This window comes from Eubalaena glacialis, chromosome 9, assembly GCF_028564815.1.
Source record: "Eubalaena glacialis isolate mEubGla1 chromosome 9, mEubGla1.1.hap2.+ XY, whole genome shotgun sequence".
Taxonomy (NCBI): Eukaryota; Metazoa; Chordata; class Mammalia; order Artiodactyla; family Balaenidae; genus Eubalaena; species Eubalaena glacialis.
In genome coordinates this window covers 38,715,236-38,787,324 of record NC_083724.1, presented here as the reverse complement: position 1 = coordinate 38,787,324, position 72,089 = coordinate 38,715,236, and the positions used below count along the sequence as shown (strand labels likewise).

General features: G+C 41.2%; 1 protein-coding gene and 1 non-coding gene across 2 annotated transcripts; one reads left to right on the top strand and one right to left on the bottom strand.

Annotated features, from left to right (window-relative positions):
• Nucleotides 1-50,337: 50,337 nt before the first annotated feature.
• LOC133097310 (ras and EF-hand domain-containing protein-like) lies at nt 50,338-58,984 on the bottom strand. Its single transcript, XM_061199201.1, has 4 exons — nt 58,836-58,984; nt 57,274-57,388; nt 53,186-53,305; nt 50,338-50,418 (listed from the first exon to the last, which is right to left on the bottom strand). The coding sequence occupies exons 1-4, from the start codon at nt 58,982-58,984 to the stop codon at nt 50,338-50,340; spliced, it is 465 nt and encodes a 154-aa protein (XP_061055184.1).
• Nucleotides 58,985-64,420: 5,436 nt separating this feature from the next.
• TRNAW-CCA (transfer RNA tryptophan (anticodon CCA)) lies at nt 64,421-64,493 on the top strand. Its single transcript has one exon. It is a non-coding gene; the product is annotated as a tRNA-Trp (tRNA).
• The last annotated feature ends 7,596 nt before the right edge of the window (nt 64,494-72,089 follow it).

The following is a 72,089-nucleotide window of genomic DNA, read 5'->3' as shown; positions in this document are numbered from 1 at the left end:
GCAATCATTGTTGCTTTTGTTGTGGTCATCCATGTACAATGCTTGGTGTCAGTCTATTTATCTCTTGTAAAAATAAAATACAGTGTGTGTGAAAAAAAAAAAAAAAAAAAAAAAAACCTCAGGGGAAAAAAAAAAAAAAGCCTTAATGAAATGGAGGTAATAGGAGAAGAACAACAGGATAAGCATCTCCAAATAAGGGGTGAAAGTGACAGTGGCCAGCTGATAAGAACCATCCTTCCTGACAATTTCCTCTTTATCCCCATCTGGAATGTGGGTAGTCAATGTCCTGGGAGAGAACTGGACCTGGGACAAGATTATAAGGGAGGGTCCTGGGACAATGAAAAACCCCGATCAAACTTCTACTTCTCTGAGACCAGCTTGAGGTATCATCTGGTCTGCTTTCCTGGGGGGTCTCTGGCTTCCACAAAGGAGAGCCAGGTGTGTCATAAAAGGGAGTGGAGGGGAGTTTTATAATGATAAAGGAGTCACTCCAACAAGAGGATGTAACATATGTAAATATATATGCTCCCAACACAGAAGCACTTAAACATATAAAGCAAACATTAACAGACCTAGAGAGAGAAACAGACAGCAATACCATAGTAGGGAATTTTAAAACCCCACATATCAATGGATAGATCATTCACACAGAAAATCGATAAGGAAACATCAGGCTTAAATGACACATTAGACCAAATGAACTTAACAGGTATATCTAGAAAATTCCATCCAAAAGCAACACAATACACATTCTTCTTAAGTACACATGAAACATTTTCCAGGATAGATAATATGTTAGGCCAAAAAACAAGTCTTAATAAATTTAAGAGGACTGAAATCATATCAAGTATCTTTTCCAGGCACAATGGTATGAAACCAGAAATTAATTACATGAAGAAAGCTGGAAAATTCAAAAATATGTGGCGATTAAACAGCATGCTACTAAAACACCAATGGGTCGGGGCTCCGGGTCGGGGCTCCGGCCCAGGCTCCGGCTCCGCCTCTCGCTCCTGCTCAGCCCAAAGAGCCTCCAACGGTCTCTGCTTTAGGAAATTCAGCCCCTCCTTATGCTTCAGCCTGCAAGGGACCAGAAGACCATAAAGGTTTAGGAATAAAAATGAAACCCAGGGACTTCCCTGGTGGCACAGTGGTTGAGAATCCGCCTGCCAATGCAGGGGACACGGGTTCGAGCCCTGGTCCAGGAAGATCCCACACGCCACAGAGCAACTAAGCCCGTGCACCACAACTACTGAGCCTGAGCTCTATAGCCCGTGAGCCACAACTACTGAGCCTGCGTGCTGCAACTACTGAAGCCCACGCACCTAGATGCTGTGCTCCGCAACGAAAAGCCACAGCAATGAGAAGCCCGCGCACCGCAATGAAGAGTAGCCCCCGCTCGCCACAACTAGAGAAAGCCCACACGCAGCAATGAAGACCCAACACGGTCAAAAATAAATAAAATAAATAAATTAAAAAAAAAAAAAAGAAACCCAACACCCACAGGAATAAAAGTCTCAATGTCCATCCAGTCATAAAACCCAGGGGAGGTGCTGGGGAAACTGCCCAAAGGAGACAGCATTACAGACAGAAAAGAGAAGGACAAGGGCTTCCCTGGTGGCGCAGTGGTTGAGAATCTGCCTGCCAATGCAGGGGACACGGGTTCGAGCCCTGGTCTGGGAAGATCCCACATGCCGCGGAGCAACTAGGCCCGTGTGCCACAACTACTGAGCCTGCGCATCTGGAGCCTGTGCTCCGCAACAATAGAGGCTGCGATAGTGAGAGGCCCGTGCACCGCGATGAAGAGTGGCCCCCGCTTGCCACAACTAGAGAAAGCCCTCGCACAGAAACGAAGACCCAACACAGCCAAAAATAAATAAATTAATTAATTAATTAATTAATTTAAAAAAAAAAAAGAGAAGGACAAGTGAAAAATCCACCTACTGGGAAACCCTTGAAAAAATAGGCAATTTTTAGAGTTGCAAAAACTAGCCTAGCACTCTGCTCAGTGAGAGAGGAGGCCACCAGTTGAGATGTCGGGCAAGTGCTACCAGACTCCATCCGTCCACAAATCTCTCCCCCAACACCCGCAGTGGGCAAGGTGCTGCTCCTCCCTCCTACTTGGCCTGACTGAACCCCATTTCTCAACGGTCATTTTGGGGGGTTGATTACAAAGCACACGTCATGGATTCTAGAGAGCTATTTTTAAACGTTAAAAACTTTCCCCTAAGAGAGAACAACACACCTTAAAGATGATCTCTTTTCACTCTTTCCATTTAATAATATATACCTTTTGATATTTCTCAAGAAAGAGCCTACAGACCAGATACTGTGTCAGGCCTATCTTTCCACGTAGCATCTAATTGAATTCAATCAGCAGCTGAGTTTGTAATCCTAACAACATCTTATGTAGTTAGAACCTCACAATTACAAAGTGCTTCCACATCAATGATCTCATTTGCTTCTCACAGTAAACCTTAAGGAAGGAAAGGGAGGTAATGTCACCCCCATTTTACAGATCAGTAAATTGAGACATACTGCCACTTTGTCTGGCTTATTGGATTAGACAGCAGCTTCCTTGGAAGGCACAGAGGCACTGACTCTGAGGAGGGGTGCATATTAAGGTTTCAGATCGTGGCAGCAACATGTCTCTGGAAAACAGGATCCTGAAAAGGGGTTTTTCGGGTAAGAATGGGGTAATGAAATACTAGAGCGGGAAGACAAACACTACTTAGGTCACATTGCTGCCTATGGAGAGATCTGGGTGAATGGCTTCCTTTCCTAACTTTCTGCTTTCTCAGTCCTATCCATTCTTCAAAGCCAAACCCAAATCCCACAGATCCAGGAGCCGTTCTTGAGTATCTAGCACAGAGAAACCATAATAACGACACCTTAAGATTTCCACATGCCTTAGCTCATTACATCATGATAAGCTTTTGAGGTAGGCATCGTAGTCCGTTTTACAAATGAGGAAAATGAAGCTCAGAGGGGTTCAGTAACTTTTCAAGCTGACACAGCTAATAAGCAGCAAAGTCTGGATTTCAAACTACATCACATCACAGCGGCCTCACCTTCCTGTACATGTGTCACATCTTGTATATTGCCTGCCCACGTGTCCCTTAGTTCATCAGCCTTTTGTTGTAAGTTCTTTGAGGGCAGACAGCAAGCCTTATACTTCTTTGTAACCACCCCCTCCCGTACTTAGCAGAGCCCCATGTACACAGTAGGTTCTCAATAAGCATCATATGTTAAATATCTGTTTGGTAGGAATAGTAGTTATTAAGAGGGATTTTTTTGGTACTCTGAATGTCAGGGTCTCTGCTGTATATAATTAAAACAAGACTGAACATGGGAAGAAAAAAAAACCCAATGGGTCAAAGAAGAAATCAAGAGAGAAATTTAAAAATACCTTGAGACAAACAAAAATGGAAATATAACATACCAAAATTTGGGGGATGCAGCAAAAGCAGTTCTAAGAGAGAAGTTCATAACAATAAATACCTACCTCAAGAAACAAGAAGTCTCAAACAACCGAACTTTACACTTCAAGGAAGTAGAAAAAGAAGAACAAATGAAGCTCAAAGTTAGTAGAAGTAAGGAAATAACAAAGATTACAGCAGAAACAGAGACCAAAAAGACAATACAGAAGTTCAATGAAACTTAGAGCTGGTTCTTTGAAAAGATAAACAAAATTGACAAGTCTTTAGCTAGAGTTACCAAGAAAAAAAGGGAGGACTCAAATAAATAAAACAGAAGTAAAAGAGGAAATATTACAAATGGTGTAACATAAATACAAAGGATCATAAGAGACTACTATGAAAAATTATACACCAAGAAATTGGACAACCTAGAAGAAATAGATAAATTCCCAGAAATATACAATCTATGAAGAGAGAATCATGATTAAATAGAAAATATGAACAGACCAATTACTAGTAAGAAGACTGAATCAGTAATCTAAAAGGAGGTCAACATCATTAGTCATCAGGGAAATGCAAATCAAAACCACAATGTGATATCACTTCACACCTGTTAGGATGGCTATTATCAACAAGACAAGAAATAACAAGTATTGGTGAGGATGTGGAGAAAAGGGAACCCTTGTGCACTGTTGGTAAGAATATAAACTGGTGCAGCCACTATGGAAAACAGTATGGAGGTTCTGCAAAATATTAAAACTATAACTACCATATGACCCAGTAATTCTACTTCTGGGTATTTATCCAAAGAAAACAGAAACACTAACTCAAAAATATATATGCACCCCCATATTCACTACAGCATTATTTTACAATAGCCAAGATATGGAAACAACAGAAGTGTCTATCAATGGATGAATGAATAAAGAATTTTATATATATTATATATACACACACACACACACACAATGGAATATTACTCAGCCATAAAAAGAATGAAATCTTGCCACTTGCAACAACATGGGTGGACAGCATGATGCTAAGTGAAATAAGTCAGACAGAGAATGACAAATGCCATTTGATCTCTCTTATATGTGGACTCTAAAATAAACAAACAAAACACAAAACAAGCTCACAGATACAGGAAACAGATTAGTGATTGCCAGAGGCAGGGGGTGGGGTGGTAGGAGAAATGAGTGAAGGGGGTACACATTTATTTTTAAATGTTGTTAAATTTAAACAAAGAATCTGTGTTACAGATCTATGACATAACTTCATTAAAGGAAGGGGGGGAAATTTATCTGAAAATGAGTGGAGATTACAAGACTGAGGACTAAAGGAACTATATACATAAGCACTGTTCTCTCGTTAATAAAGTGGTTTCCCTCAGTTCTCAATTCTGATACCACTATACGTGTGTACTGGGTTTGAGCAAATAATCAAAGAGATGATGAATAATGGTTAAAAAAAAAGAAGAGACAAATTTTTTTTAAATAAAATACTGTTAATTCTGTGGAGGTTTATTAATAAAAAATGATGTTTAAAGGGGGCAATGTTGCTCATTTTGGTTCTGAATGAGTCCTTCCTCTCTATAAAAAGCAACAAACTTTGTGACTATATAGTGATTGCTCCCTGCCCCCAGGTGCCAGGGCCGGGGGCTGCAGGATTCGGGGCACTGCAGGCCTTTTCTTCTTTGTCACACAGCCTCTCTTGCATCTTCGCTTCCCTCAGTTCCCATTACCTCTCTCTTTCCTGGTAATCTTCACTTTTCTCTAACTGCTCCTTCTCGGCTCCTCTGCCGGCCCCTGGTCTGTGTCCCCAGCGCTTTGGCCTTCACTCTCACATTGTGCAGATTCCCCAAGGGACATCTTCTAAACCCAAGACGCCCATGTCGTCCACCCTGTATGTTGAAGACCCCTACTTACATCTTCAGGCTGCCCTCTCTGCTGAGCTCCAGAACTGGACCCCGAATATATTTAATCACAGGTGTTTATGAAGTTTCTACTATGTATGACATAACTGGGTAGAGGATATCTCTACCTGTTTAGATAATTCAAATTTGACATACTAGAAACTGAATAGATCATCTTCTCTGTTTCTGAATGGCATCATCAATCACCCAAGCCAGAGAGGGAAAGAGAGAGAGGGAGAGAGAAGGAGGGAGAAGGAGGGAGATGGAGGGAGGGAGGGAGGAAGGAAGGAAGGAAGAAGGAAAGGAGGGAGGGAGGGAAGAAGGAAGGGGAAAGGGGGAGGGAGGGAGGGAGGAAAGAAAGGAAGCAAGCTCAGTGCTCAGTCTAGTTTGTGGGCAAGAAGTTACAAAATTTATACTGCGGAAGTATAAGTCAGTAATTGAAATGCAATTGAGATATGGCATCCGTGATGTCTATGGAATAAAAATACTCAAAAGTACCTAATTCCAAAAATGCTAGGACATTTCTAACATAGAAGTGTATTTCATATGTTCTAATAGGGCTGCTTTAAGGATTGTGGCTAACTTAAGTCTTCTATACCAGGAAGCCGACCAGATTCCCCAAGGAAATGCCTCGGACCTCCACACCCAAAGCACTGGGTTCAGAGCACTGCACACTAAAGAAATGACTCCCACCAAATGCTCATTCCTGACCAGGCAAAAAATAACTCTCCCTATTCCTGAGGTCTGATAGCAGGTGTTTCAGTGAAATGCCAAAGAATGAGCCGGGAACGAAACACATCATATTCAAAAAAGCCTGTGCCAGCAAGGAGAGTGGGAGCAGGAGATGGCAATAAACTGGGGACTTACAGGAACAAAGAATGCAGAGCCAGAGAAAGTGTGGTAGGGAGATGCTTTCCTGGGATCCATGACCTTCCTTTGACCATACACATCAGAGAACTGTTCAGATGAGGTCAAGAAACTCAACAGTTGGTATTCAACATACCTACTTGGCCAAATGCATCTGTCAGTGTGACCTGAATTGCCTTGGGTTTCACCTATTTGTGGGCATAAATAGAGTTCGAGAAATGGGATCAAGCAAAAATTTCCTGGTTTATAGTTCTGTCTTGTTGTAGCATTTTGGTCCCTAAGTACACACACACTGAGTCTGCCCAGTACTCTGAGCATCCTCAGAGATGTTTGCATGGGTTTCAAAAACACGTTCCATTTGTTCTTCCACTTTGGCAGCCACTGGAATGTCAGGTGTCAGCTAAGATATCCGAGGATGGCTCTGTCACACTGACACTGCTGTGTGCCCCCCATGAAAGAGCCACATTTTCTAGTCTGCCAGGAAACCTGGAAGAGTGCTTCATACCCTGAAGATGGCAGGACAGCCCTGTGTGCCCTTCACTCTCCTTAGGGCCGTGTTCCATGTAGAAACACAGAGATGCTCCTCTTTCCTTAGGACACAAACCTAGTGCAAGGGGCTGAACAGAGGAATAGTACCTTCTTGCCTCCTTCATTTCTCCATCTCTGCATCCAAGTATTTGAATCAAAATTATTCCAAAATTCAAACTATTTTGTGAAATGCTTATATGTAATGTTGGGCCTGATACTTATAAAGTGGATAAAAGGTCTCTTCTAAGAGCTTCAGTGTTGAGAGAGCGCACCAGAATGGTAAGTCAGCTATAGACTCAGCGACTATGTTTTCAAGGTTTAGTGGACAGTTCCTATTTCAAGTAGTCTGCTCCATAAATACACTTGTCTTCAGACAATGTGAAAATAAAATGAATGGAATACTGTGGAGCAAGGAGTACAGTAAGGCTCAGCAGGGTTTCATGAATAACTATGCAGTAAGGACCTAGAGGGTTTTTTAACCATTTTTCTTTTCCTTTCCATTAGAATATATGAAAATAAATTGTTAAAGAATATGAACTTCTGGGACTTCCCTGGTGGCACAGTGTTTAAGAATCCTCCTGCCAATGCAGGGGACATGGGTTCGAGCCCTGGTCCAGGAAGATCCCACATGCCATGGAGCAACTAAGCCCGTGCGTCACAACTGCTGAGCTTGCACTCTAGAGCCCGCGAGCCACAACTACTGAGCCTGCGCACCACAACTACTGAAGCCCGCACGCCCTAGAGCCCACACGCCGCAACTACTGAAGCCCACACGCCTAGAGCCTGTGCTCCGCAACAAGAGAAACCACTGCAATGAGAAGCCCACGCACCACAAAGAAGAGTAGCCCCCACTCGCCGCAACTAGAGAAAGCCCACGCGCAGCAACGAAGACCCAATGCAGCCAAAAAAAATAAAATATAAATTTTTAAAAAAAGAATATGAACTTCTAAGTGCCCCTTCAGGCAAAGGCACTATACATTCTCATGTGTGAATTTGATAGTAAATGTATCCTATACTTAAATTCTTTCCTGGAGAACTGAACACAACTCTATACCCATACAAATCTAAGGTTGAGAGCAGTTCGGACATAACCTGGGCTAAGCGGGTGTAGCCTTCCTTCCCATGCGCGGACTGGCCAGACATCCAGGAGGAGAAGGAGGTATAGGATGCTGGTGGAGGAGGTGGCAGCTCTCTTTCCTCCCCAAGACAGAGGGGGCTTACTGATGACATGGACTCTTCTACGACAGAGTTCTCCACATTTTCTAAAAGGTACTTAGCGATTAAATGAGACAAAATTTAAACATTTCTTTGGCCCTAATTATATGTATCCTTAAACAAATCCCCAAGAAACAAACAAGACCCTTCAGGGAGCAAATACTCCCCTCACAGCACACTTTGTGATCCTCATTCGAAGTGAATTCAGTATTAACGGTTTGACATTTATTGCTGATTAGAGAAACTGTGAGTAAGGAGACTACAAAAATAAACAAAATATATCCAATAGTTCTCAAGGATGGGGGTCATAAGAACCAGCTGGGGAATTTGTAGGAATGGAGATTATTGGCCTTGCGGTGGCTTCAACCACTATTTGCAATTATTATATATATTATAATTCTATGCATCCATGCCTTTGCCACGTGACCTAGAATTCCTGCCCTCTGTGTTCATGTTGAGCTTGGCCCTGCAACTTGCCAATGAACCATAGGTGTAAGAGACAGTGTGAGATTTCAGGGCTGAGAACTCCAGCCGGGTCACGGGTTTCAATTTGCTCTCTTGCAGTCCTGCCATTTGCTATATGAAGAGCAGACTCTGGATGGCTACTGGTCCAAGGCGGATGAGAAACTCGTGGAGCAAACCCAAAAGCAACCTAAACCACAGCCCATAGCCTGGAACCCAGAGTCCAGCCTCGCCAAAGTGCATCAGACCCACAGACCCCTGAGCAAGTTTGGTGGGACGCTTGGAATGCAACACTGTCACAGAAATAGCTGAGCAATACACTCCACAACCCAACCCCACATAGGACATATATGGTCCTCCACCCCGAATGGCTGAATCCATGGAATATGATTGGAATTCATTTATGATCTACCTAAAATAGCCTAGAAGCATTTTTTAAAATTTATGCAGCAGTGGGTAATACCTACTTTAATTCTACCACACAAACTTACAGATTGGTACAGAAATTTACTGTACGACTAGTTATTTCCACTTTGTGCCAGTATGTAAATTCTCTTCATCTCTCCATTGCTAGCTCATTATGAGATTACATGATCACGTCACACATCAATTCTTCAAAGGGGGCAATTTCAATTACATGGAAGCCTCCCAACATTGTCGTTAACAAGGAAACATAGTAGGCGGCAAAATCCTGGGCTAGATGTTCATACAGAAGAACTAATGATTACCTCCAAAGTCCACATTTCCTTAATTATAGCATCACATTCAGTAAAGTTAAAGCTTTGTCAGCCATCTCGGAGCTTGATAGGTTTGTGTGTTTATGGGGAGAAGGAATCCGTATCATTCAAAATTGATATGTTTTACAAGGGAAGGTTACCATCAGAGTGGAATGAAACAGATTGCACTGCAGTCTTCCTTTTTAAAATAACAAATTCTCCCAAAAGAGAGAAAATAAATAGAAGGGCAAATCATCTCTGTTGCTACATTATTTCTAAATTCTGCACTCTCGTGATGCCCAGAAAAGAATTCACTCTACAGAGTGTATACTCAAACATGAAGCAGCCTGACAATTGCATAAATTAATGAAAACTCTCCACCAAGAAGAGATCTAACTCGATGATGTTTCAAAACAATGTCTAATTTTTTTGCAGCACCCAGATGAGATGTAACAAATAATTTCAGCTAGTGCTTCTTGGGCTAGATGTGACAAGCTATGACCTAAATGAAAGAAATACTCTTGTTTTCTGTGATTATTTCTCCTCTGAAGGATAAAATAAATCTCATATAGATATTTTGCAAGATAAACTATTAAGCTGGACTCAATACAGCCCTATAAAATGGAGAGGGTCGACTTGTGGGGCTGGAACGTGTGGAGGAGGTGGGAGTGAGTGAAAAAGAGAGAGAGGAAATACATCCTACTGAGAATGATGCAGGCGAAGAAATTATCCAGTCTTTTCGTGTTAGTTCCAGGTGACCCTGTCACTCAACCGACCAATATTTCCTTTCCAGGTTTGTGAAGGGAGTGAGGAAGGAGAGAAATATTTGCCAGGGTAAGTATTCTAGCTAAAGTAGTACTAGATAGTACAGTTCAATGGAAAATGATATCAGCCTGGATCTGAGGAGTCTTGATTCCTGTCGTAGCTTCACCACTGATTTTCTCTGTAGCTTTGGAAATGCCCCAGCCCCTCTGGCTCTCCATTTTATCACCTGTAAAATGGATCATCTCTAAACTACTGCTCTCCAGTGAAGGTAGATAACTAGCACAAAAAGATTTACAGACAATGCTATGCAAAGAATATTATTCTAGCTAAGTGATGCTCACCAAAAGAAAACTGTGTCCACCTCTCTATTTATGATTTGATCATATATTTTTAGTAATAAGGTCATAAGTAATACTGGCCAAAAGGCAAATGAGTCACTCTAAATGTTTCTAGCTAATGCTTATTACGATCAATTTTTCAGGAAGGAAAAATCAAACAAGTTTCACGATCTGTCTCAATTTCCCTTTCTAGAGTCATTAGCCCACACTTTCCACCATCTTTCTAGTTACAACATGCCACTGTCACACCTCAACTAGTATGTTTCATGCTAGTTTCTCTGCCTAGAGCCCTTCTCCATCATAGCCCCTGGCAAAAGATCTATGGAGGGGACGCCTCATTCCCCAACCCCACACAATCCTAGAATGTGCTTCTTATGTCTGACTTTCCCCATCTCCCCAGATTCTTTCCCAGCTTCTCCTGCAGTATCCTCTTTTAGCCTTCCCCGAGGTGTCACCAGCCCTCCCTCAGGACACACCAAACTAGCCCCCTTGCTGTCCACCCCCGGAATGACAGAGCCCATTCCATGTCCTCTGTATAGAACTGTCTTTGGATTCAGCTGGCACTCATGGAGGTTTCTGCAGACTTAGTCTGGAAGGAAGAACGTATACTTCGTGGGAGGAAGGGTGTGATTAGCTCTGCTCATCTCTCTACACCAGCATTACTGGGTTGGGGGCAGTGGTTCCTCTAACTGCAAATGCAGCTGGTCTCCATTATAAGTCATCACGTTCTGGAGGTCACCTGGGCCTGCGTATCTGAAGACTGCCCTCTCTACCCGCACTCAACCTAGGAAGCAACTCATAATACTGCTTTTGTAAGGCCAACTCTAACCCAACGCCCAGATAACTCCCCCAGCCACGTTATCCTGAAAGTGCTCTTGCTGCTTTCCTGGGTCAGTTGTCACTTGACAGAAACCCATATTAACTCCTGGAGGCAACTAAGATGCTGACTGGTGCCCAGTTCACTCCAGCTCTCTGATCACCAAATTTCTGCCTTTGTCGTGCGGGGCAGGAGCTTCAGTGCTTTCCACGAATGAACAATGTGTGTGTTTCATAAGGAAGCATATGACTAAAGTTACTTGCAGGTATAAACAAATTCCCCCCAAAGACCTAAAATGGAAAAAAAAAAAACCTGTTTGTGAATTCTCACAAGTGTACTTGATGAATTGAGAGTCCCAGTGGGTTCAGCAAGGGTGTGAGGGTCTCAGGAGAGTCTGAATAATGTGTTTCACCTTATTTGACTCTTTCCCATCAAATTAATAGAGGATTAATTTAGATTTCAAAAAACATAATTGAAATATTCTTATGCATAGAATGATCTACTAAAAACAAATTCATTGCTACATCATGCAAGTCTGAGATAGGCAAATTTAAAACGTTTCTATAGGACCTGCGTACATGTTTATAAAAGACAAAGCAGATGAAGAGTATTTTTCTCATAGAAGGGAAATAGATTGTTTAAACACAGGCATTTTGTAAGTACTCCGTACTTCAGATATGCAAATCTAGGCTCAATGGTGAAGAGTTAATTATTCTATTAATATCCCTGTTATATTTACTTTTCTAACTTTATAATTTTGTCTTTTGACTACAAAATATCAAATCCTTGAAATCCCAAAATACCAGAATCTGTAAGTGTCCTGGATCTTTCTGAACTTGTTTTTAATGCAGAGGAACAGAACAAATCGGAGATAAAACCCTCCAACCCAGGCTGGACTGTTACCAACTTTGCCACTGACCCAACGTGTGACCCAGGGCACATCACTTATCCTCTTGGTGCCGTGTTCCTTCACCTGGAAAATGAAGGTACCATAATAAGGGCTCACCGCCTCACAGGGCTGCAAGGAAGAGTCATGATTAATTCATTTCCCACACTCCAAACGAGAATCGTACAGCACAGTAATAAAATACAGGCAGTGAAGGCATAGGTGTTTTAGGATTCTTAAGTTAATGAGATAAAGTATTACTTAGCTTTCAGATGCAATGGCAGACATATTTCAAATCTTGCGTATTATTTACCTTTAAACTGGAAAGAATATTCTCATGGAGAGAGCGTTGGGTGGGGCCTCTGGGGAACCTTGGGACCTCGGGTCCATGGCCATCGCATCATGCACCGACTGCCTGAGCTCAAGAAAGACACTCTCTTGCTAATCTTTCGTTTTCCCCTTCACCAAAACGAGGAGTCACATTCCCTGTCCCTAAGTTCCCTGCCAAGCCAGACATTCAAGGATTTCTATCATATTCTTTTTTTCCATAAACAGCAATATAAATTGTTTCATTTTAAAGAATGTCTACATGCGTATAATGGAGTCACTTTGCTGCACAGCAGAGATTGGAACAGCGCTGTAAATCAACTACACTTCAATTAAAAAAAAAAAGAGAGAGAGAAATTGCTTCATTTTACCTTACAGATCACTTTTTGGTGGTCAGATTTCCAATGGTAGCCCAGAATTATTTCTATATACACTAAGTTGGGAAACAAAGAAAACATTTACTTTGTTTCTCTCATTATAAAACAAATTCCACAATAAAATTATATGGAAATGTATTTAGAAAGAGATAGTAACACATTATCTTACTTCTCTTGTGAAAACAATTTGGTTACAGTTTCCTTCATAGTTTTATAAGAAGGAGTTATTATAAGTATTTTCCTTCATAGTTTTATAAGTATTATTTTTACTATTAATATTTTAATAAAAACAGGTTTACATGAAATACACTTATTACAAAATTGTCTTTGTGTTTAAAAATTCTTCCCGGTCAGCTAGTATAAACCTATTGCATTCTTTCTTCTCAACTGCATTAGATTTCTCTATGAGTCTGTACCATAATATGGGCATCCTTTTAATAAATTTTTTTGTCTAATTTCCCCAATCACAAATTTCCTGTTCAGAAAACACATAGTATCTTTGTACATGTAAATGACTATTGTAGAATAATTAAACCAAGATAGCAGCTTACAATCATATTTTAGGTTGTGTTTTGGTTTATTAATAAACCAACATGTCAGTATCCACCATTGAGTCAAATATGGCTCAACACACTGTCCTGAAAGGCAAGTGAGGGGTACACAGAATGTAAGTTATTATATATGATAAAAACTTAATTAGCCATTTGCCTCAAAATGATTATATGTCTTTTAAAATATCTGCCTCCTTTGTTTGCTATAAATATTCATTTAGATATATAAAATATACTAAGCAGCATTTTGTCTGCATCCCATCAAGCAAATTCACTGAGGCGTGAGGGCTATATAAGCAGTGGAGCGGAAGACCGTGCTATTACATGGATAAATGCTCCCGAGTTACTGAAGCAAGACAAAAACAATCTTGGGAACATGGATTTTGGAATATGCTGAAGCAGCCATGTTTGGGGGGATGGGGAAAAAAAGGGGATTGCTCATAAATAGGAAAAATACCGACGTCATGATATTCCATAAAATTGAGTGTGCTTAGTCTGATTCAGACAAATTGGTACTGTTACGCTATCTGCCTATCAGATATTTTAAATTCATCAAGAAGCCACGGTCAGTTAAGAGACCTCCATAATGGAACGTTTTATAAGATGATTTTCTTTTAATCACCCAAAGGTCTAATAGGGTGGTTGGCCTGCTTCCCTAATAAAATTTAAATAGCTTTGCCACAGGTCAAAGTGAAGTTGGCCATCCTACAAGGAGTTCATCTGTGACATCCATAATAGCTGCCCAGTCTCAAGGGACTATTTGAGGTTACTGCTTCTGTCAGAAAATAAATAATCACACACACACACACACACACACACACATGCATGCACACGCAATGCAAGCAGCAGTTTCCTAGCCAAACAAATTTCAATCCATAGTCTGTGACTTTGCCTTATGAAGGCCTGAGAGAGTAGCACAACCTCGTTCTACATCCTCCTGGCCTGGCACACCTCATGATTCCTTCCTCACCTACTGCACAGGTCAGAGTTTCCCTGCGGGAGGCACCACAGCCAGAGACCAGCAGCTCAGGACCTCTCTGCAGGCCCCATTCTTATCCCTTGGGCTATGGCCTTGACTCTCTAGTGGTCCTGTGGCCTACCTCCCATTTCCTATCCCTCTGCTTCATCCATGCCTCTGCTGTACTTTCTGCTTGGCTTTTAGTGGTGTCTTCAGCCTTGAATTCTCAGGAATTAATCCCTCGGGCCCATTCTCCAACGCTGAGCCCAGATCCCAGGGCCTAAGGCCCTTATCTGGGAGGAGATTGAACCTACACCGTTGACATGCCTTTAATTGGTAATCACCCATGGCACACGTGTGCAAGGGCACACACACATATGCACACATGTTAATAAATGTATCTAGCCATGTATGGGTGAGCCTTCCCAGTTACTCTTACAAGTAAAGCTCAGAAGAATTCCCAGGACTTGGCTGCTCTCCCTCCACATCTTCGATCTGTTTTCTCTTTGTGCGTAACCCTACTGTGCGCACGGTAGTAAGGTGAGATGGCCATGGCGGCTCTAGTCCTTCAAGTTCAAGTCCAGCAAAAAAAGTCTCTGCCCCATCCCTGAATTCTCAGGCACACATTTGATTGTACTTTACTGGCTTTCAATCTGTCTCGTGACATCCCCTGAACCAACTGTAGTGGCCAGAAAATTATAAACACTGATGCCTTCCAAATTCACCTGAAGCACAGGTTGAAGATTGGAGAGAATCTCCAGGGAGACTCTAGATTTACTGCTGGAAGAAGAGAGAGTGAATGTTGGGGTGAATGATCAAGTACCTGGATGTTAAGATAACCAATTGCTTCATATTTTTGTGCCAGTTATAGAAATTCAGAAGCAGTTCAATCAAGAGTTTCTAACGACTCACAGACTCAGACAGCAGGAAGCCTCAGCAATCATGTAGCTCCTGGCTATTCAAAATAGCAGCAGCAATAGCATCACCAAGAAGCTTGCTAGAGTTACAGCACCTCAAACTCCCTGGACCTGTTGAATCAGAATCTGTATTTTAACAGTCTCCAGTATGTACAGTAAAGTTGAAAATTAATGATCCAAACTTAACTCTCAGTTTACAGATATGGAACCCGGGATGAGGCAAATGAAGATCCTTGGCTGAAGTCATATAGCCAGTGAGTGGGAAATAGAATCCAGGTCTCTTGTCATTCGTGGAAGGCTTTACTCCAAGTTGACACTACTTTGCATAGTCAACTTTTCAACCAATCACAATTATGTTTTTAATTATGTGCTTGTTATTAAAACATACAGGGGCTTCCCTGGTGGCGCAGTGGTTAAGAAACCGCTGCCAATGCAGGGGACACGGGTTTGAACCCTGGTCCGGGAAGATCCCACATGCAGCCGGAGCAACTAAGCCCGTGCGCCACAACTACCGAGCCTGCGCTCTAGACCCCGCGAGCCACAACTACTGAGCCTGTGTGCCACAACTACTGCAGCCCACGCGCCTAGAGCCCGTGCTCCACAACAAAAGTAGCCACCGCAATGAGAAGCCCCTGCACCGCAACAAAGAGTAGCCCCCGCTCGCTGCAACTAGAGAAAAGCCCGCACACAGCAACGAAGACCCAACGCAGCCAAAAATAAATAAATAAAATAAATTTTAAAATAAATAAATAAAACATACATATCAGAATAGAAGTCAGCATAGCATAATGGTTTAGAAGTAGAACTCTGCAGCCAAAGAGGCCTGGATTCAAATCTCACCTCTAGCATTTTCTACCTCAGAAATTTGGGGAAGTTATATGACTGCTGTGAAATGCAATTTCTCAGTTACCTACCTTATAGAATTACTATATGAATTGAAAAAGACAGGCATCTATGTATATTATAGACATTAAACACTTAATCAGTATTTTCAGCACATGGAGCTTAAAAAATATTATTTTTATCATTATTTTTCATAGAATAACTTTTTCCACCCATTTCTTCTTTTCATCTCTATCTTCTCAGGCATCAGTAATACAAAGGTGGATAAAAATGAGTGTCTGCCATCCTGGAGACTATATTCTATCAGAGGAGACAGAATAGCAACAAACTGGGCTGTGACAAATGCAAAACCGTCAGCATGCACGAAGCGCCACCAAACCACAGAGAAGAAGCAATTAATTTTGCCTACAAAGGAGAACAAGCTCCTCAGAAAAAATCATAGAGTCTGCACCTGGAGGGGGCCTGGGCGTTCATCAAGGTATTCCATTACATTTAGTTTTTGAGGAATTAACATGTGTGTGGTGTTGACAGTTGAGGGCATTAAAAAATAAATAAGATAACGCCCCCAACAGCATCATAGGATCATAAACTGCTGATGGAGGCTGTGAGGCTCAGCCAACATCTCCCCCAGGCCCTTCCCGTTAAGTGGGGCTGTGAAACGAGTTGTGTAATGAAGCAGGGGTAGAAGTGTTGTGTGTCCGATCCAGAGCAGAGTGTGGAAGAGAGGGCCCAAGAACACACATTCCATTTGGTGCAGTTACAAGATGGTGGAGCTTTGTGATAACTCCTTGATAGAGTCCCCTGCTGCCCCAGTTAGTCATGCTATGTGGGTGAGAAATATACTTCGGTGGGGATAAATCACTCTGACTTAGGGGTTGCTTGTTACCATAGCATAACCCAGAACACCTGACTCATGTGGGATGATAACGTTCATGGAGGGTAACTCCTGATTTTAAAGTGAAGAAAACCACAGCTTCTTCAGAAGGGGGTGGGGGGGGACTTCCCTGGTGGTCCAGTGGTTAAGACCTTGCCTTCCAATGCAGGGGGTGTGGGTTCGATCCCTCCTTGGGGAGGTAAGACCGTGCATGCCTCAGGGCCAATAAAACCAAAACATAAAACAGAAGCAATATTGTAACAAATTCAATAAAGACTTTTAAAAAAATGGTCCACATCAAAAAAAGAAAATCTTAAAAAAAAAAAAAAAGGAGCAGTGGAAGGGGATTGGCCGTAGAGAAGGGGGGGGGGGAAGATTCTTACTAAACCTACCGAAGTGTTTTACTAAACAACACTTTCTAATCATATTTCCCTGCTCACACAACAGTTTTTTTTCAGAATTTAATCTTGAAATCCTCCTAAGGACACACACTTTCTCACGGCCAATGAAACCACCGTACATCACTGGGTCATAGTGCATGTCAGTGTTACAAAAACAGTTATGAATTGCCTTAAGCAAAGCAAATCCATCTGTGCACCTCTGCGTGCTATTTCAAAGCCACCCGACCATCTAAAGTCAAACTTCCTAGGATTAAATAGGCTACAAGGTTGAGGCGCCAGCAAGTGTCACTTTTAACCTCTGGCAAATTTTCACAGCCCAGTGGCAAACTCCTCCCAGATAACATTTCTAATGGGAGGGTGACAGACTTCTAACTAAAGCAGTTCCAATGTGCCACTATAATAACCTATTTCTTTTGACTGCATTTATTTTTAATGATTATTTTCCCTGCGTGCCAATCCAACCTGTGCTGCCAGCCCAGAAAGAGGGGGAGGGGAGGAAGCCAGGACCAAGAACGTTGTCTTGGGCTGCACTGCCACCTAGAGGTACCACTGGAGAACTGACACATTGCTCTTCAAAGAGCAGTGGCCGGCTGTTTGGTTAAAAGGGGACCTTTCTCCCACTGCACGGGGCTGGGTAAAATAACTGAAATGATTCCCTCAGCTTCACTTAAACAAAATATATTATAAAATATACAATCATAAAATATATAATAACTTTTCACTGAAAACACCCACGGTGGCCCTAAAGAGGAAGATCCTTTAAAGAATGGTTCTGAGGAGCTCTTGGAAAATACACAGTTCTTTTCATTACAACAGTTAGATTTGCAGCTTGAACTGAATAGCTGGAAAATCATTTGGAAATGGATTGTTACAGAAGTCTGAATAGGTCCATCTGGTCAGAACTACACTTCAATTGCAAAAATGAAATTTATTCAAAAGTTATTCAGGTTCAAATCAGAAGCCAGGGAGTATTGTGGGCATAGAAAACAGGACAAGGCTGATGATGTCTTATTGATTACTGAAGTTCTGCAAATGACAGAATCTGACGGGTGTATTCCTAATTGTCATTATTTCAAGGGCAAACTCAAAAGTCTGTTGTTGACAAGGTCTTTGACTTCCTCCTCAGGCAATGTCAGCTTGTACACAAATGCAAGCCATTTTAAATAAACCTGAAGAACTTGTATTTCGTGAGGACATTATTTCCAAATGATTAATGCAATGAACACACAAGTTCAGGAAAAAGATAATTTAGGCAGGCTTTTGGAGAGGTAATGATTTAGTCAACATTACTAATGATACTTGCAATAAAAGAGGGGCAAAAGCCAGAGACAAATCATTCAAGAGCTTGGGGATTTTCAGCTGCAATCTCTTTGTGACATTTTAAGCCAAGAACTATAGGCTCCGCTTTGAATCGAAGGAGCACATCTATGCTCAGGAACACACCCCAGGACCACAGACTGTGTGGCTCCCTTTGTTTGCATCATTTCTCCGAGATCGAAACACCTAGGGTTTTGATGTTGAAAGAACAAGAGAGCAAAGCCACAAAAAAAAGAAAAGAAATGTATTTTGCCGTGCAAAAATCCTATTACCCCACAAATACAAAATTCAATATTAGGCAAATTAATAGTTCAACTCATTGGAAGATGGTTATTTTCAGAAGGGCAAAACAGCACAGTTAAAATAACTGTTTACATTTTTGAGTACTTACAACGGTCCTGGTGCTATCTTAGGGCTTTACTCATTTGGTTCTCAAGCAACGGAGTGCGGTGGACACTATCACATCCCCATTTTACAGATGAGGACAGTGAGGTCCAGAGAGGTTAAACAAACTTAAAGATAGAGCCTAGATCACCAGGTAGTTAGTCTGTCTCCAGAGTCTGTACTTGTAAATACCATGCTAAGCTATCTCATTAAAGAACATTTTCTATAGGACAACACAAGAAACTACAGCTTTTTCCAGTGCAATTGTTCAAGATGATGCCTCCAATTGATGTAAGTCATTGCCTTCCTAGGGACCACTCCTGCTGCCACTTCTGTAGGCTTCCTTTCCTGCTCAGATGCCCATTCAGTCAGATCACCTAACTAAGAGCAGAGGCCATAAACCCCATCAGTGTTCAGGACCTAATGGCTTTCTCTCGTGGATCCTTCTCTGGTTGGAGCTGAGCCAGCCCATTCTTCAGTCACCCCCACGAGGAATTTCCTTTTCCCACCAGAGTCCACAGGCCTTCCCCTCCCAGGCCTTGGGCAAAGGTGATTTTCTGAAGTCAATTCAGTAAAATGTCTGAGGTAGGTACTCAATAAACATTTGAATAGGATCAATGGAGGTATTTCTGAAGCTTAATCAAGCCAGAGGTGGTTCCTGGCAGCTCTTCTAACCTCACCCAAGATCCCTGATGGCTGAAGATAGAAAGTGGTCAATGGCCTACAGGCATTCATTGTTTTCTCCAAGATGCCCTCTGAAAAAATTGAAACACTGAAAAGTCTCAAAATAAGGATTTTACTGGTTCAAAAAAAATCAGGGCTTCCCTGGTGGTGCAGTGGTTGAGAATCCGCCTGCCAATGCAGGGGACACGGGTTCGATCCCTGGTCTGGGAAGATTCCCACATGCCGTGGAGCAACTAAGCCCGTGCGCCACAACTACTGAGCCTGTGCTCTAGAGCCCGTGAGCCACAACTACTGAGCCCATGAGCCACAACTACTGAGCCCGTGTGCCACAACTACTGAAGCCCGCGTGCCTAGAGCCTGTGCTCCACAACAAGAGAAGTCACCGCAACGAGCAGCCCCCGCTCACCGCAACTAGAGAAAGCCCATGTGCAGCAATGAAGACCCAACGAAGCCAAAAATAAATAAGTAAATAAATTTTTTTAAAAACTCAGCCAAGAGAAGTAAGACTCATCTGCGAATGTCATTAAACTAAACGCCTCTTTGCTGTAGATCCTTTCCAGTGAGGGTGAAAGGGAGGTCATTTAATTGTAACCCCCAGAAGCTGCTCCTGATAATGCAACATGTTCAGTTGGTTTAATTGTTAAGTCTTATGCTATCAGGATATGATAAAATCTAAATTATCCATAGGGTTGGGGAAAAGGAAAGTAGAGGGAAATGAAATTCCCAGGCACATCCCTAAAATGAATCCCATTGGACCATAGCTTCTGTTTCTCTGGTTCAGAAGTATTGAATGAATGAATGAACAAAAGAACCAACAAATCAACCAATGAAGAAACAACTGAATGAAGAAACCAAGATGCCCTGGGCCAATCAAAGGTAAAAGGTCACCACAGGCAGCCCCAGTAGTACATCTACACAGTGGACAACCACGTAGACCATTCCCTCCTTACGCCTAGGCAGTGGCTGCTGCCAAGAGATGCATGTTGTCTAGTGACCTGGCTGGCCTGGCCAGGAGTCGGCGGGCTCCAGCAAGCTGAGCTACGCAGAGCCAGAGAACATGCATGGCATTGCGCCCAAGAGAGAGCACCGGAGATGGAAGCCAGAGGAGCCTGTCTGAAACAGGTTTTCAGGACAACGGAGGCTGGTGGTGGGTATTGGGAGTCAAGAGAGAGCCAAGGTGAGGATCCAAGAGGCCAGTGAGCCAAAGAAGATTGGGCCAAGCACACTAGAGTAGATGCGCAGGAGGGCTGTTTGTGCCAGCACTGAGACCACAAGTATTTTATTTGTTTGGCTGGGCTTTCTTTTTGCTTTGTGTTTATTTTTTTAAATAGGTAATACATGTACATGGAACAAATCTCAAAAGTTTCCAAAGGGTATACCAAATGGTAATCTCATTCTCACCCTTGGCCATCAGTTCCCCAATTTTCCTCCCCTGAATTTCTTCTGGATACTTCCACAGGTAGCCTTTCCATATGTAAGCATAAATGTATCTACATCCTATATATCACAAGCCATATCATATTGTACTTATCTGTCTGTATCTTTCTTTTACATTTACCAGGACATCTTAGAAATGGTTCCATAACAGTATATGTAGAGCTGGTTCATCCTGATGGCTGCATAATATTTCATTGTACAGACACACCACAATTTATCATGTTTTTTAAAAGGTATATTTAGTTCCTGTGCAAACTTTGCTGTAGCAGAGAATGCTGCAATGATACGCATTTTGGATGTGTATGAATGTATCTGTAAAAGTGAAACAGGTAGGTTAATAAAGAGTAAGTGCATTTTAATTTGTGATATGTATTGTCAAATTATTCTCCAAAGAGGTGATACAAATTAATATTCCAAACCATGAGTGTGCCTGTTTCCCCAAACACTTGCCAACAAATAGGAAGAGTGAGATAGTATTATTGTTTTAATGTGCATTTTTCTTATAATGAATGATGCTGTATAAACTTCTTATGATAAAAATTGAGGGAGACTATAGGATTTCTTGGCATCTCATGTGTTACAGAGGATTAGACCCATTTCACAAGCGTGTGGGCAAAGGGGCCCATACTCTGGGATCCGAGACACCTGGGTTTGGAGTTTGAGATGAGGTCCCGTTGATGGAGCACCTACTATGTGCAGACACTCCTGCCCCTCACAACAAGCAGAAACCTGCTCTTCCACAGTGCTGTTATTTATCTGAGAAAAGCTGATTAAATGGCTTTTCTAAAGCTACATGGCTGATAAAGGGAAGAGCTCGGATTGCAATCCAAGTCAGTTGTAACCACACTCTGTGCTCTTTCTGCGTCCTGGCATTACTAACTGCTAACTTGGAGCAACAAGGCCAGCAGATCTGAAATCAGAACACCCAGGTATGTCCATCTGCTACTCACCAGCTGTGCGACCTTGGGTAAATGACAACCTCTTTAGGGGCGGGGGAGGTCCTCAGGTTTCTCAAAGAATTTGTCAAAAAGCTGGAGTTGTTACCTTCCAAGTCCTTCCAGGCCTCAGTCTGTCGTACCTTGTAATATGGCAAAAATTCAGATGTCCTGTAGGGAAAAGAAAAGGCAAAAGCATTGGCCTATGCAAATGCATCATCATCATCTCCTAAAATTTCACAGCTGATTATCTTCAAAAACCTCATTTAGAAACAGACCATCCTATTCTAAACTTTGTCCTGAGTGCCACCAGCACGCGTGAAGGAAGCATTTTTCCTCTTTCATTCATCTCCTTAGAAGAGTTCCTCTATAATTTTTTTCCTTTTCTTTTTTCTTCTCCCGCTACCTAAATAGGGAGTCATCTTACACTTAGAAACCACAACTGAAGACAAATTTTCTTCTACACAAGTTCATGTGTGTGTTGCTCCTTCATTTTAAACACTTTGAAGGCTTATGACTTTTCTTTTTTGTTATTGTTTCTTAATATATTTCTCTCATTCGGCTTTTTGAATTCCCTGGAGAGGCCCTTACATTCTGGCTCGATCTGTCCTGAGAATTGGGAAGGCAGCAGCAGCCTGCAGCCCTCTTCTGCATGGTATGAACAGGCAGGTGAGAGGGAGCAAAAGCAGAGCCCCCCAAAGACCCAGGCTGCCCAGGCCCAGCAAACCCTTCTAGAGAAGAAGGTCATCATGCTCATTATGGAAAAGTGCCTCAAGGAGGAAAACTCTCTGCAAATGAACGGCTCACATTTGTCTAACTCCCTGACGTCACTGTCATATACCCCATTCATTGATGGTAGATGCAGCGGGCTGGACAACAGCCTAGCAAAGAGCCAGAAAAAACGTCTGCTTTGATCACAGACTAGGTGTCTAGCAATGTGCAAAGTACTTAAACTTTCTTTACCGTTTCACCTAAATTACTCTTAATATAGATAAGATAGATGAAGAAACTAAAACTCAAAATGAGTTATGTAAATTGCTCACAGGCACAGTTGGAAGTGGCAGAAGTAGACTTCAAGGCCAGGTCTGTCAGCTTGTACCCAGTGACTTCTGTCCCAACTCCTGAGGATTCGTAGGTCCTGGAGCCAGTTCTCATCTAAAGCAGAAATTATCGACGGGGCAATACTGGCCCCAGATGGGACAAACTGCTTCTTGTAACAGTATATAAACAAATTTAAACTGTATATAAACACAGATGTGCATGTAGTATATAAACAAATTTCTAAGATATCTATGGTATAAAATTTCATGTGGGAGGCAACTAGGAAAACATGTCTAAATGACTCTTCAGTGAGATGATAATGAAAAAAAAGTTGAGAAACACTGCTCTAGGCATACGCCTGATGCAGGTCTTCTGTGCATTCTACTGTATCATGCTGCCTCCTATTCGGCCTATTAGGCTGTTTCCATTAGACATATAAACCTCTTCCAATTAAGTGCTGCTAAACTTAAATTATCAATTAGTGAGCAGCTGGTTTTAAAATCGAAGCAGCCCATAGTTACCTTACAAAATTTAGGTTGGGAAGCATTCAAGTCAGGCTCTATCAAGGTGCGAGCACCAACATTTGGGTACAGACCATTTTCTCATTCCGGTCTTACCTCTCCTTGCTGCTCTCTCCTACCCCCGACTTTCCACTGTCTTTCCTCCACCTTCCTCTCTCTTCATGGTCTCCAAAGTCCACACAGGAAATGGTCTGAACTGGGCTTCAGAGGACAAGACCAGCCTGGGTAAGTTCATTAGCACAAAAAGCAGAGCCACTGTGGGTCCCCTCCTCTCTCATTACCAGCTCAACTCTTTACGTGAAATCAGAGCTGGGGAAATGATCACAACTTAATTCAAGCCAACCCAGTAGGAATTTACTGTTTACGAGATGACCTGGGAAGGGGTGATGCTAGAGCGATGTGGGTCCTCAGGGAGCTGTTGATCTCTGCCCCACATTTTCCCCTTGAATCCCAGCTTTTCAGACAGAACTTTCTTACCCTCTACTATCTGATTTCTTCAGTCCTCTTCATCTTGGCTAAGAACCCCAAAATAACTCCAAACAGAACCGTAAATATTATCGTTGTTCTTTCAGTAATTGAAAATTACTGAAATTTTCAATAATTCTCAGTTCTCTGAGGCTGATCTCAAAGGCTGCCTGATTCCACAGACTTATTATCATTTCCTCTCTCCACACTGTTTCCTGCCATCACTGCGTGCATTGAAGGGGTAACCACAGATGTCACCATGGATGTCACCTGTCCTCGACTGCTGTTCTGAAAAGTGGATAAACCTGTGTGAATGGGATGGGGGAATCACTGAGGTTCCTAATGGAACTGCTGGCCTGTGATCTCCTAGAAGGTAAAACATTGTTCTATGCACCTGTTTGGTCCTCTCTTCCCCACCACCCTCGCTACTCAAAGCTTCTGGCTGTAGCAGGAATTCTGGAAATGTTTGAGGACTGTATTTGTTTCCTAGGGCAACTATAACCAATTACCACAAACTAGGTGGCTTAAAACAACACAAATGTATTCTCAGTTCTGGAGGCCAGAAGTCCAAAATCAAGGAGTTGGCAGGTCCAGGCTCTCTCTAAAGGCTCTAAGGGTGAATCTGTTCCATGCCTTCCTCTTAGTTTCCGGTGTTGCTGGCGATCCTTGGGGTCCCTTTATTTTGTAGCTGCATCACTCTAACCTCAGACTCCGTCATCACACACTATTCTCCCTACCTGCTGTCTGCCTTCTCCTCTTCTGATGAGGACACCAGTCACATTGGATTAGGGATCACCCTAGTCAGGTAGGACCTCATCTTAATTTGAGTATCTGTAAAGACCCTATTTCCAAGTAAGGTCACATTCACCAATACCAAAGTTTAGGATTTCCATATATTTTCTGGAGGGGATACAATTTGACCCACAACTGTGATTTAGTGGAAAAAGCAAGTAAGTGAGTAAGTGCATACTTCACAGAAAGAAGAAAGGAAGGAAAGAAAGAAGAAAAAAGAAAGGAAGAAGAAATGAAAAGAAAGGAAAAAACTGGGTTTTTCATAAGATACATACGATACTTTCATAAGTATCATATCAAAAGGAAAAAAAGCCATCTCAGCTAGGTTTTCTGAATTTATGTTCTGATGAGTCATTATGCAATTTGTATTCCTTTATGTAACTTACACACATGAACAGCTCTTTTCCCCTAAGACCTTTGGTTAATTTCCTAAGTCTCTTGCCTGCTAGGTTGCTTTTTTTTTTTTTTTAAATTACCTGACAGTGAGTGCTTTGCATTAAATATCCCAAGTATTTTAGGTTAAGGTCTAGTTTGGGAAAAAATTTTACTTCTATGCTTAACAGGGGAGTCACTAGTGACTGGGCCATATGCCTCTAGTTGTCCTTTCCTTCTGTGCCTTGAAACAAAAACCCCACACCCTTTGTGCCTTTACCTTTGCACTCAAGAGAAATGGAAGGAAGGGAGGGGGAAAAAGCTGGCCCACCCTCTCAGCTCCTAGTCCTGCAAAGCAGAAGGAAGAGTGTTGGCTTGAAGACAGGAGCCCTGGACTCTGGGTCCAGCTCTGAAACAATACCAGACAGTCACAGGCTCTCCCCGAATACCAGTTACCTCACCAGTTAAATACAAGGTGCTTAGAATGGATAATCTCTAAAATCCCTCTTAGCACGGGCATTCATTCTATCCCGGGTGTCACGCACTGGGTTAGGCCCATGGAGAGGAGAGCGTTTCTTCTGCTCACCAGCCAGTTGGGAAATCACGAACTGGTTCTTAGGAGAATTTGAGAGCTTCCAATACTCAAGACGGAGGGAGAAAAACCCTATAGAAACCATAGTCGCTCCAAAACAAAAACTGAAAGAGACCTGGCCTACCACAGGGCAAAGGCCATTGAGATGACTGTCTTGAATCTGAATCTGAGCATTGGCTACATTACAATCTAATCTCTCCTTCCGGGGAGTCAAGACAATAGAAAGAAAAGATGTTTCCTATAATTTTTTAAAGTATATATAATAATCATCGTCATGAAATATTTTCTTCTCCAAGATCATTTAGACTCAGTAAATCTGGGTGATCTTTAAGACATACTTTGTCTGAGGCAGGGTGCTATAGTGGAAAGACTCAAACAGACCTAGGTGGAATCCTACCTCTGCCATTTAGGCCCTTAATCAATTGAGCTAAGTCACTCATCTTGGTTAAGCCTGTTTCCTCTTCTGTTAAAACAGGAGTTATTGCAAGGATACAGTGAGAAAATACGTAGAAAGCTTGTAGGACACAGTAAACACTTAGGAAATACTTGGTTTTCTGACTAAAATAAGAAAAGTATGTCCTCTCCGTACCTTGCCCAAATCTAAGCTAGCCACAAGTCTGGTAGATGCTCTATGGTACCGTCTGGTAGATACCCAGTTCCCTTTATGATAGAGCATCTGCACAAGGTCAGTTGTACATGCCGTGATGTGTATTTTTAGTCGTTCATCTGTGTACTTGCCCAGTGCTCTCACTGAAATCCCATCGAGTCTACAATCTCTGGAGTTATAAACTCCTCAAAGGACCATATCCATTTACAGCCATTTGAACGGCCTCTAAAATGATAAGAGGCACAGAGTACACATTAGCCCAATGGATGGCAGAGAAGCCCACGGGAACACACATTCTCCCAGTCACTACACAGCTGGAATTTATCAATGGCTCCCTTCTCTCCAGCAGCAGAGGAGATGGCCTCTTTTGTGATCTTGTCAACTAAATGATATGTTCTTCAGGAATAGGGAGCATATCTTTTTTTGTTGTTTTTCTTTCTGCCCAAACTTTCAGAGAGTATTTCCTCTAACAGATGCTGTGTAAGTGTTTATTTGGCCAGTTCTATGTCAGGTTGCGGTCATTTAGATAAACTTAATGTTTGAAATAATAAATGCTCATTTCCTATTTTCAAAAAGCACTTATGGGCTTCCCTGGTGGCACAGTGGTTAAGAATCCACCTGCCAGTGCAGGGGACACGGGTTCGAGCCCTGGTCTGGGAAGATCCCACATGCCGCGGAGGAACTAAGCCCGTGCGCCACAACTACTGAGCCTGCACTCTAGAGCCCATGAGCCACAACTACTGAGCCCGTGTGCCACAACTACTGAAGCCCGTGCGCTAGAACCCGTGCTCAGCAACAAGAGAAGCCACCGCAATGAGAAGCCTGCACACTGCCACAAAGAGTAGCCCCAGCTCACCACAACCAGAGAAAAGCCCGTGCACAGCAACAAAGACCCAACACAGCCAAAAATAAAATATATATAAAATAAAATAAATTTTTTAAAAAAAGCACTTACGAATTTTTAAAAATCACCTCACATACAAATATTAAAAAGGTCTCAAAATGTTTGGTGTGTGCTCATTTAGGTTCTCAATATTAGAAGATTAAAAGGCAAACTATGAGAGAATATAAAGCATTCTTCCTTTTTAAAATTTAAATCACCTAATAATTCTGAAATTGTAAAAAGAAAAAAAATAAAGGTACAAAATTATTGTGATGTTGCAGTATAGAGACTAATAGCCCACCAAAGTACTAATCCACAGAAACTGTAACATGTTACCTTATTGGCAAAAGGATCACATCTCTGCAGATGTGATTAACAATCTTGAGATGCAGAGGGTGTCCTGGATTATTCAGGTCATCTCAACAAAATCACAAGGGTCCTTACAAGGGAAAGAGCAAGGGAGGAGAGTCAGAACCAGAGAAAGAGATATGAATGCAGAAAAGGAACTTGGATTGATGTCACTGCTAGAGGGCATGGCGGAATGATGTCATGCCATGAGCCAAAGAGTGCAGGCAGCCTCTAAGGAGCTGCAAAAGACAAGGAATGGATTCTCCCTACAGTCTCTAGAAGAAATTCCATCCTGCTGAAACCTTGATTTTAGTCCATGAGACCTATTTTGTACTTGTGACCTCCGAAACTGTAAAATAGTAAGTTTATGTTGCTTTAAGTCATAGAGTTTGTGGTAATTTGTCAGATCAAGAAGAAAAATAAGACAGAATACATAGACTAATTATTTGGGGTTTTGATATCAAAATTAAGAGATGTTACATGTAAACAAACTAGAAACATTAATGGATTTACAGTCTTTTTTGAGTCTTAGCAGAAAATAATCTTATCTACAGGCTTTGGGTAACTCACAGAATCAGTGAGAAGGCTTAAGAACCCAGTGCAGATTACAGATTATAAGCAGAAACCAAGCAAGGGAAGCTCATCTCTGGGGAGTTCAACCACATCAATGCCCCAGAGGGTCTGGGAGCCAACCAAGATATTGCTACTGTAGCACCCCCTCTACCATCACTGTGGTGTGAGTGATTTAATAACTACTTTTAAGTCTGTATCACTCCTTTAGAGATTGATGCTAAGTCTAGGTTATACACATAAGCTGGGGTTTTAGGGGATGGGGAGAGAAAATATTTGTTCCTTTAAGTTTCTCTCAGGATCTGTGGCATTCTCCTTCCCACTGACATTCATGGTGTGGGATTCCCTCTAAAGAAGGAGGGTACTCAGATGCTGGTAGAAAAGAAAGTGACAAATGGCTACCAGAGGGTCTGATAACCTGAATTATCCAGCGTAGTATTTAATCAAGAAATTTAAAATACTATTGTGAAGACCCATTTGTCTACAGTTATGAAAAACATAGGCAAGTGATTAAAATTTTTTTGAATGAAATTCAAATATTTAAATTAGAGAATGTTTGAAAATTGTGTTCCATATAACACTAATCTTCCTCTTCCCTCCCTTCCTCTTCCCTCCCTTCCTCTTCTTTATTTCCTTCCTTCCTTCCTTCCTTCCTTCCTTCCTTCCATCCCTCCCTCTCTCCTTCCTTCTGGGCACATCAGTTGAAAATCCAATGAGTAACTCTCTGGAAACAAGGCTTACCAGAGACGGGCAATCTGGGAGGATCTAGTGTGACCTGGGTACAGGATGTCTGTGGCAATAGAAGAGTGCACTTCTCCCTCTCTCTCTCTCTCTCTCTTTCTCCCCTTTCCTCCCTCCCTCTCTTGTTTTATAGTTCGACACAGCCTCCCACCAAGAGGTAGGAACAGAATATTCCTATGAGGCACAATGAACACCTAATCCAAACAGCATGAAGGGAAGGAAGCAGGAACTTCATCAGCACGTGGAGGCAAGGACAGGAGAGCACAGATGAGAACTAGGGTCAGGCTCACCGCAGCATTCTGTCCTCAGATAAAAAGATGCTATAATGGCACTTGGTGATGACAGCTTTTTGTTTTTTTAATGGACTTTTTATTCTTTTTTTTTTATTCTTTTTTCCCTTTCAGTATTACTGAGATACAATTGACATACATCACTGTATAGTTTTAAGGTGTACAGCATAATGATTTGACTTACATGCATCACGAAAGGATTATCACAGTAAGTTTAGTGAACATCTATCATCTCATTTAGATACAAAATTAAAGAAACAGAAAAAAAATTTTTCTTGTGATGAGAACTTTTAGGGTTTACTCTCTTAACAATTTTCATGTATAACATTCAGCCGTGTTCGCTATATTTAGATGACAGCTTTCTTAAGTCACACTGTTCCAATCCGGACCAGTATCCTTCTGCAACTGCAAAGTCTCTCATCCTGGGCTCTCCCTTCAGTGTCTCTCTGGGAATTGAACTTCATACCATTCCTGTGCTGAATCTCTTATTTCCTATATTCCATGTCACTTACTCTTCCTTTGTTGGAACAAGTTCTCCAAGAGCTTCTTTTAAAAGTGCATAGAGTATATGAAAGAGAAGGTTTTTGGAGACCTTGAATATCTTGAAAACGTCATTATTATTGACATTTTCTTGATATTTTGGCTAGGTACAGAATTAAAGTTAGAAAGAATTTTCTTTCAGAAGTTTGAAAGCATTGCTTCATTGCCTTTTGCTTCTAGTGTTTCTGCCAAAATGTGCACAGCCATTCTAACTCTTTTTTCCTGATTTTCTTGCTTCTTCTCTCTGGAAACTTGGACAATTTTTTCACTAGGCATAGGGTCCTAATGATGGTATACTCTATTTTCATCCATTCTTCTGGGTTCTAGATAGGCTCTTTCAATCTAGCAACTCATGTCTTTCAGCTCTGGAAATTTGTCTTATTTTGTCATCCTGCTTTCTCTGTTGTTGCCTTCCAGAACAGCTATTCTTGGATGTTGGCCTTCCTTCCTCTCCTGGTTTCTTTCTTTGTGCTTTTCTTTCTGGAAGACTCCTCAAATCTGTCTTCCCAACTCTGTATTGTTTACTTTTTTAACTTTGCTGTCATGTTTTTAATTTCTTTTCTTTTAATAGATCTTTATTGGAGTATAATTTCTTCACAATACTGTTAGTTTCTGTTGTACACCAAAGTGAATCAGCCATATGCATACACATAACCCCATATCCCCTCCCTCTTGAGCCTCCCTCCCATCCTCCCTATCCCACCACTCTACGTCATCGTAAAGCACGGAGCTGATCTCCCTGTGCTATGCTGCTGCTTCCCACTGGCTAACTACTTTACATTCGGTAGTGTATATATGTCCATGCTACTGTCACTTCGCCCCAGCTTCCCCCTCCCACCCCGTGTCCTCAGGTCCATTCTCTATGTCTACATCTTTACTCCTGCCCCAAAACAAGGTTCATCAGTACCATTTTTTTTTTTTAAGATTCCATATATGTGTGTTAGAATACAGTATTTGTTTTTCTCTTTCTGACTTACTTCACTCTGTATGACAGACTCTAGGTCCATCCACCTCACTACAAATAACTCAATTTCTTTCCTTTTAATGGCTGAGTAATATTGCATTGTATATATGTGCCACATCTTCTTTATCCATTCATCTGTCGATGGACACTTAGGTTGCTTCCATGTCCTGGTTATTGTAAATAGAGCTACAATGAACATTGTGGTACATGACTCCTTTTGAATTATGGTTTTCTCAGGGTATATGCCCAGTAGTGGGATTGCTGGGTCATATGGTAGTTCTATTTTTAGTGTTTTAAGGAAACTCCATACTGTTTTCCATAGTGGTTGTATCAATTTACATTCCCACCAACAGTGCAGGAGGGTTCCCTTTTCACCACACCCTTTCCAGCATTTATTGTTTCTAGATTTTTTGATAATAGCCATTCTGACCGGCATGAGGTGATACCTCATTGTAGTTTTGATTTGCATTTCTCTAATAATTAGTGATGTTCAGCATCTTTTCATGTGCCTCTTGGCCATCTTTATGTCTTCCTTGGTGAAATGTCTGTTTAGGTCTTCCGCCCATTTGTGGATTGGGTTTTTTTTTTTTTGATATTGAGCTCCATGAGCTGTTTGTATATTTTGGAGATTAATCCTTTGTCTGTTGTTTCATTTGCAAATATTTTCTCCCATTCTGAGGGTTGTCTTTTTGTCTTGTTTATGGTTTCCTTTGCTGTGCAAAAGCTTTTAAGTCCCATTTGTTTTTGTTTTTATTTCCGTTACTCCAGGAGGTGAGTCAAAAAAGATCTTGCTGTGGTTTATGTCAAAGAGTGTTTTTCCTATGTTTTCCTCTAAGAGTTTTATAGTGTCTGGTCTTACATTTAGGTCTTTAATCCATTTGGAGTTTATTTTTGTGTATGGTGTTACGTAGTGTTCTAATTTCATTCTTTTACATGTAGCTGTCCAGTTTTCCCAGCACCGCTTACTGAAGAGGCTGTCCTTTCTCCATTGTATGTTCTTGCCTCCCTTGTCATAAATTAGGTCACCATATGTGCGTGGGTTTATCTCTGGGCATTCTATCCTGTACCATGGATCTATATTTCTGTTTTTGTGCCAGTACCGTACTGTCTTGATTACTGTAGCTTTGTGGTGTAGTTTGAAGTCGGGGCGCCTGATCCTCCAACTCTGTTTTTCTTCCTTAAGATCACTTTGGTTATTTGGGGTCTTTTGTGTTTCCATACAAATTGTAAAATTTTTTGTTCTAATTCTGTGAAGAATGCCATTGGTAGTTTGATAGGGATTGCACTGAATCTGTAGATTGTTTTGGGTAGTATAGTCATTTTGACAATATTGATTCTTCCAATCCAAGAACATGGTATATTTCTCCATCTGTTTGTGTCATCTTTGATTTCTTTCATCAGTGTTTTATAGTTTTCGGAGTACAAGTCTTTCGCCTCCTTAGGCAGGTTTATTCCTAGGTATTTTATTCTTTTTGTTGCGATGGTAGATGGGATTGTTTCCTTAATTTCCCTTTCTGATTTTTCGTTGTTGGTGTATATGAATGCAAGAGATTTCTGTGCATTAATTTTGTATCCTGAAACCTTACCAAGTTCACTGATTAGTTCTAGTAGTTTTCTGATGGCATCTACAGGGTTTTCTATGTATAGTATCATGTCATCCACAAAGAGTGACAGTTTTACTTCTTTTCCAATTTGTATTCCTTTTTCTTCTCTGATTGCCATGGCTAGGACCTCCAAAACTATGTTGAATAAGAGTGGCGAGAGTGGACATCCTTGTCTTGTTCCTGATCTTAGTGGAAATGTTATCAGTTTTTCACCATTGAGTATGATGCTTGCTGTGGGTTTGTCATATATGGCCTTTATTATGTTGAAGTAGTTTCCCTCTATGTCCATTTTCTGCAGAGTTTTTATCATAAATGGGTGTTGAATTTTGTCAAAAGCTTTTTCTGCATCTATTGAGATGATCATATGGTTTTTATTCCTTAATTTGTCAATGTGGTGTATCGCATTGATGGATTTGCATATATTGAAGAATCCTTGCATCCTTGGGATAAATCCCACTTGATCATGGTGTATGATCCTTTTAATGTTTGTTGGATTCTGTTTGCTAGTATCTTGTTCAGGATTTTTGCATCTATGTTCATCAGTGATATTGGTCTATTATTTTCTTTTTCTGTGATATCTTTTTCTGGTTTTGGTATCAGGGTGATGGTACCTTCATAGAATGAATTTGGGAGTGTTTCTCCCTCTGCAATTTTTGGAAGAGTTTGAGAAGGATCAGTGTTAGCTCTTCTCTAAATGTTTGATAGAATTCACCTGTGAAGCCATCTAGTCCTGGACTTTTGTTTGTTTGAAGATTTTTAAATTACAGTTTCAATTTCATTACTTGTGATAGGTCTGTTTATATTTTCTAATTCTTCCTGGTTCAGTCTTGGAAAATTGTACCTTTCCGAGAATTTGTCCCTTTCTTCGTGGTTGTCCATTTTATTGGCATATAGTTTTTTGTAGTAGTCTCTTATTATCCTTTGTATTTCTGTGTCAGTTGTGATCTCTCCTTTTTCATTTCTAATTTTATTGATTTGCGTCCTCTGCCTTTTTTTCTTGATGAGTCTGGCTATGGGTTTATCAATTTTGTTTATCTTCTCAAAGAACCAGCTTTTAGTTTTATTGATCTTTGCTATTGTTTTCTTCGTTTCTATTTCATTTATTTCTGCTCTGATTTTTTATTTCTTTCCTTCTACTGACTTTGGGTTTTCTTGGTTCTTCTTTCTCTAGTTGTTTTAAGTGTAGGGTTAGATTGTTTATTTGAAATTTTTCTTGTTTCTTGAGGTGAGATTGAATTGCTATAAACTTCCCTCTTAGAACTGCTTTTGCTGCATCCCAGAGGTTTTGGGTCATCGTGTTTTCATTGTCATTTCTTTCTATGTATTTTTTTTATTTCTTCTTTGATTTCTTCAGTGATCTCTTGGTTATTTAGTAGCCCACTGTTTAGCCTCCATGTATTTGTGTTTTTTACAGTTTTTTTCCTGTAATTGATTTCCAATCTCATAGTGCTGTGGTCAGAAAAGATGCTTGATATGATTTCAATTTTCTTAAATTTTCCAAGGCTTGATTTGTGACCCACGATGTGATCTATCCTGGAGAATGTTCTGTGTGCACTTGAGAGGAAAGTGTATTCTGCCACTTCTGGGTGTAATGTTCTATAAATATCAATTAAATCTATCTGGTCTATTATGTCATTTAAAGCTTGTGTTTCCTTATTTATTTTCTGTTTGGATGATCTGTCCATTGGTGTAAGTGGCGTGTTAATCTCCCTTACTACTATTGTGTTACTGTCAATTTTCCCTCTTATGGCTGTTAGCATTTGCCTTATGTATTGAGGTGCTCCTATGTTGGGTGCATAAACATTTATAATTGTTATATCTTCTTCTTGGATTGATCCTTTGATCATTATGTACTGTCCTTCTTTGTCTCTTGTAATAGTCTTTATTTTAAAGTCTATTTTATCAGATACAAGTATTGCTACTCACGCTTTCTTTTGATTTCCATTTGCATTGAATATCTCTTTCTATCCCTTCACCTTCAGTCTGTATGTGTCCCTAGGTCTGAAGTGGGTCTCTTGTAGACAGCATATTATGGGTCTTGTTTTTGTATCCATTCAGCCAGTCTGTGTCTTTTGGTTGGGGCATTTAATCCATTTACATTCAAGGTTATTATTGATATGTATGTTCCTATTACCATTTTCTTAATTGTTTTGGGTTTGTTTTTGTGGGTCTTTTTCTTCTCTTGTGTTTCCCACCTAGAGAAGTTTCTTTAGCATTTGTTGTAAATCTGGTTTGGTGGTGCTGAATTCTCTTAGCTTTTGCTTGTCTGAAAAGCTTTTGATTTTTTTGTCGAATCTGAATGAGATCCTTGCTGGGTCGAGTAATCTTGGTTGTAGGTTTTTCTCTTTCATCACTTCAAGTATATCCTGCCACTCCCTTCTGGCCTGCAGAGTTTCTGCTGAAAAATCAGCTGATAACCTTATGGGGATTCCTTTATATGTTATTTTTTGTTTTTCCCTTGCTGCTTTTTTTTCTTTGAATTTAATTTTTGTTAGTTTGATTAATATGTGTCTTGGTGTGTTATTCCTAGGGTTTATCCTGTATGGGACTCTCTGTGCTTCCTGGACTTGGGTGACTATTTCCTTTCCCATGTTAGGGAAGTTTTCAACTATAATCTCTTCAAATATTTTCTCCAACCCTTTCTTTTTCTCTTCTTCTTCTGGGACCCCTATAATTCAAATGTTGCTGTGTTTAGTGTTATCCCAGAGGTCTCTGAGATTGTCTTCAATTCTTTTCATTCTTTTTTCTTTATTCTGTTCCTCAGCAGTTATTTCCATCATTTTGTCTTCCAGCTCACTTATTCGTTCTTCTGCCTCAGTTATTCTGTTATTGATTCCTTCCAGTGTATTTTTCATTTCAGTTATTGTGTTGTTCATCTCTGTTTGTTTGTTCTTTAGTTCTTCTAGATCTTTTTTAAACATTTCTTGTATTTTCTCAATCCGTGCCTCCATTCTATTTCCGAGATTCTGGATCATCTTTACTATCATTACGCTGAATTCTTTTTCAGGTAGGTTGCCTGTTTCTTCTTCATTTATTTGGTATTGTAGGTTTTTACCTTGCTCCTTCATCTGTGACGTATTTTCTTGCCATGTCATTTTTCTTTTTTTTTTTAAAGAGTGGGATTGTGTTCCTGTCTTACTGGTTGTTTGGCCTGAGGCTTCCAACACTGGAGTTTGTAGGCTGTTTGGTAGAGCTGGGTCTTGTTGCTGAGATGAGGACCTCCGTGAGACCTCACTCTGATGAATATTCCCTGGGGTCTGAGGTTCTCTGTTAAGTCCAGTGGTTCCGACAGAGAGCCCCCACCACAGGAGCTTCGGCCCAACCCCCGGCGGTTCACTTGGGGGTTCCTCCTGTCTCCTTGGGCGTCAGGGTTCCTCACCAGTGGCCGGAAGGTGCCCTAGTTGTAGGGAGACATTAACTCAGTGTCTTTCCGCACAACCATCTTGACTCTGCCCCCTGTTTTTAATTTCTAAGAGCTTATTTTTGCTCTGTGAATGTTCCTTATTGATAGTATCTTGTTCTTGTTTCATGGCTCTGATAGTTTTGTCTATCTCTCTAAATATATTGATAGCTTTTTTTTTCCTGCATAAGCTCTAGTCCCTCTAAGTTGATATTTTTCTGTTTATTTGGTCTCCATTTTCCATGTTAGAGACTTCCACAAAAATCCAGTGATCCTTCGATTATTCAGGGGAGCTAAAATCCTGATTGAAAGCTCTGAGTGATGGGAGCAACTTGCCAACTTTACTGTAGGGTGATGGGGGCAGGGTGCATTTCTTGGAAAGAGGTCTTACCTCTTAGCTGGTCAGTACTCCAGGGAAAAGTCTTTCAATCGCTGGAAGATAAAGGCAACAGTGTCCTGAAAGCTGAGTGGGTATTATTAGCTTTTAGCACTGAGCACTCAGATGTCACTTAACTCCCCTGCTTTTTGAATAGTACCAGTATACTCAACTGTGCCCAGCAAAGCCCCCAATCTAGCATCCCTCTCTTTCACTCCAGAAAATACATCTCCAGACTTTGGTCAGAGTAATAGTGGCACAGCATGGGAGAACAATACTTAAGGATAGAGCTGCTTCTCAAAATGCTTTTCCCCCACCTTCCCTTATACCCCCAGTTCCAGAGGTACCTGCTTCCACCAATTCCTGAGCCTTTTGGAAAATCTGCAATGTAAATCTAGATTCCTCTCAGCTTTCCCCCACTACTGGCTTAGGATTCAGCTTTCTTAGGTTGTTAACTCATTTCCAAATTTTCCATCTGCTCTCCAGTTTCATAATTTTGTTGCTATTGTCCTCTGTATTTGTGGGTTTGTACCTTTAAAAGAAATATCCATTTGACTCTAGTTTCAATGGAGTTTTAGATAGAAGAAAAATGATATACTGTCTTATCCCAGAAAACATTCAATATTTCTGATTCTTAACCCAATTATCCTCAATCTTTGTACCTTCCTTACTTCCTCAGCCCATGTTCATGACTATAAGAGGGATGATTAAATCAGGCTAGTTTCAGAGCTGCAGTTATAAGACAGGAGATGGACTACAACACATTCCTGCAAAGGCCACATTTTATTCTTAAACTTCAGCACACTTGATGGTCTTGAACTATTGGCCACATACATCTTTTTCTTCTGTGAGATTTAGCTTGCCAGCATATAAAACAGCATCTATGGTTTTAGCACCAGGCTCCCCTTGCTTGGAGCCTCAAGGGGCATGTATTAGCAGTAAGTGTAGATCAGGGGTGCAGGACAGAGCAGGGGGACCAAGCTCCCCTTCCCACAGTAGGCTTCCAGACTGAATTGGAGTACGGAAAGGACTAACATCTCTAAATCAAGCTTGGAGTTTTGATTACTACATTGGAATTCTCATCTGAATATACTACATTTGCAACTTCTCACCCAGGGTAGGGGTTCTTATTTGGGGCCATGGACTCATTGGGTCTATGGATAAAAATCCATATTTCTATCTTGGATGGGAAAAAAATTACATGTTTGTGGTCATCCCCTACTATAATGTAATATGTTTGAGAGTCTGTCTTACCCATTCCACATCCCCAGTGTCTAGAATCATACTCAGGACATGATCAGGCTCAATAAATGCAACTGAATTAGTGAGGGAACAGTTAGGAGGGAGATCACCAAGGGGCTGAGAGATCATGGTAAGAAGTTTTGGGGTTTTATCTAAGAGATAAAGTATCTATTTCTAGAATGACTGATCAAGAAGAGACGATATTTGTGGTGAATTAAGGAACATTAACTTTACTCCTAAAACCACACTGGAACTACTCATGACTCCCCGTGAAGAGATCTTAATCCAGCTCCTGAGTTCTACCCTGCTGCACAGCAAGTGGGAGATGTGCCAGAAAACTGGGATTGAAAAATGTTCATAAGTCCAAAATCCTAAGAACAGTGTGGGACTCTACAAAAATGTATGTCAAATGCCATGAAATGTGGTTTGTGCACTGCCAGCCTGCAAGGTCACAAGTTAAAGGGCCTTACAACTAAATTCCCACTCTGCGGAAATTTAATATAAATTCACAAATAAATCTGATACACAGATGCAGAAAAAAAATTTTTAATTGGGTAATTATTCCTAGAATTTGCACTTGAAAATTTATCTTACCCTGTAATTTCAAGTTGAAGCATTTGTGCCTATTTTCCATTTTCATCTATGAAGACATATCTTAATGTCTAGATCTGGAAAGAAGAGATGTTATTTTTATTTTAAGGCTTGCAAAACAATATGCTTTGCTGGGGATTCATTCCCATCTTGAGGATTTTTGCACATATTCACTGGAGATCCTTGTCAACAGGCTACTTGTCCTGCTATAAAGGTTAGTTTCAATTCAGTTAGAAATAGCCACCACCACTTTTACTGTCATTTAGATTCAAAAATCCCAGTCAGAGCTCTGGTATTTTCTTAACCCCTTCAACTACTTCATCTAATCAGCCCTTAATAAATGGAGATCCTACACTTACAAGGACTGCATTCACAACTTTCCATTCTAACTTCCAGGCCCTCATTTTTTTCTCAATGATTTCCTTGTCTTTTAATCTACTCTACACAATATTCTATCCTATATGATACCCCAACTATGTATCCATCAAAATACCAAGAAATGTGGGAGGTCAGTGAACTTATGTCAAAGTGAATCCTCTACAATGCCCCATCCCCCAGGTAATCTGGTAAATTTGGGGCATTTTATCACACACTGGTGGTAGTACCCAGGGTCCTGAACAAGACCAATGCAATCAATGGTGCCTCAAAACTTTTTCATTTTTAATTGAGTGATCAAAGTGCCAGGTACTATTCCAAGCCCTTTCCATATAGTAACTCATTTAGTCCTCATAACAACTCCACGAGAAAGGTACTGTTATCACCCCTATTTTACCAATGAAGAAGCTGGGGTACACAGAGGTTACACCCCTTGCTCACAGTTACCTACTAGTAGATACATGAGGCCAGGTTCAAACCAGGCAGGCTGGCTGCAGAGCTCAGACCAGTGGCCACTAATACATGCTGCCTCTTATTTATACTGTCCTTGACCATTGTGTATGTATGTATCTCTGTCAATGTGTGCCTGCAGAAATTCCACAAATCCTGCCTTAGTTAATTCTTTGAAGCACTGTATACAGCAGAGGGGAAGCAGCAGCAGACAATAGGGCTAAAGCTCAGGGCATATATCTAGTTAAACAAGTATGAGGGCAATAAGAATGCTGACCAGTTAGAAAGGATGCTACATAAGTGAGAGCAGACAGCCTTATCCTGGTTTGAGGTCGAGAGGGGAAACCTCCTGAAGGAAGTGATGCTTAAGCTAAGGCAGAAGGATGAGCAGGAGTTAGCTAGATGTGTATGGCGGGGGGGGGGCGGGGGGGGAGGGCGGTGGTCAGAGAAAGGAACTAATCCCTGAGGTCATAAGGATGGCCAGAGCGCATCCTATGAAAGCCTCACTATTCCTGGCCATAACACCCCAAGCTGGTCAACTGGCCGAGATGACAAGGCTGTGCCACAGACCTCACACCATGTGTTCATTCTTTTCTCCCCCCAGCCAGCTGCCAGCTGCATAGTTTCATGTAGGCACATCCTAGAGCTAAAACTACTTCAGGGATGCCTGCAGCAAAGCTGAAGGGAACACCCAGAAGGCCAAAGAAAGCGTGCTTTATTGAATTTACAATGCAGAAAATATTTGTAGTTCCTTAGACATTTGTATTGCTATAAAAATTATACTTTATGGGATAATTATTAATGGTTTGAAGAGAAATAAACAGTATAAGCGAAATAGAGCTGATACTATGAAAATGTAAACCATGTAAATCAAAATCATAAAATAATTATTCACTACTCAGAGGCCTACTTAATATATACATATGAAATTTCTTACACACATATACTATAAAAGCCCACAAAAACCATCACTCTGAAGCCATTCACTATACAAATATGAAAATAAATCTTTATCTTTAACCTCGATTTTATCTTCAGCAAGAGGATTGTGCAGTTTGGCTTTATGCAAATCACATTTAGTATTAAATAATCAAATGTCACATATGTCATATAAAGCAGCAAGTAGAAAAAATAAATTATGAAAATGCATGAGGCTAAAGTTAACAGTGAAAGATGTCTCCATATCCAACTTTCTTTTTCATGATGAAACTAAAATATTATCCAGTGTGTCAGGATACATAAAAAAGAGTGTAGTATAACTGATTTTAAAAGCTCTCAAAGGACAAATTGAGCCAAGATGAGTTACTTGCACAGAACTACGCAAATGTATCAAATTAAATCTGTTAAAAAAAATTAGATACTTTTTTCTTACCAAAAATATTCTTTAAATTTGAGAACACCTTCACGAAATCAAATGTTGATAATAATCTTGATTTCCTAGCAAGGCAACGGAAAGAGATTTAAGTAGCTTTTCTTTAAACAAGATTGCTAACTGGAGCTTTAAGTTTCTAATTTGGATTTTGTTGCAAAAATATTTATCCAGGTTCAAAGAGCTACAGATGATGGCTTTGTCTACCAGAGGCACCTATGTAATCTAATCAATTTGGGTGTACTGGCCGTACAACCCAGAAGCAAAGATCAAGATGATACTTCTGTATCCAAGGTACATTCTTATATACAGATTGTAAGACAAATATAGACACTTTGGGGGAAAATAAAGACAACACAATAACATGTATACTAACACAGTTTTGTGCAATTGCACCAAACACCTAAACATGAGTACCGTTAAGTCAACACATTGGTGTCAGGTCCATTCTAACCTGGGCTCTGTAGATGCCACCTAGGCAAACAGCGGTGGCAGAACTTTCGTCTGACCATGGCACAAAAATAACCACCACTCCCTCCCCGGTTCAGTTTGACATTCCCCACCAGCAAGGCATTCTTTTTGGTCAAAAATGTAAACTTTTTTTTCCTGGGACCAAAAAACAGGAAACAGGAATCCATGGTAGAGTTGCTGAAGATACAACCAACTTTCCGGTTTAAAAAACAAACAATAGATCTAGTTGGTAGAGAGAAGGCACACTTTGAAAAGCTAAACAACACTGGCTATTTATAATCTATGTGTGTAACATATCTGGTCAATATGTATTAAAAATAATAACAATAAAACTTGGGGAATTTAAGGTCTGATCATAAACAGGAGAAAAACTGCTACATGGAATTGTTTTAATTCAACAAAAAGGGATGTTTTTAGATGATGTAGTACAATAAATAAGAGCTATTATTTCAGTTTTTTCAGCAAGCTACTTGGGGCCTAGCCCTATCACAAGGTAAGTTCAAGTCTCTGGTTGGGAATAACTTGGCGCAGGCCACTGAAACTCAAAAGCCAAACCTAAAAACCAGGCCTCACTGACCCACCCTGGGGTCAGGTGTTGACTCATTTAGCTGTTGGAGACATTTCACTGGGGAGTCTGGGTGGCAGCACAGCTTCTAGGAGGGCAAGACCCACCAGGCTGCGGGTGAGAGTAACTTACTAGTCTCCTCAGACAAAGGACTCTGACTTACCTGTCCCCTAACCACAATCCGCTTCAAAAGAGATGATTTTCCAAAACCACACGTAACGTTTCTTTCACCGTTCATTATTTAAGAAACTGAATGCTGGCAACCAGGGAGTTAGGGGATTTGAGTTATACTGGAGATTACGCTTTTAAATCACAGGGAGGTTCAAGCATGGGTATTTTCACTTGGCAAAATGGTAAATCGTTGCAAGTACTAGTGTGCTTTTTTAATGAGATATAATTCACATACCAAAAAATTCACCATTTAAAATACACAATTTAGTGGGTTTTAGTATATTCACAAAGTTGTGCAACATTATCACAATACAATTCCACAACGTTCTCATCATCCCCCAAAGAAACCACACACCCATTAGAACTCACTCCCTGTTCCTCCCTTCACCAGCCCCTGGCAGTCACTTGCTGTTGTTGTTGTTTTTTTTAAGTGAAACGTGACAACTTTCCTGTACTTTGTATTTTCAGTAGCGTGTGGCTTTATACGTTTTCATTAGAATTTTTTTTTAATTTATTTATTTTTGGCTGTGTTGTGTCTTCATTGCTGCACGCGGGCTTTCTCTAGTTGCGGCGAGCGGGGGCTACTCTTCGTTGCGGTGCGCGGGCTTCTCATTGCGGTGGCTTCCCTTGTTGCGGAGCATGGGCTCTAGGCGCATGGGCTTCAGTAGTTGTGGCTCGCGGGCTCTAGAGCGCAGGCTCAGTAGTTGTGGTGCATGGGCTTAGCTGCTCCGCGGCATGTGGGATCTTCCCAGACCAGGGCTCGAACCCGTGTCCCCTGCATTGGCAGGCAGATTCTTAAACACTACGCCACCAGGGAAGCCCTTCATTAGAACTTTTAACACTTAATTCAAACCATGGACTTTATAAGTATTCTGAGATTATAAAATACCCTCTTCTATATACAAACTATTTCTGTTGCAAAAATGTTTTCTTTTTTTATACATAAAAAAAATAGATTTTTCTGTCTCCACTGGAGCTTAAAACCTTACCATTTTTTTCCTCAATTAAATTCTGTTCTTGTATATGAAGTGAGAAGAATCAATACTCCAATATTTAAAAAGCATGAATGACCCGAGTCCTTATTAACTGTGGGCCATCACGCTCCCCTTCCCACTGCTTAAAGAGCTACAGAGCTGAGAGGGCCCAGGCCTGAAAGGCAAAGCTGCTTGTTTACAGACAAGGAAACGGATCTAATGTGGGCGGGTGACACATCCGAGACCACAAGGCTAGTTTACAGCACAGCTAGGATGGTAACCCCCTTTTCCTGGTTTTCTAGTATTGAATATTGGAAGTAAATGTTATAGGTTATCTACAAAGTCAGCTACCATATGAATCTAATTATGTCAGTGAATTTCTTCTATAGCTTTGATCTGAGCACGTGATTTTTTTTTACCACTTTAAAAACATCTATATGTTATCTGGTAAGACTTTGTGAGGACAAGACAGGTACATTTAACCAGGGGGCCCAAATCATTCGTTGAAACATAGCAAAAAAGAGCAGAGGTTCTGGAGGGACCCCAGAGCACCTCTCAGATTCCACACACTGTAACTCTCCACCCGACCGTGTCGGTAGGATGCACCACTATGCTATGGAAGAAGCGAACAAGTCACGTACATTCAGTACTCTGGAAATGAAGGCCTCATGGGCCAAGAATGTCTGGGATTTAACCATTGCAACAATTCATCTGGGCTGACTTTTTGGAACTGGTCCCACTCAGACTGGTAATGGATTTGCTGTCATCCTCACCAGTTCTTTTCTTCACTTCCCTGGAGAGAGAAAGAGAGAGAGACATATAGACAGAGAGAGAAAGGAGATTACTGAGGTATAAAACTGAACCATAAACAGCTCTATAGAAATAAAACAGCACTACAGAGCACTTGCTATGCACCATCCAGACAGTCTAAATGCTTTGTAGCTGTTGACTTATTTAATTCTCACAACAACTATGTGATTTTATTGTGACCCTTTTTTTTTTTTTTAATTTTTTTTTTTATGATTTTTGGCTGTGTTGGGTCTTCGTTGCGGCGAGCGGGGGCTACTCTTCGTTTGCGGTACGCAGGCTTCTCATTGCCGTGGCTTCTCTTGTTGCGGAGCACAGGCTTAGTTGCTCCGCGGCATGTGGGATCTTCCCGGACCAGGGCTCGAACCCATGTCCCCTGCACTGGAAGGCGGATTCTTAACCACTACGCCCCCAGGGAAGCCCTGTGTCCCATTTTATATGTGAGGAAACGAAGGCAAAAAAAAAAGTTAAGAAATTTCCCTTCGGTCACACAGCTGGAGAAGTGGCACAGCAGTTGGGCTCCAGCGTCTGCATTCTAAGCACCAGGCCACACACTCATGCATGAACACACACACATGCCCAGGTGCATACACACATGTGCACAGACACACATGCCCAGGTGCATACACACATGTGCACACACTCACATGCACAGACTACTCTTGCTCTCCTGTGGTTTCACATGGCTTACAGTCTGCCACACGCACGGCTCACTCCTTAGGACTCTGGAACCTGGCTCCCGTCCCCAGCTAATGCACAAAAGCAATGATGACTTTATAACCATTCTGTAATTATACACGATCATGGAGATAACAACAGATGGATAAAATCCAGGAAAAAAAAGTCTTCCTTTTGCCTCTTCCTAAATTTCTTTTAGAATTAACTTCTAGAGGCAGCACTGGACCAAAGAACTCCATGATCTTATGAAAGCCCCGTAGGAAGTCTCCTATCCCTGGGGATGCTTGGGAAATACACCCTTAGACAAGCTGAATGGCAGTCTCTGTGGGTGAGGAGAGTGTGACAGCTCGCCCCCAAGATGGTCCCGAAGAATTCTGCCTCCCTGTCAGTGTCTGGAGCTCCCCCATCAAGTGGTGAAGCTTGTGCAGCTCCCCCGTGGTCAGCACCGGCTCTGTGACTGCTCAGACCAGTAGAATGGCGAGGAAATGGTGTGCTGAGATTTCCAAGCCAGGCATTAATCAGGCCTGGCCGCTCTGAGCTGCAATTTAAGCAGCCCAGGGTTCTTCGCTGGAGAGAGGTCAGAGAGGTTTCCAGGGGCTGAGATCCACAGGCAGGAGCATCCTGGCCGCAGACGTGCAGACGCGCCACAGCCCGTGTCCATCTGACTGCGAACACATGAGACACCCAAGGGAGAGGAGCTGAGGACCCTCCAAGTGAGATCCAGTCAATTCTGGTAATTTCAGAAAATAAATAGTGGTGCTGTTCTAGGCAATTACATTTTGGGTGGTTTGTTACAGAGCGGTAGATCCTGGGAACTGGCATATTCCCAGCACAGAGATGCTGTTCAATAGGAATAGAATGTAATGTAATCCACATATGTAATTTAAAATTTTTAGCAGCCACATTAAAAAATGTAAAGAGACAAGTGAAATTAATTTTATTAATATATTTTATTTAACTCAGTATTGCAAAAATACTATCATTTCAGCGTGTAACCAATAAAAATATTAATGAGGTATTTTACAATGTTTATACTGTCTTCAAAACCCAGTACTTATTTAATATATCTGGCACATCTCAGCTTGGATCAGCCATACTTCAGGCAGCTAGTGGCCACCAAACCGGTCAGCACAGCCCCAGAAGGAGCTGATACCTGCTAACCTTTGAAAACCACTGCACTGTGAGTAGGAAACAAAAGGGAAACTAGTTCTTACTGAAGGCCAGTTAATAAATGCTATGTTACATGTCTTCACATATTCCTTATTTAATACAAATAACACTCACACCCGCTCGCACAAAATCCTGACAGGTGACAGGTGAGTATCACTGTCCTCACTTCACAGATAAGGAATCAAAGACTCAGGAAAAGAAGCAAGATACACAGTTCAACCCATAAACCCTATAAGACTCAGTTCAGACTTCTAACCTCCAGAACTGTAAGATAATACATTTTCATTGCTTAAACCACTAGGCTAGTGGGAATTTGTTACGGTGACGATAGAAAACTAGTACAACTTCCAAATGCAAAATCTCGACCATTTGGTCATTCAATAAATGTCTGATTTATGCCAAGCTCTGGGATCCTGAACTAGTGAGCTTTGAGAGACAGACAGATGTCTTCTAAATAAATTGTTACCAGGTCCCAAGAGAGCTGCTAACACACAAGCACAGCGTTTGCAGGAACACAAAAGGTGCACCACAGTTGTGCTGGGGCGAGGGGAAGGCAGGCTTTGTGGAGACCGAGCTTCAGGGAGACTTTGACAGTGGAGCGACCTCTTGATGGGATAGGAATTCACCTTCATGTAACGAGGAAGGGAGATCCCAGGTGCAGGAAACAGCATGCATGAGGCGAAGAGGCATAAGAGAACTTGGCCACAACTGGAAGCAAAGTTTGCTGTGTGGATAGATTATCTTTCGTTTGGGAAGCAAGATAAGAGATGCAAACACAGGTAGGTGAGGTTGGGCTCTGAGGGACTATTAGCCATTTGTTAAGGAGCTTGGACTCTATGTTGTAGGTAGGACACCTACCTACAGCAAGAAAGAAAGTGCAAGAAAGAAAGTCTTAATTGGATTTTTATTTATAAAGATCACCCTGTTTACAGGGTTGGGGATGAACTGATGCTGGAGAAACTCTGAGGCAGAAACTGAGGTGCCTCCTACACTAACTGGGGTAGGAAATTCTGAGGCCTGAAGCAAAACAGAAAGAGAGAGAGAGAGAATACGGACAGATTCAAGAAAGATTACAGAGAGGTCACCTAATCAATAGGGCCCCAGAACCCACTAGAGGTAGGTGATGGAGAAAGAGAGGAAGGAGTCAAGACTGATTCTGGTTGGTAGCTTCCTGAGATAGGAAATGTAGAATGAGGAACAATTTTAAAGAAAAATTAACACATTAGAATTTGGACATGTTGGGGCAGTCATGCCTATGGAATTCCCACTTGTTAGTGGATGGGAATATGGTCACAGGATTTTTTTAAAAGATGGGGATTAAAAATACAGAAATTAGAAGTCATCAGCTAGACATAGTTCTAGAAACCATGGGGGTGGAAGACATTAGGCAGAGAGAGAAAGGAAAGAGGAAGAGAGTGCAGAATAGAATCCTGAGATTACCAACATTCAAAAGGCAAGCCAGAGATTCAGAGTAGTGAAAAGTCCCAATTTTGCTCTTAGTAGCTGTGTCACTTGGAGCAAGCTGATTAAGCATTCTAATTCCCAATTTTCTTATCTGTACAATGGGCATAGTACTCACAGCATCCTCACAAGACAACTCACATCGCTCCCTTCTGGGAGGTCCAACAGCCTCTATTAGCTACATATCATATGGCTGCCTGGTCATATATTTTGTTTTCTTTTTTTTCTCTAATATTAAATTGTATGGCCTATCTTACATACCCTGATATCCCTACACGGCTTTGATGCTGAGCACTCATAATTATACAGATATTATTGACCTGAAAGCAAATATTAAGGGAAAAAAAAATAGGTACCCATATTGTTCACCTGGACTTCAGTTTCTTTAACCTACCAAAAATGCAGGCACATCCCACTTTAAGGAAATCAGGAAGATACAATTTCATACAACTCAAACAGGTTTAAGGCTGGGAAAATTACCTCACCAAAAACTACCATGTGCTTCACAACTGCATTTTGAATGACTCAATCTTACAGACAGGTTTACACCCAGTGGGCTCAGCAATGGTGCTGATACATCAGACTGAACTTTTTGTGTTTTTCTCAAATTTCAGGCCATTGATCGATTTAATCCCTGTTGACTTGAATGTTTAAAGCCTGTGGCTCTAGTGACGGCAAATGTATTTACCAACGGACAATGGCTGGGATGAATGTCCTATCAGCCCTACAGGGAAAGTGCATTTCTAGGAGAAACTTTTCCTGGGATTGAGAGGTTTTCCAAGAAAAAGCAGAGGAGTTCAGGTTGTTAACCAAACATTTATGGCCTCCCTTCGAAAACAAATTGTTTCAGACAGTGCAAATCCATAAACTCTTCTAGTTCAAGTTTTATGACATGACATGGAATGAAAGGGACCATGCCGGGAAATATCTTATGAAATCTAAATCAAGAACTTACATGTTTTGCATTATATATAACATTCTAAAGGCTGTAACACTTTATTTTTTTTTTCACATCTTTATTGGAGTATAATTGCTTTACAATGGTGTGTTAGTTTCTGCTGTACAACAAAGTGAATCAGCTGTATGTATACATATATTCCCATATCCCCTCCCTCTTGAGCCTCCCTCCCACCCTCCTTATCCCACCCCTCTAGGTCATCACAAAGCACCGAGCTGATCTCCCTGTGCTATGCAGCAGCTTCCCACTAGCTATCTATTTTATATTTGGTAGTATATATACGTCCATGCCACTCTCTCACTTCGTCCCAGCTTACCCTTCCCTCTCCCCGTGTCCTCAAGTCCATTCTCTACATCTGCAACTTTATTCCTGCCCTGCCACTAGGTTCAGCAGTACCATTTTTTTAGATTCCATATATACATGTTAGCATACGGTATTTGTTTTTCTCTTTCTTACTTCACTCTGTATGACAGACTCTAGGTCCATCCACCTCACTACCAATAACTCAGTTTCTTTCTTTTTTAATGGCTGAGTAATATTCCATTGTATATATGTGCCACATCTTCTTTATCCATTCATCTGTCGATGGACATTTAGGTTACTTCCATGTCCTGGCTATTGTAAATACTGCTGCAGTGAACATTGTGGTACATGTCTCTTTTTGAATTATGGTTTTCTCAGGGTATATGCCCAGTAGTGGGATTGCTGGGTCACATGGTAGTTCTATTTTTGGTTTTTTAAGGAACCTCCATACTGTTCTCCATAGTGGCTGTATCAATTTACATTCCCACCAACAGCGCAAGAGGGTTCCCTTTTCTCCACACCCCCTCCAGCATTTATTGTTTGTAGATTTTTTGATGATGGCCATTCTGACTGGTGTGAGGAGATACTTCATTGTGGTTTTGATTTGCATTTCTCTAATGATTAGTGATGTTGAGCATCTTTTCATGTGTTTGTTGGCAATCTGTATGCCTTCTTTGGAGAAATGTCTATTTAGGTCTTCTGCCCATTTTTGGATTGGGTTATTTGTTTTTTTGATATTGAGCTGCATGAGCTGCTTGTACATTTTTGAGATTAATCCTTTGTCACTTGCTTCATTTGCAAATATTTTCTCCCATTCTGAGGGTTGTCTTTTCGTCTTGTTTACGGTTTCCTTTGCTGTGCAAAAGCTTTTAAGTTTCATTAAGTCCCATTTGTTTATTTTTGTTTTTATTTCCATTTCTCTAGGAGGTGGGTCAAGAAGGATCTTGCTGTGATTTATGTTATAGAGTATTCTGTCTATGTTTTCCTCTAAGAGTTTTATAGTGTCTGGCCTTACATTTAGGTCTTTAATCCATTTTGAGTTTATTTTTGTGTATGGTGTGTAACACTTTTTTAAATGGTAGTTTTACCTGTGGAAACTACGCCGTTTTCACTTAAGACTTGGGTACTTTGACAAGCAAATCTGATGGCACAGTATAAAGCAAATTAAAGTCTTTACATGTTTGTTTATTTCTAATTTTCATATTTAACACATTGTTAACATAACTCAGAGGACTCAAGCCAGGCCACAATGCAATAACAACCATTTAAAAAACTCCTTGATAAGTGGTTCACAAGAAGTGACCTTGTTATCAAACGCTTCTGCACACAGGTGTTTTGTGTTCCCAAAGAAACACAAACCTGAGTGGAAGCTACACTGTAAACAGGGTGGCTGCCGGGCTGACCCAACTCACTGGCAGGAGCACACGGGGGAAGGGCACAAGCAGCCTCCAGCTCTCTTGTCTTTGTAACATAGAGAATCGATTACAAAAAGAGAATCAATTCTGCAATCTGGGTGTGACGGCGGCACTTTGGAGTCATTTAACTGTAATATGACCCCACAAGACAATTCAGTGTTAAACAGTGATTATGTTATTCAGTGGAGTCCAGGCTGTTATACACAGAATCACAGACTGTCAGGACTAGAAAGGGCCTTAGGGATCATTTTCTTCAGCCCCCTCCCTCGTTGTACAGATTAGAGATGCCTAAAGGAAGACAGGGACTTAGTCAAGACTCTTCAGCTGTTCGGGGTAGATTTAAGATCAGACTTTGAGCCTCCTGACACTACACTCCTCCAACGTGCTGGGCAGAAGCCAGCAGCCACGCGGAGGGCCTGACCTGCAGCATCCTTTCCTGCTCATCCAGGACAGCAATGCAGCAACCCCTGCCTGAAGCTAAGGTAGCACCGAGCCCCTTATTGTACTAAAGTTAAGATTCTTATAAAACCAGAATCTCACAAATGATCAGGAAAAGAACTACACGCCTAAAGTTATGTTTTTGCTTTTCAGCAATTAAAGTATCATTGGCCTGGATTTTGTTAATGCACGTTTTTATTCTCTTCTTTTTTTTTTTTTTGGATATTTAATCCAAGAATCATCTTTTCATTTGTGGCAAAAAACTAGGCAGAAAAAATAAATCTAACAGAAAACATTCTTATTTCCTAAGAATGCTGCAAGGATTAAAGTACAGTTAAATCCAAGTTCTTCAATGATGCAATTTTCATTCTAATCCACATCCCCAAATATTATTTATTGTTAACACCATTGACTTAGCTTAATAATTACCTGGGTAATAATTTAAACAAAGTGCTTCCAACTGGCATGATATACAGTTTGCTTTGTTGAGTTTTCTTTTCCCTTTACCTTGGAAAATGTCATAATAGACAGCTATATTCATAATAGTCTCCTGTGTTTAAAATCTGGTTCCTGGAAGTGATTCATACACGTCAACTATTAGCTTTGTGGTGACATCTTGCAGAAACGTCAACGACACCTCGGATGCACCTCCTTTGTTTGGCAGTAAAGGTATTTTGCTAAAGTTCACAGTGAACAAGCAGCATTACCAGTTTTTATAAAAACCATGTTTGTTTCTCCAACCACTACTGAAAGACAAGACAGTGTTTTCCAAGGTAGATTCATGTTATGGTCAAGAAATCTGGCACACACAACAGCTAAGTGAAAATTCAATCCTGCATCCAGTGTTCCAAATGTAAGGCAAAACTTTACCGGGAGAGATGGAAAACAGCTTCCACTATATTCGAACCATCTTTGGCGTTTGTTTTACAAAATAATGCCCCATAGGTCTGTAAAAAATATAAATACACCATTAAATGAAGGCTTTAATTAGGTTTCCTGGAATGTTAGCTTTTAAAACCAATAAAATAAAATAAAAATATTCCCCTTTTGAGTATGCTAAAACTAATAGCTAAGAAATTGAATTCAAAGTTTCAATACTTTAAAAAAAACAGGTTTGAGCCTAGTTATTCCAGGAACAACTCCTAGTCAGAGGATTTTTATTTTGCATCCAAAAAAAAAACCCCCGTAATACAAAATTTCATGTTTTAAGGTTCTTATTTCCAAGAGTCACACGTGCTACTAAGTGTTCTCTATCAAATAATTTGAGAGAGAGAAAAATGATAGCTTAAGGTAACCACTCAGGAATTAAATGTCCATCTAAAGTATGTGATGAATTGGGAGGTTGAAATTGACATATATACACTAATATGTGTAAAATGGATAACTAATAAGAGCCTGCTGTATAAAAAATAAATAAATAAATAAAGTATGTCTCCTTTTGGCCAGAAGCTAACACACATTCCCCTTCACCCTAACATCTTTTCCTATCAAGATTCAACAGCCTCTCTGTCACTAAAACCAATGGACATTTTCTAGTCCTCTGTTTTTCAACCCCCCAGTGGTTATGCATACAATCATCGATCATACCACTCTCCTTCTTCAAACCCTTTAATGCTTCCCCCATCCCTCTCAAGTAATACTGAAATGCTTACCTGGCCAACAAGGCTTAGCTTGTATGTGGCCCCAGCCAACTGCCCAGGTTTACCTGTCACCACTCTCCCTCACTCACAACGTTCAAGGTACCCTGGCCGTCCCTCTATTTCCCCAATGCTCCAAATTCCCTCCCACCTCAGGACCTGTGCACCTACTGTTCCCACTACTAGGTCATCCCCTACCCCACTAACCCCCTTCCCCAGGCTGACTTTTACCTCCCTTCTAGATTTCTAGGTAATCCTCCCTTGGAGTTAAGTGTTTTCTAACTCTGAAAAGTCAATATTAGGTTTTCCTATTATAAAACCTCTTGACATATGTATTTTCCCAGTATAGCACTTGCCACAGCTGTAATTGACCAAGTTATTTTTGTGTGTCTTTGTCTAACAAGCTGGAGACAATTCCCCTTAGGAAAGGAGAACTGTGTGTGCTGTGGGGCTGGGTGTGGGCGACACAGTCCTGTGTGGGATATGGGCAGGATGTGATGGGTGCTCCGGAGCAGAGAGAAAGGGAAGAACCGAACAACGGGCAAAGACTACCGTGAAACCTTTACCCATGAGCCCCCAAATCCACAGAAAAGCTTAAAAAAAAAATGAATGTATTTCTAGTAGAAATGGGTAGTGCTGCTACCTGGCACAGCCAGGATGTTATGGGGTGAAAGAGAGACTGCCTTCGAGGATGCAGGAGGGTGGAGGTCAAGAGATGCGTAATAAGGAAGCAAACCTCGGGAAATCTGAGAAATCGTGGAGAGGGAATAAAACTGGCCTGCAGCCAGGAATTCTGAAATCTCTAGAGGGACACGTGGATTACATGAGTTTAATATCTATCTGCCCCAGACAGTAAACTACATGAGGGCAAGGACAGTCTGCTTTGTTCTCTACCCTTTGCTCAGCTCACAATGAAGTGCTTTTCACATGGTGGATACAATTAAATATGTGTTGAATCAATCTCTTCTGTATTTCATTGCCTAGTTTTGATGTTTATCATATTTGGTTCAAAGTTCTAAAATTTAAAACAAGTAATAATTCCAACTTAAAATAGTGAGGTTGGGACTTCCCTGGTGGTCCAGTGGCTAAGACTCCGAGCTCCCAATGCAGGGGGTCCAGGTTCGATCCCTGGTCAGGGAACTAGATCCCACATGCCACAACTAAGAGTTTGCAAGCCGCAACTAAAGACCCCGCATGCCACAACTAAAAGATCCTGCATGCCGCAACTAAAGATCCCGTGTGTCACGACGAAGACCCGATGTAGCCAAATAAATAAATAAATAATATTTTTTAAAAATAGTGAGCTTGAAACTTCTTTTTAAAGTTAACATGTATATGCTACAGAGCAGTCCTTTCATGGTGCTGAGGACAGACAGCAATGATAGCAACATCAGGTCAGATTGTTAAGATAAGAACCTCTTATTTGACCCAAGGAGCATCTGGTTCCTTGTTTGGGTAAGACAAGTCACAAGAGGGCCATGCAGCCTTCTGATACAATGATAATAACGAGAGAATAAACATTACCCACAATAACAATCTGGACAGAAACAGGGTCCAACCACTATACAAATGCATAACCAAAAATAATTTTACACTATTCCAACTGAATACAAACCTTAGAGAAAAGAACAAGTCTTCCAATTCCCTTCAACCCTTCACCCATGTGACACACAGCACCACCTGCTGCCCCTTGGCACAGGGACCCTCTGGAACCAAACCCATGTTTTCAAATTAGGACACCCATTCTTTTCCCTTTACCCAGATTCCAGGACTAGAGAAGGGTTCCAGGAACTGGGGAAGAGTGAGGAGGAAGACGAGATAATTTTGCCTCCTCTTTGTCACTGACACTCAGTGGGGGAAAACGATCACGTGATGGTTTTACCTCTCTAAGGGATTTCATTCTTGGTGCAATTACTAACAGTTATGGGGCAGAGGGGCATAGGGGGGCACTGGGAGTTCTGCCTGTATAAGGACAGAAGACCCATCAAACTGAGTGGAGGTCCATCAAACAACCTCTTCAGCTAAGGTTGACAAAAGTGGAAGACCCCTTTCAGCTTGGACCCACTCTCACTCTTACCATGGCCAGTTTTTCTCCAAGGTACCCTGGGACATGTTTTTGTCCCTCTGCTTCAGCAGCGTCATGAAGATCAGCCTTGTTTCCTACCAACACGATCGAAATGCTCTCATGGGCTGCAGCCTACCACGAAGAAAAGAAAAAAACTGTGCACACGTCACACATTGGACAAGTTATGAGGATGATGACAACAACAGCTACCATTTCCAAATGCCCCTTATGTGTCGCGTGATGTATACACAATATCTTCAAACCTCAAACTATCTCTAAAAGGAGCCAAACTTTTTCCCATTGCCAGGTGAGAAAACTGAAATTCAGAGAGGTTAAATAAGACCTTGTAAGGACCAGGGCCAGGGCGGTCCAAACTGATTCCATCACCCTTGCCACTATACAAACCAATAAAACTCAAGAGGCGTGACCACAAAATTCTACTCGGCTGCGGTGCCCACATAATTTTCCACAACTTTCACTCCAAACAGTGGTGATTACAAATCAACTTCATTACCCCAGGTATAAAACACACAAGAATTCCCTCAGCTACAATGGGACAAAAATGGAGTCTGAAAGTTCCACACTCACTGCTCTCTGGTTTATAACAAAAGCAAATTACAAGGGCCCTAAAGGTCAACATTTTTCTTGCGAGGAGTCACTGAGCGATCACTCAAAGTAACAGACTCTTAGGATTAATGCCCCCAAATCAGCACAGCACGCTGTCACACAGCCCCGACACTCACAGGGGAGCTGGTGACCGCAGCGGAAGCGGTGAGAGGCAGGGTTAAGCTTGAGACCCCACCAATCCCACCACGTGGCCACTCACTGGCTGCGTGAAGTCAGGCGAGTCTCTTCCTGTTTCTGCCTCACCTTCCCTATCTGTAAAATGAAGGGATCAGCAAGGGCACATCCCCCTTCAGCAGGCGGGATGAGAAGGCAGGACAAGCAGACAACCCTTGCTCTGGATCCTGAACAAGAGAGACAGCAGCCCTGACTGAGACATGGGGAATGACCCTTGGCGGTGCCTGAAGACCTCCAGGTGCTCATCCACTTCGGTGCCACACCTGATACAGCATCAAGAAATGAGCCTCAGGAGCAAGGAAAATGTATTCGACTTCCTTTCTCTTCAGACCATTTTCCTCCAACTGAACGTACCAGAGTGAAGTAAAAGCGAAGGGGAGGGCTTCCCTGGTGGCGCAGTGGTTGAGAATCTGCCTGCCAATGCAGGGGACACGGGTTCGAGCCCTGGTCTGGGAGGATCCCACATGCCGCGGAGCAACTAGGCCCGTGAGCCACAAATACTGAGCCTGCGCGTCTGGAGCCTGTGCTCCGCAACAAGAGAGGCCGCGATAGTGAGAGGCCCGCGCACCGCGATGAAGAGTGGCCCCCGCTTGCCGCAACTAGAGAAAGCCCTCGCACAGAAACGAAGACCCAACACAGCCAAAAATAAATAAATAAAGATACTTCTCCATTAAAAAAAAAAAAAAAAACGAAGGGGAGAAGGAAATGAAAGGCCTTCCCTAAAACTGGACACCCCACCCATTAAGGTGTTAAGTAATTGCGTTTGGTGGGGAACTGCTCAGGATCCAAGGGGGCATCACGTGGAAGCCATGAATCAAATATTCGCTTAAGTAAACCAAGGGTCTGAGCGTCTAAATGACTTCCCAAAGTCATACAGGAACATACTGGCACCTCCTTCAAGTCCTGACTCAAGTATCACCTTCTGGTGTGGCTACCCTGACCACACTACCTGCAGCCCACTGCCTCATCGTAAGACCCGTTATCCAGCCCTCTTTTTGTTTTCATAACATTTATCACTTTCTATCATTCTACTTATTTTATGTAAGTTTGTTGTGTGTTATGTCTCCCCCACTGGAGCACAAGCTCCATAAGGGTAGGGCTCTGTGTTTTATTAATGGATATATTGCAAGCACTAGCCCAGTACACACACAAAGCAGGTATTTCAAAAATATTTTTGAATGTGTAAAAGAGATCAATATTGTTTGAATATTGTAAATATTCAAACAATAAATGATTCATGACAGGTAAATGGTCTTCACTTTATTATAAGATTTTGTAACCCAGTGGTTTTCAATCAAAGTGTATTAATTACTAATTCAGAGGGTCCATTCACCACTGACATTCTACTGCTTCTCAACCCTCTGGCTTATCCCAACGATCTCACCATTAGTTTCTACCCATATTTATAGCGGCCATATAAATCATCCCAATACAATTTCCTCAAATTAGAAAAGGTAAGCCATGGCAAAGGTTCATTGTGATAAGTGAAAAGTCAAACGCCAAGTGGCATCTAATTTTTTCTCCGTAACAAATTCAAGAATTCATCTTGAGTACAGTTTTCTTCCTTTTTAGACCGTATGAAAGGTAATACGAATAGCTAAAAAGGTCACTTATCATATGTAGGTGCTTATTTAGCAAATTATGGCCATGGGGCCCCTGGCACAGGCCACAGCTGGTCACTAAGGGCTATTTCAACCCTATGGCCAACCCTGCCTTTTGTGCCTCCTTTTCTTGAATATAATCCAAAGTCTTAAAATGAAGACCAAATCCAACAGTTCCAACAATAAAATGTTTTGCTCTAGATCTTAAATATCTGTAGGTATGAGTGAGCTGGGATTATCCATTCTCACCGGATTCTCCGAACTCACTGGTCTATCCCAGGGAGGTCATCTGTTCCCTTGAGTAGATGCCTCTCCTCTATGTACTAACTACCTTGGAGATCCTTTCTTGACATCAAAAGATTTTTTTTTCTTAATTTGTTGCACACTCTGGTGCTTAATCAAAGGAGCAACCAATGTTGAATCAGGAGGTCCCACTTCCCCTTCTACTCCAGCCCCTAAATAACCAAAAACCAGTGTCATACACTTTCTATGCCTTAGGTTTCTCATAAAAAGTGAGAATAACATTACATTTCTTACTTCCTTTCTCAGATATGTTACAGAGATGAATATAACATGTGGGAAATTTTGTGAAATAAAATACTATATAAATGTCAACACGCTTTCATTGTGTTTATAATAATTTTAAGTCGTGATATTTCAGTTGAACAAAATACATGTTTATTTATCATTGTCTAAGTCTTATTGCAATTTCAACCAGTCATTTCTTAAATCACTTCTCTAGTTAGAAAGAAAACACTCATTCTGGTGATTTACAGGGTATGAAATAGGCCCAACTGAAGAATCTAGAGGCTAACCTGAGATCAGACAGCAATCAGTTCTCTGTTCAGCCACCACTGCACTTAAAGCCTGTTAAAAATTATAGATAATAGACTTACTTGAAAAATTGTATTAGCCACCAGTTTTGTTTTGTTTTTCTCCGGGAGAGCGTCCTAAACCACGGCTTGAACTGTAGTTTCATGGTTATTAATGACTGTTGGTAGCACACTAACTGTGGTCAAAATCATTTCCTACTTTAAAAAGTATTTACCATGAAACCAAAGGATATGAAAGCTCCTCAGATGAAAGACACCATCTTACTGGAGCAAAACAAAGCACAGATAGTTACCACACATGTTTAAAATACCAACTGGTTATTTCAGTGGTACCTGGAGATGTGTAAATCACCCAAATCACTGCCAGAAAGAATAAGGTCGAGAACACGGTTCTCTGTGCTATAGAATTTGGACCTGGCACAAGCTCACACCCAGTTGGTGTCTCACCTATGCCTCTAGCACCCATGGAGGCCCTATTATACCTCCAATCACACTACACACCCAGCCCCATCACCCCCTTGTTTGTGACAGCTGCTGCTCGTTCTTGGGCTGCCTGAATTTTCATTCGCTGCCCATGGGGTTCTGATTTTATCTATTAAGAAAACCCAGAAGTTATCTTTTTTTCCCCAGAAGCTCACTTTAGTAGCGTCCTTGGCTCTGTGGGAACTTGCCCAGCTACTGAGGAAGAGACCAGTACTGCCAGATGCCGCTGGGAACCCCACATCTCACATCCAGTTCTTCCTGACGGCCTGGATCAGTGGCTTCTAATCAAGTTCGTTTTGACAAAGAAGAGGAAAGTGCATTTTCCAAGACAGCCTGTGACTCTCCTGTGTAACTTTTTTGTTTCTCTGTTTGGACTTCTTACCTCAACCGTATCTTCCCATTCTCGTACATTGAGAAAGCTTGTCTCACACGTAACGTCATACAGCAGCAAAACACCACCTGCTCTTCTGAAGTAAGACTTAGCAATACTCCTGAATCTGGAAGAGAGAAAAGCACGTAAGTAACGGTTCTAATCAGTCAGTCAGTTTGGGGCTGCCTCATTCTTCATCTCTTTGATGCTCACTTTCTTCTCATCTTCTAAAATAAGCCCCAATTGAGAAGAATCTAATAGCAGCCTATTACTGTGAAATAACCATCCCCGAGGCCTAGAATGACTTGGTAAACGGTAACAGCATAAGAATCTGGGCTGCTGATTTAGAAAAGCAAATCATTTTCTCCACCAAACAATCCCAAGAATGTCTACAAGCCTCAGAGCATAGCTTGAGAGCATTAGTTCTAAAAATTTCAGCCTCAGCAGCAAGCTACCAGATCCCATGTGGAGGTACAGAGAAGGATGGAAGAAGAGGCACATCAGAGAAAAATTATTTTGGGGGTGGTGGGTAGGGAGTACTGTGGGTGGGTGGGTGGGAGAAGAACTACCCATGTGCAACACCACAGGGCACATACACAGGGTACGGGGCGCTCACCAGAGGAAGAGCACACCTCCACCCACACGTCCTAACTCCAAACCAGGTGCAGCACTTTACAGGACCTTAAATAGGGCCACGTCAACCACACATATTTTTTAAATGGCTTGTCTGTGCAAACCTCAGCAGAACTCAAAGCATTATGGAAAGCACTTGCCTCTCCTGCCCAGCCGTATCCCAGTGCTGCAGGGCTGTTAGCTCTCCATCTACGACGAGAGTTTTCATTTGAAAATCAACTTCTGAAAAAAATATAAGAGGACATGGAGAACACGATGTAAATAATTCCATCGGTTTTTACTTTCAAGCCCTATTTGGATGAGACAAGGGCCTGTAAGCCAAAGTTCAGCGAGGTAGAGAGAAACGAACCTGGCCTTCAAGAAGAGTAACCTTCACAAACTAATTATAAGTCAGACCACACACGTGCACAGATGCACATCCGCAGGTTGGCTGACTTGGGGAAGGATCTGATCTATGGACAAAAGGAACATCTATGTTCTATTTGCCCACGTAATTAGATGGACTCAGTTATATCTGTGTGTGTGCATGCACATAAATATGTCTATGTATATATGTATATATGCAGGTATATTCTGTGTATGTATATATGGTATGCTCTCTAGCAACCGAACCAAATATTGTGGTATTTTTATGAATCAAACTGAAGTGAACTTTCAAATTTGTTATCTTGAAGGGTGTAACAGAGAACCACAAATTTACAAAGACACCCACTGTGTAAACCCCCCAAGTGGTAAACCGGGCCCAGATGTAAAACTGGGTTCCAGAAGGAAACCCTCAGACGTAAACCCCCCCAGTCGTAAACATGGGGCCCAGATGTAAACCTGGGACCCAGATGTAAACCTGGGTGGAAGCCGTAACCTGCTCAGACGCCGGCCGAACCCCCCGATGCTGCGCGCAGGAGCAGAGAAGGCGAGCGCCCAATGCCCCACATGACTCACACCCGAGCCAGGACCACAGGCGACTGCAACTGACCTGGAAGCCCCTGACAGGAGGCCGCCCCACAAGTGTCTCTGGGACCCGAGGAGAGGAGCCCCCGACAGGATGCCCGGCACTCAGGCAACTCCGTGACAGGACGGCTGACCGAGCCATGTGGCTGACAGGGTCTTGGTGCTCCGGCCAGGTGTCAGGGCTGTGCCTATGAGGTGGGACAGCCGAGTTCAGGACATTGGTCCACCAGAGACCTCCTGGCTCCATGTAATATCAAACGGCAAAAGCTCTCCCAGAGATCTCCATCTCAAAGCTAAGACCCAGCTCCACTCAAAGACCAGAAAGCTCCAGTGCTGGACACCCTATGCCAAACAACTAGCAAGACAGGAACACAACCCCACCGATTAGCAGATAGGCTCCATAAAATCATAATAAGGTCACAGACACCCCAAAACACAACACCGGACGCGGTCCTGCCCACCAAAAAGACAAGATCCAGCCTCATCCACCAGAACACAGACACTAGTCTCCTCCACAAGGAGGCCTACACAACCCACTAAACCAACCTTAGCCACTGGGGGCAGACAACAAAAACAACAGGAACTGCAAACCTGCAGCCTGCGAAAAGGAGACCCCAAACACAGTAAGTTAAGCAAAATGAGAAGACAGAGAAACACACAGCAGATGAAGGAGCAAGGTAAAAACCCACCAGACCAAACAAATGAAGAGGAAATAGGCAGTCTACCTGAAAAAGAATTCAGAGTACTGATAGTAAAGATGACCCAAAATCTTGGAAATAGAATGGAGAAAAGACATGAAACATCTAACAAGGACCTAGAAGAACTAAAGAGCAAACAAACAATGATGAACAACACAATAAATAAATTAAAAATTCTCTAGAAGGAATCAATAGCAGAATAACTGAGGCAGAAGAATGGATAAGTGACCTGGAAGATAAAATAGTGGAAATAACTACCACAGAGCAGAAAGAAGAAAAAAGAATGAAAAGAATTGAGGATAGTCTCAGAGACCTCTGGGACAACATTAAACGCACCAACATTCGAATTATAGGGGTCCCAGAAGAAGAAAAGAAAAAGAAAGGGAATGAGAAAATATTTGAAGAGATTATACTTGAAGACTTCCCTAATACGGGAAAGGAAATAGTCAATCAAGTCCAGGAAGCGCAGAGTTCCATACAGGATAAATCCAAGGAGAAACACGCCAAGACACATATCAATCAAACTATCAAAAATTAAATACAAAAAAAATTACTAAAAGCAGCAAGGGAAAAGCAACAAATAACATACAAGGGATTCCCCATAAAGTTAACAGCCGATTTTTCAGCAGAAACTCTGCAAGCCAGAAGGCAGTGGCAGGACATAGTTAAAGTGATGAAAGGGGAAAACCTACAACCAAGATCACTCTACCCAACAAGGATCTCATAAAATTTGACGGAGAAATTAAAACCTTTACAGAACCTTTAAACCTTTAAATTAAAACCTTTACGTGTCCCCTACATTGGCAGGCGGATTCTTAACCACTGCGCCACCAGGGAAGCCCGTTAATTGTTTCTTAAAAACAAAAAGGAAGGAAGAAAATAATCATTGGAGGCTTGCAGTTCAATATGGTGGACAGAACACATGAATTTGTCTTCTTTCCCTTTTGAGACCTCATTAATATGAAATTCCAAAGGAAATAAGCCAATAAAAGTTAAAAGACATGGTGTGGGAAGGGGAAGCTGGGGCGAAGTGAGAGTAGCATGGACATATATACACTACCGAATGTAAAATAGTTAGCTAGTGGGAAGCAGCAGCATAGCACAGGGAGATCAGCTCGATGCTTTGTGATGACCTAGAGGGGTGGGATAGGGAGGATGGGAGGGAGGCTCAAAAGGGAGGGGATATGGGGACATATGTATGCATATGGCTGATTCACTTTGGTGTACAACAGAAACTAACAAAGTACTGTGAAGCAATTATACTCCAATAAAGATCTATTAAAAAAAAAAAAGTTAGAAGAATGGAAGAGGGGCCCATCAGCAGTAAAGTGATTTAAACACATTGCTGGAAAAAGGAAACTGGATGGTAATGTGCTGACAAAGGGAAGAGAGTTGGGGAAAAGGAGGTCCAGAAGATGTGTGTTGAAGGTCCTACTGTAGAACAAAGAAGAGACAACTGGTCATGCAGAACCCCAGAGAGTGAGAAGGGGGGCTGAAAATAGAGATTAAAATTGTATACTAAGGCACACTGCCTCTCAAGCCCATAGCTGCTCTTACTCTAGGAAAGAAGAGCAGATAAGCCAGAGCTGATTCCAAATGCAACAAGACAGGGTTTGTCTTTTTAAAAATAACTGAATGATTCCCAAAAGGAAAGCTAAGGCTTCTCTCTAAACATCCATACCCCATGCACCTAGTAATTGGGATCCCCTGTCTGACAGCGAGCTTTACACACAGAGCTCCAAGGAAGACCACCTTTCACAGGAGATGCCTTGAGGTAAACAGATCCACTTGCTACATCAGCTACCTAAAATGATCTGAAATTCCAAGACGACATCTGGGTAGCAAGTTTAAAAAGCAATCAGTCCAATAAGAATAGAAATTTCCTGGACTCCAAAATTAGTACTTTCAAGGAGGAAAAAACAAATTCCATGCACTGCAAAGAATAAGTAAGTTGCAAGGTATCAGTGATATCATGAAGATGGCAGAGTTTCTTTTTACAAGAAACCAAAAACTCAACCAGAGAATCCAAGAGAAATAAGCAACTTTATAAGGAAGTCATGAACCAAACACAAAACCAATTAAGAGGTAGCAAAACTTGGAACTGGCAGTACATAAAGGGGATTCATCTGACCACAAAGCTGGGAACCTTCTCTTTTGAGTGGCGTAGGAATAATGACTGGAGAGAAAGAAATGAGTTTCTCAGAACCAGTGGCATAAGGTGTTGACAATTATACTAAATTTGTAAACTTCTGTATCGTTCTTTACAGCCTTTAACATGCTCTCCCATAAATCATCTCCTACTCTCTTACAGGACAACCCTAAGAGGCAGGCAGGAAGTCTGGTATAAACGCGAAAGCACCACCTGTGTAAAGACAGAAAGACAACCCGTTGCTTATTAGCTGAGTGACTTTGAACAAGTTATTAAACCTGGAACTCATTGTTCCCATCCATAAAAGTGGGGAATTTGTACTTTCCTCAGAGAAAGTTTGAGAATTCGATTTTTTTTAATTATGAAAATGAGCTTCATAAACTACAAAGTCAATAAAATATTAGTTATTAGGGTTAGACAGGACAGTTTATTATTAATCCCCTTTTACAGATGAGAAGCTAATGATCAAAATGAGGAAGTCAAGTGTCCCACGTATTACAGGCAGAAATTGGCAGGTCTTGATAAGGACTCAGGTCTCGTCACTACTGACTCTCACTGCTCAGGGCCTCTTTGGTCTTCATCATATGCTGTATCAGGGCAAGAAACTCTGTGTCTCCTTTTGCAAACATTCTCTTAGTCTAAAGATTTGGGATGACATGGAAATAAGTAAAGACAGTGGCTAGGAGAATCTGTGACTCTAGCATAAAGCAAAGGATTGGTCCATTCAAATTCTGTAATAAAAGCTTAGTATGTATGGTCTAATGACCTGTGGAAATCAGATATAAGGTTGACATTGATAATAATTTTCCAAGAAGGATATGGGGAGAATTCTTAATAATTCCAGAGGTTTAAATAGCAATAACCCACAAAATGCAGTTAATTGTCAATCTCATTCAGTATAAATACTGGAAGGAGCATTAAAGGTTATCATATGAACAACCAGAAAAGCAAAGTGATGTGCCCGAATTGCACAATGCCACTTTCATGGATGATTATTTTTTAAGCACCCATTTTCATTTTAGCTAAGATAATTCCATTAGTTATGGAGACCAACCACATGCAGGAAGTGAATCCAGTACTGTGCTGGAGACAATGTGTACCAGCAGGTGAGACACTATTTATTTTAAGCATCTCTTCCCAAACTCTGTATTCAGTGATGTCAACTTGGGAGCTTGAAATCGGTAATGGCGGGAGTATTTATACCACGGAAATCGTCAAATGCTACAAATCCCTCCTTCCCTTCCTCCCCTCTCCAGAGCCTGTTGTTATTAAACACCTACCAGCACAGCAGAGTGAAACAGACCCTACTCATTAGAAACCAAATAGAGCAAAGGCCAACACCAATCACACCTTTGCTTTCACTTCAGCAGGTTCCCTCCTACTTCTTGCTCATCAGGGACCCTCTAGATCTGGAACTTTCCACAGAGAAGAGAAATATTCATTTCATTTAATTAACATTCACTGAATACATGTACCTTGTAGTAAGCTGGGTGTAGGGCTGCATGACAAGGAAAGACCATTTCCCTACTGTCATAAGCAGCCCCGGGACCTGAGGGCCCTTGGTTGGTAAAGACCAAGGAAAGAAAACACTTGATGGACAAGTGTTCAGGGAATCAGAAATCTTTATTAGATCTATGCAAAAGATAAGCTGCCCTTAGAAACAGAAAAGGAAATTAGGGGCCTTAACAAATTTTTTTTTTTGCCAAGGAGTCCAATTTGATTCTGAAATCTGATCCATCTGCTGCTTCAATATGATTCCATATACTTTTAGTTGCTAATAATTTAGACACACTGAGATACTGAAGCTATCCCTCAAAGTCCAGCTGCCACATACCTACCTTTCTGAGTTTCTTTATTGTCACTGTAGATCTCCCACTTCTGTTTCACGCTGAAGTCTGAGGTCACTGAGGGCTTCCTCAGCTTTGAATTTTTCCTGAAAGAAAAAAAAAAAAAAGAAAGATTTTGTTCACTTAAATAGGTTCTTCAAAACCCTGTGGGTGAGAAACATTTTGTGTCAAAAAGGCTGATCCCAAGTCTCCTACAGAGATGGTGAGAAGGGATAAAGGAAGTAACCAAACTTTAGATGCCCAGCACTTCCAGAATGGAAACCTACAAGAGTGAAAGAATTGAGGAATCTCGCAACCTACTTATACACATCACCTGGGGTGACACCTCTACGACCACTACTCAATTGTGATAGAGGGCTGTAACACATCAATTTAACTAGCTAATTAATTACTGCTGTGTTTAATTAAAAGCTACTGGCACAGCCAAGGGCCCCAGTGCTTGCCTGAATCCTATCATGTCATCAGGACTCAGGAAGTCCTGGTGGGTTTACTGTTTTTCCAAGAGCTTACACCTTATCTAAATTCAAATCACATCACCTGCAAATTTCTATGCAAGTGCTGCCCCTTAGGCTGGTATTTCTCATATGTGTCACCCCTGGTGCAGAGAATGGCAGAAGGGCACCCCAGGAGGTCAGGGGCTGAAGCTCTCATGAGTCCAGATATCTTGGATTATTTTCTCGTAACACATTATGGAAATTTATATCCTGTGTTCAGTATTCAAATAAAGTTTTAAGTTTATAACTACTGGAATTGAGTGTAACAAGACCTAAATAAATGGAGAACATACCAGGTTTGTTCATTATTTATTATTATTAAGATGCCAATTCTTCCCCAATTGATCTTTAGATGCAATTGAAGTCCAAGCAAACCCCCAGCAGGGGACTTCCCTGGTGGTCCAGTGGGTAGGACTCCAAGTTCCCAATGCAGGGGGCCCAGGTTCGATCCCTGGCCAGGGAACTAGATTCCACATGCATGCCGCAACTAAGACCCGGCACAGCCTAAATAAGTAAATAATAAATAAATAAATATTTAAAGAAAAACAACCCAGCAGGTTTTGTTTTTTTGTTTTCGGGGTTGTTGTTTTTTGTTTTTGTTTTGGTTTTTTTTTGTTTTTTTTTTTTAGAAATTGACAAGGTGACTCTATGGAAATTAGAGAACTTAAAATAGCCAGGACAACTTTGAGAAATAAAAAAGTTGAAGAACTAATACTACCTGATTTTAAGACTTATCATAAAGCAATGGTCATCAAGACAATGTAACACTGGCATAAAGATAGACAACTCAATCAATGTAACAGAGCAGAGAGCTCAGAAATAAACCCAACATGAATACAGAAAACTGATTTTGGACAAAGTGCAAAAGCAATCCAGCAGAGATAGTCTTTTCAACAAATGGCCTGGAACAATTAGATATGCACGTGCAAAAAGATGAACTTTGATCCATACCTTGCAAAATGGATCCTAAATGTGAAACCTAAAACAATAACACTTATAGAAGAAACACAGGAGAAAATCTTTGCAAACTTGGGGTAGGCAAAGATTTCTTAAACACCAAAAGCAAGATCTGTGAAAGAAAAAATTGACAAATTGGACTTCATCAAAATAAAACATTTCTACTCTTCAAAGACACTGTCAAATTAGTTCCGCTCATTTTATTCACAAGAAAATTTTGGTTTGGAGAACCATGTCTATGGCCACTCTACTCTCCTATCTCATTTCCTTCAAACGTCGCATCTTCTAAACACTCTTAGGTGCTCACTGTCCTCAAATATTTTGCACAGCACCCAACACACAAGACATAAATTTTCAACAGAGGAGACAAATATGTTATCTTGGTTGACTTCACATCATCCCATTCCTTAACTATTTTTTTTTTCAATTTTTGAGACTGAAGAGTTGGGAAATAGCTTTATCCCTCCCTAGTCAAAGTATATTTTAATATCAGTCTCTGATCAAAACCAAAACTTTTTTGCATTTCCTATCTAGAAATCAAACCCTGCACATCAGTCAAGGCTCTCCCAAAAGTCACCTGTTCCATGAGGCCTGCCTGCCTGCCCTGACTGATTCAACCACAAGAAATCCCTTCCCCGGCCACATTTTATCTGAAGCTTTGTGTACTGAGTTTTCTGTGGATGTTTATCTTCCCAGTTACCCTAACAGTCTCCATACCCCCTGCAGCACCCAGAGATCTGACTGGCAACAGATCCTGCATTAATGAATAAATGAGGTTGGAGCCCAGGGAAGAAGGACACAGTGGGAGGTGAAGTGAAGAAGGCGGCGTTTTGTACTGGATCTGAGGCAGGTGAAGGACTCTGCTGCAGGGAGGGTAAAGAACACAGTGGTGAGGAAGGAGCAGGGGACCCTTGTCGGGCACAGGGTCAGGAAGGAGACAAACGATGGGAAATCTGATTGACAAGCTGAAAAGGGTCAATTCCCTTCTGAACACGGTGAGAAAGGAGAGATTCTAGAAAGCACAACAGATTGCATCTGAAATCTACAGGCAAGAGCATACGCTCCTCTTCAACCTGCTGGTTGCCTTCTCCTTCCTTTATTTTTCCTTCTTCTCCTTTTACATTGTTTCGAACGGGGGAGGTGCCCAATATTTCCTATATAACCTACACTAAGAAAGCTGAAAAGACTCAAAAATTATCAGCTGGAGAAACTGTCTGTCCTGCAGGGATTTGTAACTAATATTTCTGATATGCAGAAGTCCCTTGGTTTTCTTCCACCTCAGATTTGTGTTTTTATGGGTCGAGGTTACTGAAATCGGAACTCTGGCTGAATGGCTAAAACAATGTTGTGAATCCTAAATATATTTCAATAACAAATTAGGATGCATTTTTAATAAAAGAATATTTATGTTTAAGTTTATAAACATTATGAGTCCCCACAAATTAAGTCACATGATTATGTAGATGAAAACGGACTTAAAATCCTGCGTAACATAGATTACCCACCACCAGCTTCTACAGAAGGTAAGGACTTGCTTGTCTTTCTAAATCTCCCAATGACTTCTTAACGTACTATAGAATCATGAGTACCAGTAAAGAGCTCATTTCCTCTCCTAAAATTAGCATATTCTGGGATATAAGTGCATTCTATCTGTTCACTCAGCAGCAAATGTATTTCTTGAATTCATATTTAATATATATTGAACACCTACTACTAACTATTGAATGATTGGCATTTAACTATATTATTATTGATATTGTGGAAGGATAACTGTTGGGTGCATAAGCTATAGCCAAATTTTCTTCAACAGTTAAATCTTGACCTTACACTTGAGTATATATGATACTGGCAAGAAAATCTGTTGGAGATTGTGTACAACCTGCTCTGGCCTTCTTAAAAGTCTTTCTCAAAGGTTACAAGAGTTTGCTCTGAAAAATCATCTAATTAAATGAGAATTTCTTTTCTATGATGTCTTCGAACTATCTTAAAACTATCTGTACACACATAGAGTTTGTTTAGTTACTATACAAAAAAAATCACAAAAAGAAGTCTTTAATCTACTTTTAATTTTAAGAATCATTGATTTTTACCTACCTACCCTGCTACCTAACCTTCAAACACAAAGGTAAACCAATAATCATTTTCCAGTCTCTCTGTTTTATGCAGATAGACCAAAAATATCAAACTAAAGCAAAATTATAGAGATTTTCTTACAAATTTTCTTCAACACATTTCCCCTTTAAAACAAAATGTTGTTGACATCTTCAATTTCAACATTTCAACAGTTAAAACCCTTTGAGACATCATCTCATTCAATGATGCCTGGGGTGTATTTTCCAAAAGGTAGAAGTTTCCTGAGATACTCTCCACTGCTCATGAACTTTGCACTTCATTGCTTCCCCAGAAACCTGCAGGAAATTTTAATTACTTTTTCATTTGATTTTCTAAAGAATCGAAGCATGATTTTCTGGAATGTGATTTTAAAAAAGAAGGTAGCCAAAAATCCTATTAAAATCTTTTTCATTTTTGTTGCAATGGTAAACGGGAGTGTTTTCTTAATTTCACTTTCAGATTTTTCGTCGTTCGTGTATAGAAATGCAAGAGATTTCTGTGCATTAATTTTGTATCCTGCTACTTTACCAAATTCATTGATTAGCTCTAGTAGTTTTCTGGTAGCATCTTTAGGATTCTCTATGTATAGTATCATGTCATCTGCAAACAGTGACAGCTTTACTTCTTCTTTTCCGATTTGGATTCCTTTTATTTCTTTTTCTTCTCTGATTGCTGTGGCTAACACTTCCAAAACTATGTTGAATAATAGTGGTGAGAGTGGGCAACCTTGTCTTGTTCCTGATCTTAGTGGAAATGGTTTCAGTTTTTCACCATTGAGGACAATGTTGGCTGTGGGTTTGTCATATATGGTCTTTATTATGTTGAGGAAAGTTCCCTCTATGCCTACTTTCTGCAGGGCTTTTATCATAAATGGGTGTTGAATTTTGTCGAAAGCTTTCTCTGCATCTATTGAGATGATCATATGGTTTTTCTCCTTCAATTTGTCAATGTGGTGTATCACGTTGATTGATTTGCGTATATTGAAGAATCCTTGCATTCCTGGCTCTATTTACAATAGCCAGGACATGGAAGCAACCTAAGTGTCCATCATCGGATGAATGGATAAAGAAGATGTGGCACATATATACAATGGAATATTACCCAGCCATAAAAAGAAATGAAATGGAGGTATTTGTAATGAGGTGGATGGAGTTAGAGTCTGTCATACAGAGTGAAGTAAGTCAGAAAGAGAAAAACAAATACAGTATGCTAACACATATATATGGAATCTAAGGAAAAAAAAAAAAAAGGCCATGAAGAACCTAGTGGCAAGACGGGAATAAAGACACAGACCTACTAGAGAATGGACTTGAGGATATGGGGAGGGGGAGGGGTGAGATGTGACAGGGTGAGAGAGTGTCATGGACATATATACACTACCAAATGTACAATAGATAGCTAGTGGGAAGCAGCCGCATAGCACAGGGAGATCAGCTCAGTGCTTTGTGACCACCTAGAGGGGCGGGATGGGGAGGGTGGGAGGGAGGGAGATGCAAGAGGGAAGAGATATGGGAACATATGTATATGTATAACTGATTCACTTTGTTATAAAGCAGAAACTAACACACCATTGTAAAGCAATTATACTTCAATAAAGATGTTAAAAAAAAAAAAAAAATCTTTTTCACACTACCAGGATCATTTGCCCTGAAAACTAGCCCACTTTTGTGCTCCCAGAGCTACAGCCCGCTAAAAGAGCAAACAACCTTCAGATCTGCAAACACTACCTCCTAAAGGAATCTGACCTCAACCCCTCAGGAGATCCAAGAAAAGAAAAGTCAGTCTTTGGGACTTCCCTGGTTGCTCAGTGGTTAAGACTCCGCGCTTCCAATGCAGCAGGGCCCAGGTTTGATCCCTGGTCGGGGAACTAGATCCCACATGCATGCCGCAACTAAGAGTTTGTATGCCACAACCAAGACCCGGCGCAACCAAATACATAAATTAATTAATTAATTTTTAAAAAGTCAGTCTTCTCTTAATTGAGTCACCACTTAACTTACTGGTTCATCAGATAAGGAAAAAGCAGTTTCAGTCAGCTGTGTATTTACATTTATCTCAATTTACATTTTTCATCCCGAAACTTTACTGGTTTCCAGTTCTGGTTCCCTGAGGTATGAGCTACCCTCTCTCACCTGTGTAGATAACATCCCTTTTGGGCAGTACAACTGGCTTAAAAGCTACTAAACAAAACAGAAATAAATGCTGAATGGTTTCTTTAAATGCAAGTGGTACTAAAGAAGGAGCCATAGTAAAGTTATTACAATAATCTGCTTGAGTGGACAAAGAGAACCCACAAAGCAGTAGTATCTGTTTACCTCCATGTACAGTTTTTGTAGCATTTTTCCAAGACTCAAAAAAAAAGAGCATTAAAGATAATCTCAATGACCAACCATTGGGCTGGGGGCCCAAGACACAGGTGCAAGCCCATATCTTGCTTATGGCTTCATATCAGCATAAGACTATGCCCACTCTTGGCTAGACGCCTACTTCTCACATGTATTCATAATATTATAAATCCATGTTTTGTGTTTACCTTTCTAAATGACATAATTTCTACAAAGATAATTTAGAACTACAGTGTCTGCTTTGGGGAACTTTCAAAATGAACAAAAGGGGGAAAGGAGTTAAAATATACATAAAAACAGAAAAGGAATAAAACTGCAAAAAATAACAATTTCAAAATGATGGCAGCACTCCAGTCATCTGAAACTCACATATCTGGCGCCATGAAGAATCCAAAAGAAGACTGAAAGTCAGGAAAGGATGAACAGCACCCTGTGAGACACCCCTCCTTGGCACAGGACTACCCGCATTCAAGGGCGTTTAAAATGCAATTCTAGTACATCTGATCATTTTGCTTTCTGAGTCTTCAGCAAATGAAGGTACTCAGGAAGGAAGGAAGAAAGAACCAACAACAGTAAACTGTAACCTGGCAGCCTGACAGCAAAAACAGAAAATACACACACGAACTCAAAAAGCCAAGCTGAACTACCATCCCCCAAATCCTGAGGATATCACTATACTACAGTCCAGGATGAAACTCGGCTTCATAATGATGACCCTGAGTTAGCAAGGAAGGCTGAAGTTATTTTGCAAACAGTTACTAAAAGCAAGGCATTGGGTGACTCCATATGCTTACCAAAAGACATGTGACAGGCTGCCCATGGCAGCACTCTACGTGACAGCCACAAAGTAGAAAGTACCCAAATGGCCATTAATAGTAAAATGGATAAATGAATTGTGATATCTTCACACAATGAATACTCTACAGCAATGGAAATGACAGATCTACAACAACAAGCTCACAAGCATAATGTTGCGTGCAAGAAGCCAAACCCACGTAGTAAGGAAAAGAACAGGCAAGAGATCATGCCTGTGGGTCAGGGAGGGGCTCTAGTGCTTGGTTGGAAGGGAGCACGGGAGCTTCTAAGTAACATGCTGTTTCCTGATCTGGATGCTGAATATGCGAGCATTACATCTGGAAAGATTCCGCAAGCTGTACACCAAGCTCTGTGCCCTTTTCTGTATGTGTATTTGTCTCTGAAGAACACATTCACAAACTATTACACAATATACTTGATGAAGTATAAATTTCTTATCTTCGTGGTAAATCCAATCATGAACACTTCACAATTCAGATTTCGAGTAACCAGAGGCAACCCCAGGCAAAATTTGAAGCACATGATGTTTATCTTTCCTCCCTCAGTTCCACATTCTCTTCCTGGGGCTTTTCTATCTTTTGAAAAGCAACTCCCGACCAAGCGTGGTCACACACCATGCCCTCTCCATTTCTCATTTCCTCAGCAGAGTTTAATACACACACAAATCTCCCAGGGATCCTGTCAAAATGCAGATGCCTCAGTAGGTCTGTGGTGGGACCTAGAGCCTGCATTTCTAAAAAAACTCCCAGGTGTGGCCAATGCTGCTTGAGTGAGGCCTCGAGCTGCAGAGCCTGAGAAAAGACGTCATTTAAAACCAGTGCCTGCCAAGCTCCTGGGTGCTGAGGAATGCCTCATCCCGGGAATATAAGCATGGAAGTTTTAGGACCCATATCTGGTGGAACATTCTTGGCTTCCCAATGCCTCTCAAATTGCATCCCTATTAGCTCTACCAACTCAGGGACAAAAACTAGTAGTTGGGGACAGTAAAGTGAAAACCTGCTCCTACTCTAGGGAGGTTTGCTCTGTTTCTCATTAAAACTTCACCTTCGGACTTGTTAGCATAGTGCCTTTCCCATAGCACTTACAGGAAGGAGGGAGGGAGGGAGGGAGAAGAAGGCAAAGAAAGAAAGGAAGTGAGCAAGCAAGCAGTTAGTTTGCCTGGGGAAGTGCAGCAATGTAAAGTGCTGGTGTGACTTGCCAGATGGCTGAGAGGCTGCTTAAATCCAAGATGTCTCTTCCATGAGGGGCTCAGTTTGCAGTTACGAATATTTTCATGAAGAGTGAGGTTGTAGGGTAAGAATGGAAGGGTAGACACCAGGGTGAGTAAGCCCTCTTCTCCCAGGGCATCTCAGAGCCATGAACACAGGTAGGGCAAGCCTTTTCCTGGCAGACAGAAAAATGTTAATAACTTTTAAGCCTCCCCAGAAACTTGGTATGTGGTTTTGAAGTGTTTAGGCATTTGGAAGGGGAATATAACATATGTATAGGGATTTTTCCCAGATTCAAATAAATATTTGAAAATTTTCTGGTGTGTATTTTATAAGATGGAAGCAATTAAAAAAAAGAAAGAAAGAAATGCTCTCTGATCTCTCCAAAACTGATTCCCGTAACATAGGGAATCTCGAAAACAGAGTATCTGAAAAACATTTTATTTAGTAGCTGCAATGGTTAATTTTATGTGTCAACTTGGCTAGGCTGCAGTGCTTACGTATTTGGTTGTACATGTCTAGACGGTGCTGTGAAGGTCTTTTGTACATGAGATTAATAAAGCAGATTACCCTCCATAATGTGGGCAGGCCTCTTCCAGTGAGCTGAAGACCTTTAAAGGA

What these genes read in the sequence shown, in the direction of transcription:
- LOC133097310 (XM_061199201.1), bottom strand. Translation starts at nt 58,984, where the DNA reads ATGGCTCGGTCAGCCGTCCTGTCACGGAGTTGCCTGAGTGCCGGGCAT. An exon ending in AATGGGAAGATACGGTTGAG is followed by an intron (nt 53,306 to 57,273) that starts GTAAGAAGTCCA and finishes TCTTCGTGGTAG; the next exon opens with GCTGCAGCCCATGAGAGCAT. An exon ending in TTGGAGAAAAACTGGCCATG is followed by an intron (nt 50,419 to 53,185) that starts GTAAGAGTGAGA and finishes TATTTTTTACAG; the next exon opens with ACCTATGGGGCATTATTTTG.